General features: G+C 40.8%; 4 protein-coding genes across 7 annotated transcripts; all 4 read left to right on the top strand.

Moving 5' to 3' along the window:
- The first annotated feature begins 11,948 nt into the window (after positions 1-11,948).
- LOC138887660 (uncharacterized) lies at positions 11,949-12,494 on the top strand. The gene has a single exon (XM_070169433.1). The coding sequence runs from the start codon at positions 11,949-11,951 to the stop codon at positions 12,492-12,494; it is 546 nt and encodes a 181-aa protein (XP_070025534.1).
- Positions 12,495-14,872: 2,378 nt separating this feature from the next.
- LOC138887661 (uncharacterized) lies at positions 14,873-15,607 on the top strand. The gene is made up of 2 exons (XM_070169434.1): positions 14,873-15,103; positions 15,239-15,607. The coding sequence occupies exons 1-2, from the start codon at positions 14,873-14,875 to the stop codon at positions 15,605-15,607; spliced, it is 600 nt and encodes a 199-aa protein (XP_070025535.1).
- A 21,936-nt stretch (positions 15,608-37,543) lies between these two features.
- LOC104243934 (V-type proton ATPase subunit B 2) lies at positions 37,544-46,403 on the top strand. Its single transcript, XM_070170877.1, has 15 exons — positions 37,544-37,679; positions 38,150-38,215; positions 39,130-39,185; positions 39,304-39,402; positions 39,550-39,609; positions 41,637-41,752; positions 41,832-42,036; positions 42,685-42,813; positions 42,934-43,071; positions 43,243-43,393; positions 43,489-43,571; positions 45,286-45,333; positions 45,423-45,476; positions 45,634-45,717; positions 45,818-46,403. The coding sequence occupies exons 2-15, from the start codon at positions 38,158-38,160 to the stop codon at positions 46,001-46,003; spliced, it is 1,467 nt and encodes a 488-aa protein (XP_070026978.1). The 5' UTR covers positions 37,544-37,679; positions 38,150-38,157; the 3' UTR covers positions 46,004-46,403.
- A 1,605-nt stretch (positions 46,404-48,008) lies between these two features.
- On the top strand, positions 48,009-52,577 carry LOC104243944 (uncharacterized). 4 transcript variants are annotated; one of them, XM_070168565.1, is made up of 4 exons: positions 48,009-48,894; positions 48,968-49,291; positions 49,400-49,525; positions 52,257-52,577. In XM_070168565.1, exons 1-4 carry the CDS (start codon positions 48,751-48,753, stop codon positions 52,308-52,310), a joined length of 648 nt encoding a protein of 215 aa, XP_070024666.1. In that variant the 5' UTR covers positions 48,009-48,750; the 3' UTR covers positions 52,311-52,577. The 4 variants fall into 4 exon arrangements, with proteins under 4 accessions (XP_070024666.1, XP_009797532.1, XP_070024667.1 ...); XM_009799230.2 differs by lacking the exon at positions 52,257-52,577 and adding an exon at positions 49,605-50,111; XM_070168566.1 differs by lacking the exon at positions 52,257-52,577 and adding an exon at positions 49,605-50,111 and having other exon boundaries at positions 48,979-49,291.
- The last annotated feature ends 18,950 nt before the right edge of the window (positions 52,578-71,527 follow it).

The following is a 71,527-nucleotide window of genomic DNA, read 5'->3' on the forward strand; positions in this document are numbered from 1 at the left end:
CCAGGGTGGATAATGGACAAATATTGGCGCTTGAGCCGTTATCCACCAATACTCGAGTTACCACCAAGTCTTCACATTTGACAGCTAGGTATAGAGCTTTGTTATGCTCCGTACCTTCCACCGGCAGGTCATCATCTGAGAATGTTACCCTGTTCACCTCGAAAATCTTGCTGGCGATGGTTTCCAGGTGGTTTACAGAAATCTCACTGGGTACATGGGCCTCGTTCAATATCTTTAACAGGGCCCGACGATGTTCCTCGGAATGGAGGAGTAATGACAATAGTGAGATCTGGGCAGGTGTTTTTCTCAGCTGCTCAACCACAGAATAGTCTTGTACTTTCATCTTCCTCAGGAATTCTTCAGCCTCTTCTTCTGACACTGGCTTCTTGGTTGCCACTGGGTTGGTTTTTCTTAACTCCACCGGAGCAAAACATCGACCTGATCGAGTCAGCCCTTGCGCTTCACAACTGACTTCTTCCACCTGTTTTCCTTGGTACGTCACCACTGCCTTTTCATATTTCCAAGGCACCGCCCTGCTGTCAATCATCGGCAGTTGGACCACAGGCTTTATGGTCACCCGTTCTCTACATACCCCTTTCAACACGACTGCCGGTGTGGGCAGGATCCCTGGTATTACCAACTTGCTTGGCTCGGGTTTGCTTGCTATGATGGACGGGCTCTTCCCCAGTATCACTACCGGCTTGACGCCTTCTCCCTGCGACTGTACACTCGTTCCTCCACTGGTTAAGACTTCTTTCGGGGCGGCTTGGATCATCATCACTGTTTGTGAGGGTTTTCTTAATTCTCCTCCCTCACACACCAACTCAATCATGTGAGTTTCGTGGTGCGCTGGCAGTGGGTTTTGGTTGATGTTAGGAGCCTCCGGTGTCTGGACCTCGATCTTATTGGTGTCAATAAGATCCTGTATGGCATGCCTTAACTTCCAGCACTTCTCGGTATCGTGCCCGAGCATCCCTGAACAGTATTCACAACTGATTGAACGATCCAAATTCTGAGGTGGGGGATTTGGTTCCCGAGTATGGACAGGACTAACCAAACCCAATTGCCGCAGCTTGTGGAACACAGCGGTGTAGGTTTCTCCCAGTTCGGTGAAGGTTCTTTGCTTCCGCAACCTGTCATTCCTAGCATCTGGATTTCCCCGGAAACCTGCCCCTGAAGGGTTTCTATATGCCCTTGGTGGAGGGTAGGTGTTTTGTGGTGGTGCATATATGTTCTGGGGAGCCGGTGCGCGCCATTGTGGGCGAACCGGAGGCTGAGTGTATACCTGGGCTTGGTGTACGGAACAATGTGGTTCTCGAGGTGGATAGAAATTTTGTGGTGGGTTGTATGGGTAGTTTGACCTGTGAGGCCTGGGTTGGTTGTAGTGCGGCCTGCCAGCCCTGGACCAACTGCCTGCCTCGATCGTGGCAACCTCTTCTTTCTTTCTTCTCAGCGCACCTCCCGTGCCGCTTTGAATAGCCTGGGTTATGGCCTTAAGTGCCGAATAGTTCAAGATCTTGTCCGACCTCAAACCTTCTTCTATCATGACCCCTATTTTGACCACCTCGTTGAAAGATTTTCCAACCGTTGTCACCAAGTGACCAAAGTAGGTTGGATCCAATGTCTGCAAAAAATAGTCCACCATCTCTCCCTCTCTCATGGGAGGATCGACTCTAGCTGCTTGTTCTCTCCAGCGGAACCCGAACTCGCGAAAACTTTCCCCGGGTTTCTTCCCAGTTCTCAATAACGTGAGACGGTCAGGGACTATCTCCAGATTGTACTGGAAATGACCTGCAAAAGCCTGCGCCAGGTCATCCCACGTGTACCACCTGCTGAAATCCTGCCTGGTATACCATTCCAGTGCAGATCCGCTCAGACTTTGGCCGAAATAAGCTATCAAAAGCTCATCCTTGCCTCCTGCCCCTCTCATTTTGCTACAGAATCCCCGCAAATGTGCCATGGGATCACCGTGCCCTTCATATAAATCAAACTTGGGCATCTTGAACCCAGCCGGGAGTTGGACATCTGGGAAAGGGCACAGATCTTTGTATGCCACGCTGACTTGATTGCCCAGCCCGTGTAAGTTCCTGAAGGATTGCTCCAGGCTTTTGAACTTTCTCAACACTTCATCCTGTTCAGGGGCCTTAACCAGCTTCTCAACCTCTGCCGGTACTTCCAAAATGTGGATTGTAAGCCTGTGGTTCGGGTGCATGGAATGTAGGCTCAGGGGGATAGTATTGGGTATCGTGAGCCTGAAACAATGGCTCACTGGTCGTTCGCTGCAAAGGGGCTGATGCAGGTCCCACAAAAATGGGAATATTGGGTGTTGGGAGAGATTGATGGGGTGGTGGAGCTTGGGAATCATGAGGGCTTCTTTCTTGATGATAGAGGGGATTTGGGCGGCTTGTGGAAGGGCCAGAGTGAGGGTACTCCGGCATGTGTCCCAGTGTTTCAGGACTCTTTTGTGTTTTGGCTAGGGCTAGTTGCATTGCATTCATTTCTAGTCCCATCCTTTCAATCTTTTCCATCGCTTCTTTTAACAACTGGCTCATCGGCCTTTCTTCCTCATTACTATTCTCTGAAGTAGTCATGCTTGTTGCTACCGGTCCTTTGGATCTGGTTTGGTATGAATGTGTTGCCAGAATTCTTTAACAACTAACTGTCTGAATCAGACAATAACAAACTTTGTTAGCGTTAGATTTCAACAGATTTGATCATAACACATAGAGGATGCAATGCACCTAGGCAGTTAACCGTTTCTATATGCTTTGCTTCAAACAACATGCGTCATCCCGGCTTGCTCAGTTATCCCCTTTTAAAGTATTTGGAAATTCTGTGTTTCATTTTATTATGTACCTTATTCTCTTTCTTTATTAAAAGCGGTCGAATCTTATGGGGATTGCCTACGTATCACGTCCCCGCGTGAATCAGACCAGGCGTAGTTCTGCCTTAAAGTAAAGAAACACACAATTCTTGTGAAATCATTAAATTCATTCTCAAAATTTTGCTATTACAAATTACATCAAGCAAGGAATAGCAATAGTACAGACTCCACAGTTCTTAACCCGTTTTGACTAAAAGAAAGGAAAATAACATATGGAAAAACGACAAAGCCAAATAAACAGGACTCAACCAAAGATTAATTTTCCAACTTAGGGACCCGCGAGGCATCATTCGGCCTTTCCGCGGCCCTTGGTGTGAGGTCCCTCTGCAGGTTTTTCAACTCATTCATGATTCGGTGGACGCAACCCATGATGGAAACAAGGAGGGTCTTTCGAGGCTTTTGCTCGCATGCCAGGCATCTCATGTAGATGTAATGCCCAATCTCGTCGATCTTTCCCCGGATGTTGTCCCTTTCTGTGAACAAATGCCTTATCTGTTGGTTCTTCAATCCCAGTGTTTGCGCATTGTTGGCAAGCTGATCCTGGAACATCTCCATTTGCCTTTCCATTCTGGTCATTGCATCGTAACATTGCCTTCTGTCGGCTTGGGCATCTCGTGTTTGCTTGAGGATCCTTTCTCGAAGAGAGGCATTCGTTTCCCTTAATGTCCCGATGCTCAGTTCATACTCCCTTATGACTCGTTGCAGGCGCTGCCTCCGAGCCATCGCACCCTTTGCCCACTTGGTTCGCAATTTTGCTGTGCTGGCCCTGGCTTTTTCCAAATCTTCCTGGCATTCCGCAACCTGATCCTTTAACCCTGCTATCAATCTTTTATCCGCCCGGCTTCCTAGCTGGCTATTAGCCTCTTTTTTCATTCTCCGGATCTGAGCTTTGAGGATCTCGCCTTCTCTGATTAACTTGTTCTTTTCTCCCTTGTGGGCAGCAGACTGTAATTGGCACTCAAACTTCATATCCTGAACTTGTTGCTTCAGTTTGCCTGCTTTGACAAGATATTCCTGCTCTTTGGCCAACCAGCCCCACTGTTCTTGTGAAGATTTGGCAAATTCTTGCAGGTGAGGTCTTTTGGTCGGTCTTCCAGATGATGTCTCCCCTTTGTACCAGGCCTGATACCCGGGCGAAACTTCCCCTTTTGCCCGATTCATTACACAAGTATTTGCTTCTAAGTATTGACATTGGCTCCAAATTTGACGAACCCTTGCTTCAGGAAACTGGCCGTCGGGACTGATCTCGATTACCTGGATGCTCAGATCCTCGTCTTTCGGCACTATCTGATACCTCCCAAGTTGCCTTAAAACCCGATGCGGCGCGTATGGTTGAATACTTTTAAGTCCCATTAAGAGAAAATGGGGCCTGGCTGCTGGCATGTATATGACTTCGTCGATCGGTAACCACCCTAGCGCCCACTGTATTTGACTAGCGTTGAGGGTATGGAAATATGAGGTCCATGCTGTGACTCCTTCTGGTAGGTAGGTTTCATCAACTCTGGTATAGAACTCCTCTATGCAGGTCTTTCCAGCGGATCCATGGCTCAGAAACTGGGCTCGGTGACATAGGTGTTCGGTCATCCACATTTGCAACAACAAATTGCAACCCTCGAAAAAGCTTCCTCCGGCTTTGCAAGAAGTGAGTGCCCGGAATATATCAGATACTATCATGGGCGCCAACGTACTATCACTCTGTGTGAGCAACGTACTGACGACCCCTGCTATCTTTATGTCAATATTCCCATCTTTTCTTGGGAATACTAGTAGTCCTAAGAAAGTTATCATGAAAGCAATCCGTCTATGTTCTTCCCACTTTTGGCGATTACCTTTGCTGCACAACTGGTTTTCTGGCTTGTCGAATCCTCCTATGTGACCATATCTTTGATATATGAAACTCATGCTGCAAAAACCTTTTGCCAAGTCAGGGTTATGAATTGTTCTGACTATCTTTAAGGAGTCCAGGAACCGGTGTATTGCTACAGCTCTTGGAGCAATCAGATATTTGTGCCTCAAAGGAGTCTCAGCGCTGCCGATATACCCTGCTATTTCTTCTAAAGTTGGGGTAAGTTCAAAATCTGAGAAACGGAAGACATTGTGCGCAGGATCCCAGTGGGGGACTAGTGCCCTTATGATATCTCCTCGTGGCCTGATATCCAACAAACTCGTGAGGCCTTTCAGATACTTCTTGATTTCGTCATGCCCTTCTTTGCCCAAATCATTCCACCAGAGCCGCAATTGGAGGGGAATTTTATTCATGATTGAAAAGGGTTCATTCGGAATCGTGCTCATTCTGCACATTTATTAATAAGATTTTAACAAACGACACTTATCCTGATAAAAACAAAAATATATGCGATTTTTTGTGAATTTTGAATTTTCGTATATATATATAAAAACTTTCTAAAGAAGTCAATAACGGAAAATATTTTGGATTTTTGTTTCGAAAACTGGGAGCCTGAAAGGACTTTTCTAGACCTTTAGCAAGACAAATACTTTTGCCACAAATAAAGATATATATACATTTTGAAGTAAAGAAAAACTTTTGAATTTTTCATATATACATATATTTGCAACAAATAATAAAAGTAAAGACAACATAAGACTCTTTTTTATTATTATTTTCATAAAAAAAACCATTTTAAAAATAAGATCTCTTTTTTTTTTTTTTAAATTTTTATGACAAGACAAACTCTATATTTCTATTGATATTTTATTTTTTGAAAAACAGAACAACGACTTTTTCAAAATTTTGGCAGAGTTTTGACAGTATTTGTTTTTTTCTTTTTTTCAACAATAAACAATCAATTCCTAACCGTTATTTCCTTTTTTTTTCACAATATTCCAAATATTCAAACACCGGTCAGCATGCGGGCATGAGACAAATAAATGCACGGAAAACAATAAGATGTATCAGAATGGTCTTTTCATATCAGGTTGCTAGTCCTAGACGGACCCAACCCCTGTGTTGAGTCCCCTAAGTCATATGCAACATGATGCAAATAAGCGTTCCTACTAGGGATCCGGCATGAAGTCACGTTATTCTATGTTCAAAACCTGGGTCGGTGTTCTAGACAGTGTACCCGAGCGGACAACTCGAGTTGAGGAAGGAGCTCCTTTCCGGGAACCAAAAGGCCAGCCGGCTTAGAAACTTTCCGAGCCTCTTTTATTTAGGGTATGACACTAACAGAATAGGGAGTCTCAACCAGTGAGCACATCCCCGGAGGTAAGAAGAGAAAGGTTTCGGCACAGTTTATATACAGTTCAAATAATATCAAAGCGGTAAAAGCAGCATTTAGCACATTAGGCTCAGAACATGTAATAATCAGATAATAAATAAAGCCAAATAATAACAATTATTCTAAGCTCGAATTCTTAACCCTGAACCAGTGGTTCTGGGTAGAATAAATCCCCAGCAGAGTCGCCAGAGCTGTCACACCTCCTTTTTCCGCGCCCGCGGGGGCACAAGGGAGTTTTTCCAATTAAAGGACAATCAAAACGGGATTTGTTTATTTATTTCAGAGTCGCCACTTGGGAGGTTTAGGGTGTCCCAAGTCACCAATTTTAATCCCGAATCGAGGAAAAGAATGACTCTATATTATGGTCTGCGTATCAGAAATCCGGATAAGGAATTCTGTTAACCCGGGAGAAGGTGTTAGGCATTCCCGAGTTCCGTGGTTCTAGCACGGTCGCTCAATTGTTATATTTGGCTTGATTATCTGATTTTATACAAGTATGAACTTATGTGCCACTTTTATCTTTTAACCGCTTTTATCATTCACTGTTATTTTTGTAGGACTTGCAACGTCGTGAAAATGTATCTCGAACCGCGTTACAATCAATGTACCCGTGGTCGTCGACACACTTTGACTCCGTTGAGATTTGGATTTGGGTCACATCAATGTGCACCCGAGTTTAAGGAAATTAAGTTATTAAAGGCGCGCCTAAAGCGACTAGCGTATTTATTTTGGGTAAGACCGTGGAATTTTACTAAACGGTCCATCCCGAAGTCCAAATAATTTTTAAAGCAAATATTTACTGAGGGCCCCACAATTTGTATTTTATTTGACGAGGCTCATCTCATTCTTATTTTTTTAAAATGAATTCGCAACGTCATGGACACGCATCTCGAACCACGTCACAATCAATGTACCCGTGATTAGAAATACATTTCGATTCCGTTGAGATTTGGATTTGGGTCACATCAATGTGCACCCGAGTTTACGAAGGTAAGATTTATTAGGGCGCGTCCTAAAGATTCTAACGTATTGTTATTTTAGGAAGGTTGTGAGATTTGCTAAACAACCCATCCTGGAAACTAAATGCTTCACTAATATATATTTAACAAGGGCCCCGCATCTGCGTTTTGTTTATTTTCATCGAGGCTCATCTCGTTGTTATTTTTAAAAGATATCCTATAGCAACTACGTTTCTTGTCGTGTTTGTCTCTATCAGTTGAAAGCAGTAAATAGCCTTAGTTGATTATAAAACCGGATTTAAAGTGCTTTTACAGAATAATAAAACGTGACTGCACTTATGGACAACTAATCGCAAATTATGGGCCCAAACCTAGCTCATGCGAGATGGCCAGACTTGGGCCCTGTTTTTCCGATACAGGCCTAGCTGATTTTTCGATTTGGGCTCGGCCTTCCTGAGGTTGAGGCCTAGAACTGATTCTTTGTTCTTTATCAATTTATATGTGACAAACTAGAAAAAGGGAAAGAACTTTAACTCATGTGGATAGTTTTCCTATTTTGGCCTACATTATAGAATATGCTACACCATCAGACTAAGTCTAAAATACGACTTATTACACTGGGAATGTTTTTCTCCTAACAGCATACATACATGACTATCATTCATTAACCTACATTGCTATACTGAGCATGTAGGCTACTTCTATTATACAAACGAAAATATAACTATTTTATGACATTTAATGTGACAGTTCATGTATACATAAAAATAATCTGCATGTCCTCTCTTTTGCATTCATGCTCAAACTCTCAGTTACATTGGTGGTGTCAATTGTGTACCTGGTAAGGAAAGGAAAGGAAGAAGGAGAGTGATCAGTTGAGTAGTGTGCAGTAATCACAGCATCAACAGATACACAGCAACAGCACAGCAACAAACCAACAACCAAGATTGTTTTCCACAGTCCAAGAACAACCAACAATGATTCCCAGAATAAATGAAACCAGCAAATAGTCGAGTGCCAAACCAATAATTCCAGATGAAGAGTAATGATACACCAGAAGTAAAAGAAGTTCAGTGCAGCAAATACAACAGTTCAGCAACCAACAAACAGCTCAGTTACTGCAGACGACAGAATTTGGCCAAGACAGCTTGACCAATATGAATTCTTGTTCAACTTTCAGATGGTGTTTGGTTACAATCTATTTGGAAACTAACTTATGTTTTTCAGCTTTTCTTTAAACTCCGTAAACCTTTCCTCAGACTAAAAGTTTCAGCTTTTAGACTAAAGATTCCAGCCCTTTTTTTCTTTTCTGAAAACTAAAAGTCCCAGCCCTTTTTTAGTTCTCAAATGGCCTATTTATAAGCCAAATGACTTAGTGCAGCTAGGCTGCCCTCATCCTGCAACTTGCAGCCTGCCCATACTCTTTAAAGCCCATGCCTAAGCATCTTTTGGTGTCAGCCCCCTTTATTCCCCACGCCTGGTTTTTGTTTAATCCAGAATTATGGGCTCATTTTATTTATTCATTTTGAGCCTCATACCCTTGTGTCTTGTTTCCCATTAGTATTAGTTTAATCTTAATTAGTACCCTACTTGTCAGCTTCATTTAACTAATCTTTCTGTCCTTTTTGACACCCCAGAACACCCCTGCTTAACCTTGATTATTACTGCCCTGCCTATTGCAGCATCAGGGCATTTTTGAACTGATGAAAGTTCAAATTCAAGACTGCCTGGACTGAACCTTTTCAGTCATTTTTACAATGCCAACAAACCATTTCAAACAATGCTGGGGCATTCAGTCAGTGGCCAAGTTCAATTAGTTACGTGAAATTATTAGCTCATTCGATTCATTAGTTATAGCAAACTAATCGACGACATTTATCGAGTCGACTATACTAATTATAACAGGTAATAATCAGTCGCTCATATAAACAATACGTTTAGGGACCTAAAGGGCATCAGACAATTTTTGTTCAATTACTGGGGCCTATATGAGTTGACTTATCTGACGATTAAACTAATCGACGATCATGTTTATCACAGAGTACATTCAGAATACACACATAGAAAATCAACCGACCAAATAAAAGGTCTTTACAGAGATGAAAGAAATCCGAATGAAAAATAACAAGAATAACAAACAAACACAACGAAACATGCTGACCACTTAATTAAAACTAACACAAAAGAAAGGAAAACTTACCGAAAATGTTTAAATCAAACAGACCCAAATCTGATTCAACTTCGAACTTTTGAGGCCGAACAAACTTTAATCAGGGTGTTCTCACACGAGAACACCTTGATTAAGGTCTATTAGACCTCAAACCCTTGTCCAGACCGGCCTGATTCCCCAAGTGCATGTGTTCTAAGGTCTGGATTTCCAGATCTGATTTTTAGGGAGTTGTGGGTAGATTCGGACCAAACCAAGCTTGGTTTGGTCACGAGGAAGGTCAGGGGAGTGGCTGATACAAAGATGGTGAGGTTTGGTGTGGATCGAGTTTTGTCTCGAATCTTCAAATCCAGATTCGAGACGGTAGGAGATGATTCGAGGTTCGTGGTTAGTGGATTCGTGTTCAGGGGAGTGAGGGGGTCTTAGGGTGTTCAGGAGGTGGCCACCAGCGTTCATGCCGCCGGGTTCTGGTGGAAGGGGAACTAGGGCGGCGTTAGGGTTTGGGGGTTTTAGGGCTTGGGGAAGGAGATGACTGAAAGGGGGGGTTTGGATAGGGGGCGTGGGGTGAAGGGTCAAGTTTATATATGGAAGGGGAAGAGAGATTGGAGCCGTTAGATCAAGTGATTTGAACGGCTTAGATCTATTGGTGGGTAACAGGACGGGGTCGTTTGGTATGGGAACGGGGTCGTTTTGGTTTAGGTGAGGGGTTGGTTTGAACCGGCTAAATAGGTCGGGTCATGAGGGAGCCAGGGACCGTTGGATCAATGAGGTTGGACGGCTCAGATCAAATTGCCTGAAACGGCGTCGTTGAGGTGAGTTGGACAACCTGATCTGGACCGTTCCTTTGAATCAGATCAACGACTTCAAATGGGGACGCCGATACGACGTCGTTTGAGTCCGTGCTTGGGCAGGCTGGGTTTGGACTGGATCAGTACTTTGGTTTTGGGCCTTGTTTCGGGGCCCAAATCAGATTTTCCTTTTCTCCTCTTTTTTTTTTCAATTTAAACAAAAATTCCTAAAATAATGTAAAAATTAAAATAAACCTACACACATATTGAGTGACACCCACAACGATAAACACACATAAATGGACAATAAAAAATAAAAATAAAATAAAAAATGGTTAGATCACAGCTTAGAACGAACGATGCACACATACATATATTTTTTGAATTTTCTTTTAACGACAGGCATTTTGTATTTTTGTTTGGTAATGACTAGATGTAAAATGGACAGACCCATAAATGACTAACAACACATGTCACGGAAAACTCGAAAAATTGTACAGCGAAATCATTTGTCACTATTTTTATTTTCTTTTGGAGCGATTGCTCGTAAAGCAAAAATCACGTGCTTACAGCTGCCCCTCTTTGCCCGAAGACACGAAGGGTTTTCGCGCAAAGATAAAGCGAGCGATTTTTGCCCGTCCGAATACTCCGTGTGAAGCATTTTTTGAAAAAGATTTGACCGAACCTTTGCTTCAGAGGTTTCCTACATATCCTGGGCTGAACAGGAATCAGGTCAATGTAGTTCGGGAAATTTTGGTAGCTGGGACTACCGTGTGACTGTAGTGTTTGCTGTCGTTGTGCGCTGTTGTATGCTGCTGTAGGATGCTACTGCTCAACCGATCTCCCTATTACATTGCTCTAAAAGGAAAACAAGAAGCTAAGCTAAACTGAGGATCCTGAAATCTTATCCATCTTCAACTTGTTCTTATTGTCTTGCTTTCTTGTCGGCTAACACTTTCCTCCGATGCCTTTATCTTGTGACTTTGGGAGATGATGCTGGTCCTTTGCTGACGTTTGAATGCCAGTTTTCATCACTTTGCTTGATCCGCTGGGGACACGGCTTTCTTCTTTAAAATTTCCAATGGTTTCTTCAGTGGTATGTTTCTTCATCAGCATCGTCATACTGGGCATGCTACAACGTTCCCAAACTGCTTCTTTTGAGATGCATTCCTTTTTCCTTTTGAATTGCGCGCTTGCCTCTGCAGTTGTCTGCTTCTTGGTGCTGGGGATTTTATTGTTTCCCGTTTGGGGCTCTCTGTTGCACCCTTCCGTCTTCAGGTGGGGTGACTGATTCCAAAATCTAGAGCTGAATGTATTCCCGCATTATACTGGTGGGCGACCTAAAACTTAAATGTATTCCCGCATTATACTGGTGGGCGACCTAGAACTTAAAAGTATTCCCGCATTATACTGGTGGGCGACCTAGAAATTAAAAGTATTCCCGCATTATACTGGTGGGCGACCTAGAACTTAAAAGTATTCTCGCATTATACTGGTGGGCGACCTAGAACTTAAATGTATTCCCGCATTATACTGGTGGGCGACCTAGAAATTAAAAGTATTCCCGCATTATACTGGTGGGCGACCTAGAACTTAAAAGTATTCCCGCATTATACTGGTGGGCGACCTAGAACTTAAAAGTATTCCCGCATTATACTGGTGGGCGACCTAGAACTTAAAAGTATTCCCGCATTATACTGGCGGGCGACCTAGAACTTAAAAGTATTCCCGCATTATACTGGTGGGCGACCTAGAACTTAAAAGTATTCCCGCATTATACTAGGGTATCTTACCAAACTATTTAGTGAAAAAGGTAAGCAAGCATACATGAAGAACAGGAAGAAGTCCCCTTAACCTCCTTCTCCAAAAGGGACCGTTAATGTTATAAGCGGGAGCGAAGAAATTAATGGCATGACATATACGGCGGCCAAGAAAGTTTCAAAAGTTACAGTTACACATGGGAAGCGGGTCCGACATGTGTTGGAGGAAGAAAGTATTACATTTGATGATGCAGATGCGGATGGCGTGATAACTCCACATAACGATGCACTGGTAATATCTCTACTTGTGCATGATACTAATGTGAAACGAGTTTTGACTGATCCAGGTAGTTCCGTGAACATCATTTTGCTAAGAGTATTAAACGAGATGCAAGCTGAAGATAAGATAGTACCTAAGGCACATACTTTATCTGGCTTTGACAATTCAAGCGTCGTGATAAAAGGGGAGGTAGTACTTACAACATTCACAGAAGGAGTTGTCAAGGAGATGGAAATGGCTTATAATATAATTCTCGGAAGACCGTGGATTCACGAGATGGATGTTGTGCCGTCTACCTTACATCAAGTTATTAAATTCCCATCACCATGGGGAATATGTCAAATCTGTGGGGATCAACAGACATCCAGGAGCATCAACTCTGTAGTAGATTCAAGAACAAAAAACGAAGAAAAGTAGCAATTACAGAATCCAGTTAAGGATACTATGACACAAGCCTCAACTGAACATGGGCGAACAGATGTGGACTCAATGCCCGATTCTATCCAAGAACCAGAAGAAAATGAAAATATCAAAACGACGATTGAAGAGTTGGAGGTTGTAGAGCTATTCACACAATGGCCTGAAAAGAAAGTCTACATTGGGGCCAACTTAAGCCACGAAATGAAAGGTAAGTTGATTGAACTTTTGAAACTAACGTGGATTGCTTTGCCTGATCCCATTCTGATATGACAGGAATACCCCCGGAAGTAATGACTCAAAAGTTAAATGAAGATCCATCATATCCACCTATCAAACAAAAGAAGAGAAAGCAGGGGTCTTTCAAAAATCAGGTGATTCAAGATGAGGTCCAAAAACTTTTAAAAATTGGGTCTATCCATGAGGTAAAGTATCCTAATTGGTTTGCTACTATAGTAATAGTACCAAAAAAGAATGGCAAATAGCGAGTTTGTGTAGACTACACTGACCTTAACAAAGCTTGTCCTAAAGATTCTTTTCTGTTACCACATATAGATCAACTAATTGATGCTACTACAGGACATGAATTGTTAAGCTTTTTAGATGCATATTCAGGGTATAATTAGATCAAAATGGATCCCCTAGATGAGGAAAAAACTTCATTTATAACAGACAGGGGGACTTACTATTACAAAGTAATGCCCTTTGGCCTCAAAAATGTTGGTGCCACGTATCAAAGGTTGGAGACCAAAATGTTCCAGGAACATTTAGCAAAAACTATGGAAATCTACATAGATGATATGCTTGTCAAATCTCAACAATCAGGGGATCATATACCGCACTTGTCTGATACATTTCAGATCTTACAAAAATTCAATATGAAGCTAAATCCCGAGAAATGTGCATTTGGCGTTTCATCAGGTAAGTTTTTGGGTTTTCTTGTTTCTAACCGTGGTATTGAAGTAAATCCTGCACAGATTAAAGCCATTGAAGAAATTCCTGACATGCTTACAAGTAAGAAAGAGGTGCAAAGACTAACGGGAAGAATTGTAGCCTTGGGAAGATTTATTTCCAAGTCATCAGAAAAATGCTTTAAATTCTTTTCGGCTCTTAAAAAGCAATATCAGTTCGAATGGTCTGAGGAGTGTTAACAAGCACTCAGAAACTTGAAGGTATACCTATCAAATCCATTGTTGCTCGCAAAACCAAAAGATGGGGAAAGGTTGCTTATCTATCTAGCTGTTTCGGAAGTAGCGGTGAGTGATGTTTTAGTTCGTGAAGACCAAGGTAAACAGTCTCCAATTTATTATGTTAGCAAGTCATTATTAGATGCAGAGACACGATACCCTCAACTAGAAAAACTTGCAATTGCATTAATCATGGCATCTAGAAAGCTAAGGCCTTATTTTCAATGCCACCCTATTTCTGTAGTAACTGCTTATCCACTGCGTAATATATTACACAAACATGAGTTATCATGTAGGTTAGCCAAGTGGGCCAAAGAATTAAGTGAATACGACATCATATATCAGCCCATAACCGCAATAAAATCTCAGGTGTTAGCAGATTTTTTGGCTGATTTTAGCCAAGGGATGCAACTAGAAGCAGAAAAAGAATTACAAGTATTCAATGGGTCTAATCCAGGAACTTAGACCTTATTTACTGATGGCTCATCAAATGTGAAGGGGGAAGTCTAGGAATTGTTTTGGTACCACCTACGACAAGCCATAAAATATCATCCTATAACTAACAATGAGGCAGAGTATGAAGTTGTGATTGCAGGTTTAGAATTGGCACGCGAACTTGGCATCGATCAGATCGTAATCAAAAGTGATTCGCAGCTCGTAGTTAATCAAATGTTGGGGACTTATACAGCCAGGGAAGCACGAATGCAGTAATACTTAGAGAAGGAACTCGATCTGGTTAGGCAATTCCAAAACTGGAAAGTTGTGCAGATACCAAGAGAGGAAAATGTCGAGGCAGATGCCCCAGCTAATCTCGCATCTGCGACAAACGTGACAAGTAACAAAAATGCTTCTGTAATTTATTTGTTTCATTCAGTACTCAATCATGACAAAAATAAGGTAAATTTAAATAACTTAACCTGGGATTGGAGGAATGAGATTGTCACTTTTTTGCAGTATGGAACCGTCCCTGAAGATAAAAAGGCTCATGCGCTTCATAAAAAGGCTGCTCGGTTCTGTTTAAAGCAAGGCAATCTTTATCGTGAAATGTTCGTCGGTCCCTTAGCAAGATGCCTCGGGCCTTCTCAAATAGAGTATGTAATGAGAGAAATACACGAGGGGCATTGTGGAAATAATGCAGGAGGAAGATCATAAGTAAAAACCATGATTAGAGCAGGCTATTATTGGCCTAAAATGGAAGAAGAAGCGGAAAATTTCGTGGTTAAATGTGATAAGTGCCAAAGATACGGTAACAATATGCATAGACCTACAGAGTTGTTACATCCGGTCGTTTCACCATGGCCTTTTATGAAGTGGGGGATGAATATTGTGGGTCCACTACCACAAGCAAAAGGCAAGGTAAAATTTCTGCTAGTACTCACTAATTACTTTACTAAATGGGTAGAAGCCGGTGCTTTTAAACAGGTATGAGAAAAGGAGGTTAGAGATTTCATTTGACGAAATATTATATGTCGATTCGGTGTACCAAAGGAAATCGTATGTGATAATGGCCCGCAATTTATAGGCGCACAAATCACAAAATTTTTTCAAAGTTGGCAGATCAAAAGAATTACCTCAACGCCTTACCATCCAGTGGGTAATGGACAAGCTGAATCAACAAATAAAGTCATTGTCAACAATTTGAAGAAACGATTGGAAGAATCTAAAGGCAATTGGCCAGAGTTGCTACTTGGTGTTTTATGGGCATACTGCACAATAGCAAAAACAAGTACCGGTGAAACACCATTCTTACTGGTATACGGAGCTGAAACCTTAATTCCAGTTGAGATAGGGGAGCCAAGCACGAGGTATACACAAGCGATTGAGGAATCCAATGAAAAAGAAATGCGAATAAACCTAGATCTACTTGAAGGAAAAAGGAAAGTTGCATTAATAAGAATGGCAGCACAAAAACAAGTCATGGAATGATATTATAATCGGAAAGCTCGCCTAAGATACTTCAAGATTGGGGACTTCGTACTCAAGAAGGTTTTTCAATCCACGAGAGCAGCTAATGCGGGAAAATTAAGTCCAACTTGGGAAGGACCTTACAAGATTCAGGGTATCGCAGTAAAAGGAGCATACGAGCTGGAAACAATGGATGGCAAGATATTACCTTCACATTGGAATGTCATTCACCTGAAGAGATACTATTTCTAAGGAGTACCCGCGGTCAGGTATCCTCATTTTAAAATTCTATTCTTGAATTGTTAAAATTTTACTAACGATTTTAGATGATAGGCAAAAAGCGAACCCGTACTAAATGATGAATCACGACCTACAAGGCATGTGGAAGAATATAAATTCCCGGTCTAGGGTTATAACTATTCTAATAGAAATTCAAACGGGTTAAGCAGTCTTCATCTATAATCGCACCTCCGAGTCCTGTATGTTTTTTCCTTTTAAGGAAAAGGACCAAATGAGAGGAGTAATCAAGTGCTCGAGACTTCATACTTCAAAGCTCAAACACTTGAGGGACTATATAATATACATAGGACATATGTGTAAAGAAGGCAAAGAAGACTGAGAAATAATCAAAGTTCAAGTCAAAGCCCAAAAAGTCTACTTATTGAATGAATCAAGTGCAAAGCAAAATTACGAGCCAATAACATAAAGCCAAAGAAAACCTTATCATATTTAGGTTAAAGTCAATGTATAGAAACGGGTTATAAATAAAAACCTTGTGTTTTATTTCCTTTTTTGAAAACTGTTGTATAGAAAACAGTTATGAAAAAGTTATAAAAGTTATTTAAATTCATGTAAGATGTCATTTAAACTTGACAAAGTTCAAATGAAAATTTTATCAAAGTTATTTCAAGAAACATGTGTGTTCCTATTTCATTTGTCGTACATTTACACCATTATGAAGTTGAGACGTCTTCTTCATTAAGTGTCGAATATAAAAGGGCCCTCTTTTATAAAATTCATGTTTGATTTAAACATTCATAAAGTTAAGAAAGCGTTTTGTGAAAATGCAAAAAAGGGTAAAGTATAAACCCACAAATTAACTAAAATATCTTGAGTACAAAGGCAAGAACGAGCAAAATAGAAGCTCAGAATAAACTAAGTCAAAATGGAAAACTTCTTAATACTGAAAAGTTTAGACTAAGTATGAACTTAGTCATAAACTGTTTGTCATTTATACAAAATACCTCAAAAAGGTCTGGGGACTTGTCATTTCCAAAAACTAAACCCCCAAACGGGATGGAGGTTTATAACCACATTCCACCAAAAAAGAAAGAGAAAAAAAGAAGAAGTCATATTCCATAAACTTGTCACTGAGGAGCTGAAGAAGGATCCAAAGCAAGGTCACCAGCAGCAGAAGATTCAAGTTGGCTTGAAAGAGTTGGGACATTTACTGTACCCATATCATCTTCAATATGTTCAGAAGTATCAGTCATGGGAGAGGGAAAGTCTTGGCCTTGCTGAGTCTTTTCAATAGTTTTTTTTATCTTAGCTAATTCAGCTTCCAAGTTAAAGCCCTCTTGGCTAGCTTCCACAAGGGTGTCATGGCGAGTATTTAAAAATGCCCAACTCACTTCAATTGCGATCTTGTCCTCAAGAATCTCGTAATATTTCTCCCATTGATCAATTTCACTTTTGAGCTTTTCATTCTCAGCCAAGGCAGAATCGTAAGAAGCTTGAAGAGAAGCACGTGAACTTTCTAAGGAACAGACCTTATTAGAAGATTCACGGAGATCTTCTTGAGTCTGAGTCAAAGTTTGCTCAAATTCACCGGCATAAACTTCCTTCTCACTTAACAAAGCTCTCAACTCTCTGATCTCTTCACTAGCCTTGGAGAGTTTCTCAAAAAAAGATGTTTCGAGGAGATTCTTATCTTTGCCAGCTTGGTTTGATGAAGCCTTTTCAACTGTCAACTCTGAAGTTAAAACCTTCAACTGCTGCTCTAAGGTGAACTTGCTCTCTTTTAATACTTCCATGTCAATTTGGAGGCTTTTATATTGTTCTCTTTAGTTGTCCGCTTCAATTTGGTAATCATGCATTAACTGATCCGTGTGAGAAACCCTCTTCATTATCGTTTTACCAACAAGGTTGATCTAAAGAAAAGAGAGGAAAGGTAAGAATCTTAAATAGAAGAAAGAAATAATAAAGCATGAAGAGGAATACCTTTAATGATGACTGCACTATGTCATTCATCCAAGTTAAAGAGTTGTGACTCTCAAGCTTGGATCTCTTGATTGAACCAATCAGGGATTTCAACCACACATCAGCCCGACCTGATTTTCTCAAAATATTACCATCGGCAGGAACCTTGATGATAACTTGTTTCATAGCTCCACTTCCATTTGAGGAACCAACCTCAGTGTGATGAACAGTTGTAGGAGGAAATGTGGAAGAAGTCAAAACAGCCTGAGGCGGAGCAGCAATGGCAACAGTCACAACTGGAAAAGAAGATATCACAGGAGCAGACATGGAAAATGAGGCAAGGGGCACTTCATCAGAAATTGGACCCAAACTTTCATTATCAAACCCATGAGCAAAAAGCTGATCAACAGAATCATGAGCAGCCGTGGGAGTATCGTCATCGGAAATCACCGAGGTGGCTTCAATAGGCTCGGTTAGAGGAACAGAACGAGGGGGAGATGCTTCATCATCTGAAATAATGTGTCTCCTAGCTCGTGGCCTTTTTATCAAAGAACCATCATCTTGTTCTTCCTCTTCTTCAGAGTCTTGGTCAGCAGAAGTTTTGCTTTTCGATGAAGAACCCAAAATTATTTCTTGGGCTCTTTACAAAGAAATTCTGGAAGCTACGACGGCCTCAACACATATGCCTCGAATGGGAAATCCTGACAAAAAGAAGGATCAAAATAAGTTCTAAGGAAAGAAGTGAACGGAAATACAAAGGATATAAGGAAAAAAGCACTAACCGTGAGTTTTCACTTTCCAACCAAATCGATGAGAAAGGTTTTTCCAGGATCTACCTTCCATCGGAGCAACACTTAACAACTTTCCTACCCAACCACAGAAATTGGAAATCTCATTAACAGTTCTCATGGTTGCTGAAAAAGAAAAGGAAGTTAAAATGGCAACCATCAAAATTGAGAAAAAGGTATAGAAAAGTTATAAAAAAAACTCACGTGAAAAATTCCACTTCTCAGGAAATGGAACATTCTCTTCACACATTAAATCAATAGTGGGGGCGGCAACAAACCTGGCATACCAGCCACGGTCCTTATCGTCTTCTGGGCTGACTAGAATTCTTTTGCTTTTCGTTACTAAAGTAAAAATTACTTGACGGAAGAGTTTGGGAGAATAAAGATGGATTAAATGAAAGAAAGTAAAAGGCATGCCAGCCATGTTGGCCAAATGTCTCAAACAAGCAACAACCATCCATACGATAGGGCCAATTTGTCCTAAGCAAACATCGAAAAAGTGACAGAACTCGATGATAACAGGGTCAATAAGAGGCTTGAAATTCAATGTGAAAGGGTATGTATATACGAAAGAAAACCCAATCAAGTAAGAAGTGATTCTTTGGTTTGAATTGGGGATTATAATGGGGAAATCATGACTCCACTGGCAATCTCTACGAACCACAAAAATCAAACCTTCAATGATCTAAGTTGGGTAAATATCAGCACGATCTAATAAAGACACAGAGGAAACTTGGTTTCCGATGGACTCTCTATCATTGTAAAAAGATAGTTCAGCATGAACAATTTCATCTACCAAAGGTTCACGAAGAGGTTCATTGGGTTCTTTACTTCTAGATGAAGACCTCTGAGAAAAAGAACCTCTGGTTCTAGAAGGTGGAGTAGAACTCGTTGAAGGATGAGAAGGGCCTCGTGATGATGAAGATCCTAAACTACGAAGTCTTCCTCCTCTCCTACTTCTAACAGGATCAAGAGGAAGGTTATCAACGATGGGGACTCGCCGAGGGTTGGGGTTTGAAGAAGACATAGTAGTACGAGGAAGAAGAAAACAAGAATTGAATATTCTAAACCTTTTGTGAGAAAGACAAGGATGAAAAGTTATATTTATACTCAGAAGCAACTGTCAAAGGAAAAGGTGCAATGATGGAAACGTCATGATGGGAACTGTCACTTCGTAATTGGTGAAGCCGTAAAAAAGCCTTAAAAGACGCTGAAAAATTGCATAACCAACCAGGAGATGCCACGTGTCACGGACATTAAATGGAAGTGACAGATGAAGCATTAGTTCCAGAGAAGAATTAATGGCGACAAATATTCCCGCTTTAATGAGATCCACTTCCCAAATATTCTATTGATGAATAAATGAAAAGTGGGGGGACTATCTGTATTGGGAAAAATTAAGTTCATATATAGAACTAATTGTAAAATGACACGTCATGATACGTGGATTGGTCAAAGAATGACAATTAGAAAAGAATAATTAAAGATGCACGAGTTTCAATAGGCACAGGCAGAGGTTCAAGAAAAAATAGAAAGAATAGATGCTCGAACCTCTTAATGTCCGAGGGTCGTATTAAGAGAATGAATCTGATAGCAAAAAAGGATATAAATACGTATTGTCAGTAATTAATAGGCATTAAATACGGAAAACGTTAGGGAATTTGTATTGAATCAAAAATGATTGCCAATTATAACGTTACATTAAATGCCATTAATTATCCATAATGGCTCTATTATGATAGAAACAAAACGTATTACCTAGACATAGCTATAAAAGGAGAAAATTGATCATTTGTAAGGGGACGAAATACTATTGGAATATATTGATTTACTTTGCTTTATATTTTGCTGCTATTTATCAATTATTCTTATTTCTATTTGATTATCAGTAGCCCGAGTTCTTCTAAAATAAGCTTTGGCCGAAATCCCGATTTTTGATTAAACAATATGTTAAACTTTTTTTTTATTTTGAAATTGTGTTATATTCGTGGTTCAAATTTACTTGTTTTAGTAGTATTTGTTGCATGTTGTTTATTATTTAGATAGAATTGATAGTTTAGTTTTGTCAAATATTGAATAATGTTATGATATTATATTTATAAATATTAATATATTTTATCAAATACGCATTCCATGATGTTCCTATAAAATATATGTTTTTAGTTTTTGTAAGTAACTAAACTAAATATTATTAATTTGGAAATTATATATAAACTATTTTACAATATTAGTTATAAATATATAATTACTAATTAATGTATATTCACGAAAAAATATATATCTTAAATATCAAATATAATATCATTTATACTTGTACAAAATTATTTATAGGCATATATTTATTATATTAACTTTTTGATATTACTTCATTTAAAATTTAATCTAACTGTGTAATTATATTTGTGCAACCAGACAATTCAAAATTATACTGTAATTATGTTATGACAAACAAACAGGTCATCATAATTACTATATTGTGCAATTATTAGGCTATGTAATTATTATTTTAATAGTTACATCAATTTCAATTATAGGATAACTTTCCAAACAACCCCTTATTGCTAACGATTTAGGCCTCATTTGTTTTTTTAAAGATTAAAATGTCTAAATCTGAATACACATGTGAATATCAAAATGTGTATTAAGATTAAGACATCTGAATCAGAATACACATCTGAATATATTAAGATGTATATTAAGTTTTGAACAAAAATAATTAAGATTGTTTGATTTTTAACATCTTAAATTTATCTTTATTGAAAATTAATAAACATAAAATTCAAATGAATGTGATGACCCAAAAGGTCATCACTTGTGTTGCAAGTAAATTCAGTATCCCGAGGCCTTAAAACCTCCTTTTATCTCACCTTGATTCGTGTGCACAATCCAGACGTGTATCTAGAAAGCTGTTATGTAAAAAAATCTATGAAAAATGATAAATTTTACTTTTAAAATGAATTTAAGTTGACTTCGGTCAATATTTTGGTTAAACGGACCCGGATCTATGATTTGACGGTCCCAAAAGGGTCCGTACAAAAATATGGGACTTCGGTGTATGCCCGAAATCGAATTCCGAGGTCCCAAGCCCGAGAAATGAATTTTTAAAGAAAATTATTTTCTGAAATTTTAAGAGTTTTTAGAAATTTGAATGTATTGGAATTTGTTGGTATCAGGCTCGTATTTTGGTTTCGGAGCCCGGTACAGGTCTTATATGGTATTTAAGTTGATCCCATAAAATTTGGTAAGAAACGGACTTGATATGACGTGAATCAGACCCTCGGTTGTTAAAAGTGGAATTAAAGAGTTCATGAGATCTTTCTGTGATTTTGATGCTAAATTCGTCGTTAAAGGTGTTAATTTGGCGATTTAATCGCACGAGTAAGTCCATATGATATTTTTGAGTTAGTATGCATATTTGGTTTGGGGCTCCGAGGGCTCGGGTGAGTCTCGGATAGGTTTTACATTTAGAAAAAAAAAGTTGCAGATTCAGAGAAGTTGCAGGTCTCTGAAGCCAGATCTCGCGGTCCGCGGTGGAACCTTCGCGGTCGTAGTGGGGTCTTTATGACCGCAGTGGAATATATGTGGTCTGCTGTGGGCAAGGCTAGGTCTTCGCGGCTGTGCTCGATTTCTTGCGGTCCGCGGTAGAGCTTCGCAGCCACAGTCCTTTTTTATGCGGTCCACAGTGAGGGTCTGAGAGGGGTATATAAACGGGACTCTTCAGCTATTTTTCAATTTTCAAAACCCTGGAATATAAGAGGCGATTTTTCAAACATTCTTTCTTCCCCAAAATACTAGTAAGTGATTTGTAACTTATTTCTTTCACTCCTTAACTTCTTTTTATAAGATTTCATCCTAAAATCTAGGGTTTTCATGGTGGAATTGGGAATTTTGGGTAAAAACCTAAGAATATTAGAATTTGGGGATTTAGACCTCAAATTGAGGTTGGATTCCAAAACAAATAATATATCCGGGCCCGAGGATGAATAGGTAATCGAGTTTTGGTCCAAATTTCGGGTTTGGACCAGGCGGGCCCGGGGTCAATTTTTGACTTTTTGGGGAAATTATTGGAAAACCTGTTTTTATGCATTAGAATTGATTCATTTAGCATTTATTGATATCGTTAAGTAAATTGTGGCTAGATACAAGCAAATTGGTTGTGGAAACAAGAGGTAAAGTGGTAGTTGAGGCTTGAATTGTGTTCGTGGCATCGAGGTAAGTGTTTGGTCTAACCTTAGCTTGAGGGGTTAGGATTCGTGTCTTATTTGCTATGTGTTAATTGTTGAGTACGACGCATAGGCATGGTGACGAGTATCTATACGTTGGTGTCAAGCATGCCCGTGAGTCTTATACTATGATTAATATGACTCTGTTTCATATTGTTCATGTTTTATATAATAATTTCTATTGATGAACAAGGCTTGTGAAAGCATTTTTTGTAATTGAACATTGTAGAGCGTTGGCTCAAGTTGAAAATTGAGTAATTGAATATTGTAGAGTATTGGCTCAAGTTGAGAATTGAGTTGTGAAGTAAATGTGAGAAAGAGAAAAGGTTTATGATATTATCTCCCTTGCCGGGATGTTATTGCTTTGATATTATTTCCCTTGCCGGGACTTTATTATTCATGATATTGCTTTCCCTTGCCGGGATATTGTTGTTGTGCTATTGTTCCCTTGTCGGGATTTTATCGTAATTTTATTGATTCTCTTGCCCTTATTGCTTTGTGATTGTTGTTTGGGTAAGGAAGAGTGTTAAAGCACGAAGGGTGATGTCGTGCATGATATTTGTGAGAGAGTGTAAAGCACGAAGGGTGATGTCGTGTATGATTTTGAGAGTGTTAATGCACAAAGGGTGATGTCATGCCAATATTGTGAGGTAAAAGCACGAAGGGTGATGTCGTGTCGCATGATGTACAATTCCATGCCGATTATATTGATTTTATTGGTGAGGACGAGAGTAAAAGCACGAAGGGTGATGCCGTGCAGATTATATTGATTCTTATGGTGAGGACGAGAGTAAAAGCACGAAGGGTGATGTCGTGCACTTGTCTTTTATTTCTGATTCTTGTTGGTAATTGAACTTTGGTGATCCTTATATTTATATGATGTTCTTCTGTTATTACTAGATGTTCTCCGCAACATGTTTCCCCCTCCTATCCTTAATTGTACATTTTTGCTTTTATTTTCCGTTGTATATGATTTAACTGCATAGGTTTATTTGGTAGTCTTGTCCTAGCCTCGTCACTACTTCGCTGAGGTTAGGATAGGCACTTACCAGCACATAGGGTTGGTTGTGCTGATACTACACTCTGCACTATGTGCAGATCCCGGAGTTGCAGCTTTTGGACCGCAGTGAGGGTGCTATCTTCAGTCCATTCAGGCGACCCGAGGTAGTCCTGCAGGCATCCGCAGGCCCTAGCGTCTCCTTCTATCTTTCTATATTGTTTCTTCTATGTAATTCTGGAACAGCTTGTATTTATCTTTAGGACCCTTATTTTTAGTAATCTTAGATAGTCTGTGAAATCGTGACACCAAATTCTGGGTAGAGTTGTACTTAGACTTCCGCAGTTGTATTAATCTAAACTATTATGTTTTCGTCTTCCGTACTGTTTTTATTAATATTATTTTTGCTGCTTTTGTTATGTTGTTTTGGAATTTCTAAGAGATTATAAATGACAATGTTTTAATAATTGGACTAATTGGCTTGCCCAGCTTTCACTAGTAGGCGCCATCACGACTCCTGAGGGTGGGAAATCCGGGTCGTGACAAGTTGGTATCAGAGCTCTAGGTTACTTAGATCTTACAATTCACGGACAAGCTTAGTAGAGTCTGAGGGATCGATACGGAGACGTCTGTATTTATCCCCCAGAGGCTACAGAGTTAGGAAAAACTTTACATCTATTCTTTCTTATCGTGCGGTTTGGTTTCTCAAAGCTAATTAAATTTCTACTCTGTTCTTTCGCATATGGCGAGAACACGCGTTTCCTCATCCTCTGATCAGCAGCCTGAGCCCCCATCAGCAGCTCTCACGAAGGGCAGAGGGCGAGGTCGTGCTAGAGGCAGGGGCAGAGCTTAGCCCATTGCAGCAACACCAGCGGCGGAGCCTCAGGTTGAGTTTGATGATGAGGTTCCGGCCCAGGCAGTTCCGGTGGGCCCAACTCAGGTCCTAGAATGGTTCATTGCTACCTCAGTATTCCAAGATGCTCCGGTCTGTCTAGTGGGCCTTATGGAGAGCGTCACCCGGGCAGGCTTGTTTCATGTAGCACCAGCCGTCTCTCAGGTTGGAAGAGGATCCCAGACTCCTGCTACCCGCACTCCGGAGCAGATGGCTCACCAGTTTCAGACTCCAGTAGCTCAGCCAGTTGGAGTAGTTCAGCCGGGTATGGTAGCTCAGATCGATGATGGAGTAGCTATGTCTACTGATGCCTTGTGGAGATTGGACAGGTTTACCAAGCTCTTCACTACCACTTTCAGCAGTGCATCTTCTAAGGATCCCCAGGATTATTTAGACAACTGTCATGAGGTTCTTCGGAACATGGGGATAGTGGAGACCAATGGGGTCAACTTTGCTACTTTTCGGTTGTCTGGATCCGCCAAGACTTGGTGGAGAGATTATTGTTTGGCTAGACTAGTTGGGTCACCAGCTTTGACTTGGGATCAATTTTCTCAACTATTTTTGGAGAAGTTTCTTCCCATCACTCAGAAGGAGAACTATCGGTGGCAGTTTAAGTGTCTCCAGTAGAGTTCTATGACTGTTACTCAGTACGAGAGCAAATTTATTGACTTGGAATGTGATGTTATTCTTATACTTCCCATTGAGAGAGAGAGAGATAGAGTGAGGAGGTTCATTGAGGGACTCATTCAGCCTATTCGATTGCAGATGGCTAAGGAGACGGGGAGCGAAATTTCTTTACAAGAGGCGGCCAATATGGCCAGGAGAGTTGAAATCGTTCTATCGCAGGGGAGTGGTCAAGGGTTTGACAAGAGACCTCGCCATTCGGGCAGGTTCAGTGGTGCCTCATCTGGAGGCAGAGATTCTTTTGGTAGGGGCCATTCTTCCAGGCCGTTTCATTCAGCACTTCAGGCTTCGCACTGTGTTCCAGGTGGTCGTGGTTCTCATATTCAGTATTTCGATTAGTTGCCCTACAGTACACCACCAGCTCCTATTAGTGCACCTCTGCTCCAGAGTTTTCAGGGTAGTTATTCAAGCCTTCAAGGTCAGCAATCTCAGCAGCTGAGGGCTTGTTATACATGTGGCGGTACGGGGCATATTGCTAGATTTTGCCCTTGAGCACCGAGCAACTCTCAGCATCAGGGTTCCCGTGCCATGGTTCAGGCACCGAGTGTTCCACCGCTCGCTCAGCCGGCTAAAGGTGGAGGTAGAGGTATTAGAGGTGGAGGTCAGGCCGCTAGAGGTGGAGGCCAGCTAGTAGCAGGTCGTCCTAGAGATATAGTTTAGAGTGGTGGGGCCCAGGCCCGATGTTATGCTCTTGCAACCAGGCTTGAGGCTGAGGCTTCCGATGCAGTTATCATAGGTATTGTTCTGGTTTGTAGTAGAGATGCTTCAGTTTTATTTGATCCGGGATCTACATACTCCTATGTGTCATCTTATTTTGCACCGTATCTGGTCATGCCTAATGATTCTTTGAGTGCTCTTATATATGTGTCTACACCGATGGGTGATTCTATTATGGTATATCGTGTCCATCGTTCATATATAGTTGTGATTAGGGGTCTTGAGACTCGAGTAGATTTGTTACTGTTGGACATGGTTGATTTTGATGTCATATTATGGATGGACTGGTTATCACCTTACCATGTTATCTTGGATTGTCATGCCAAGACTATGACCTTAGCCTTGCCGGGGTTGCCTCGTTTAGAGTGGAGAGGGACTCCTGGTCATTCTACCCGTAGCATTATCTCATATATGAAGGCTCGGCGAATGGTTGAGAAGGGGTGTTTGGCCTATTTGGAATATGTACGTGATTCTAGTATTGAGGTTCCCTCTATGGATTCTATGCATGTGGTACGTGAGTTTCCTAATGTATTTCCTTCAAACCTGCCAGGTATGCCACCCGACAGGGATATTGATTTGGCTCCGGGCACTCAGCCTATTTCTATTTCACTATATCATATGGCCCTACCTGAGTTGAAAGAGTTGAAGGAGCAATTGCAAGACTTGCTTAATAAAGGCTTCATTAGACCTAGTGTCTCGCCTTGGGGTGCGCTGATGTTGTTTGTTAAGAAGAAGGACGGATCGATGAGGATGTGTATAGATTACCGGTAGTTGAAAAAGGTTACAATCAAGAATAATTATCCTTTGCCGAGGATTGATGATTTGTTTGATCAACTTTAGGGTGCCAAGGTATTTTCGAAGATTTATTTGAGAGCAGGATACCATTAGTTGAGGATTAGAGAATCTGATGTTCCTAAGACAACTTTCTGCACTCGGTACGAGTATTATGAGTTCTTGGTGATGTCATTCGGGTTGACAAATGCCCCAGCAGCTTTTATGGATTTGATGAATTGAGTGTTCAGACCTTACTTGGATTCGTTCGTGATAGTCTTCATTGATGATATTTTGATCTATTCTCGCAGCCGGGAGGAGCATGAGGAGCATCTGAGAGTTGTTCTTCAGACTTTCAGAGATAGTCAGTTGTATGCAAAGTTTTCGATGTGTGAGTTCTGGTTGAGTTTAGTTGCATTGTTGGGTCACGTTGTTTCAGCAGAGGGTATTCAGGTGGATCCAAAAAAGATAGAGGCAGTCAAGAACTAGGCTAGACCCACATCAGCTATAGAGATCCGGAGTTTCTTGGGTTTGGTAGGCTATTATCATCGGTTTGTGGAGGGATTTTCATCTATTGCAGCCCTGATGACCAAGTTGACCCAGAAAGGTGCCCAGTTCAGGTGGTCGGACGAGTGTGAGGCGAGCTTTCAGAAGCTCAAGACAGCTTTGACTACGGCTCCAGTGTTGGTTTTGCCCACAGGGTCAGGGCCATATACAGTTTATTGCGATGCATCTCGTATTGGACTGGGTGCGGTGTTGATGCAGGATGGCAAGGTCATTACTTATGTTTCGCGGTAGTTGAAGATTCATGCGAAGAACTATTTGGTTCATGATTTGGAGTTAGCAACCATTGTTCACGCGTTAAAGATTTGGAGGCATTATCTGTATGGCGTGTCATGTGAGGTGTTCACGGATCACAAGAGTCTGCAGTATCTGTTCAAGCAGACGGAGCTAAATTTGAGGCAGAGAAGATGGTTGAGTTATTGAAAGACTATGATATCACCATCTTATATCATCTGGGGAAGGCCAATGTGGTGGCCGATGTTTTGAGTAGGAAGTCAGCCAGTATGGGCAGTCTGGCATATATTCCGGTCGGTGAGAGACCGCTTGCTTTGGATGTTCAAGCTTTGGTCAATCAGTTCGTGAGGTTGGATATTTTTTAGCCCAACCGTGTGTTAGCTTTCACAGTCGCTCGTTCTTCTCTATTAGAGCGTATCCAAGATCGACAGTATGATAATCCTCATTTGTGTGTCCTTAGGGATATGGTGCAGCATGGTGGTGACAAGCAGGTTACATTAGGAAATGATAGAGTTTTGAGGTTGTAGGGTTGAGTTTGTGTGCCTAATGTGGATGGGCTTCGAGAGTTGATTTCATATGAGGCTTATAACTCCCGGTACTCTATTCATGCAGGCGCTGCTAAGATGTATCAGGATTTGCGGCAACATTATTGGTGGAGGAGGATGAAGAAGGATATTGTTGCATATGTGGCTCGGTGTTTGAATTGTCAGCATGTAAAGTACGAGCATCAGAGACCTGGTGGTTTGTTCCAGAAGATTGAGATTCCTGAGTGGAAGTGGGAGTATATCACTATGGACTTCGTTGTTGGACTCCCACGGACTTAGAGGAAGTTCGATGCAGTATGGGTTATTGTTGATAGGTTGACCAAGTCAACACATTTCATTCCTGTGTCAGTCTCCTATTCTTTTGAGAGGTTAGCTGAGATCTATATCTGGGAGATTTTTCATCTTCATGGTGTTCCCGTGTCTATCATTTTTGATCGAGGTACGCAGTTTACCTTACATTTCTGGAGAGTAGTTCAGCGTGAGTTGGGCATATGGGTCGAGTTGAGCACCGCATTTCATCCTCAAATGGACGGGTAGTCCGAGCGTACTATTCAGATTTTGGAGGATATGCTCCGAGCTTGTGTCATTGACTTTGGAGGCTCGTGGGATCAGTTCATGCCTTTAGCGGAGTTTGCCTACAACAACAACTACCAGTCGAGTATCCAGATGGCTCCTTATGAGGCTTTATATGGTAGGCGGTGTCGGTCGCCGGTTGGATGGTTTGAGCCGGGAGAGGCTTGGTTGTTGGGTACGGATCTAGTATAGGATAACCTAGATAAGGTCAGGATCATTCAGGATAGGTTTCGTACAGCTTAGTCCAGGCAAAAGAGTTATGCCGACCGCAAGGTTCGTGATGTGGCATTCATGGTCGGCGAGCGGGGTTGCTTCGGGTGTCGCCTATGAAGGGTGTGATGAGATTTGGGAAGAGGGGCAAGCTTAGCCTTAGATTCATTGGCCCGTTTGAGATTCTTGATCGAGTAGGAGAGGTGGCTTACAGACTTGTGTTGCCACTGAGCTTATTAGCCGTGCATCCAGTGTTTCACGTGTCCATGCTTCGGAAGTATCACGACGATCCATCCCACGTGTTAGATTTCAACACTGTCCAGTTGGATAAGGACTTGTACTATGAGGAGGAGTCGGTAGTTATTCTAGACCGGCATGTTCGTCAGTTGAGATCAAAGAGCTTTCCTTCTGGCAGTGGAGAGGTTAGCCTATTGAGGCAGCGACCCGAGAGTCCGAGTACGATATGTGGAGCCGATATCCTCATCTTTTCTCCGACTCAAGTACTTCCTTCTTATGTCCGTTCGAGGATGAACGATTGTTTTAGAGGTGGAGAATGTGATGACCCAAAAGGTCATCACTTGTGTTGCAAGTAAATTCAGTGTCCCGAGGCCTAAAAACCTCCCTTTTTGTCTCACCTCAATTCGTGTGCGCAATCCGGGTGTGTATCCGGAAAGCTGTTATGTAAATAAAAATCTGTGAAAATGATAAATTTTGCTTTTAAAATGAATTTAAGTTGACTTCGGTCAACATTTTGGGTAAACGGACCCGAACCCATGATTTGACGGTCCCGGAAGGGTCCGTAGGAAAATATGGGACTTGGGTGTATGCTCGAAATCGAATTCCGAGGTCCCAAGCCCGAGAAATGAATTTTTAAAGAAAATTATTTTCTGAAATTTTAAGAGTTTTTGGAAATTTGAATGTATTGGAATTTGATGGTATCGGGCTCGTATTTTGGTTCTGGAGCCCGTATAGGTCTTATATGGTATTTAAGTTGAGCCCGTAAAATTTGGTAAGAAACGGACTTGATATGACGTGAATCGGACTCTAGGTTGTTAAAAGTGGAATTAAAGAGTTCATGAGATCTTTCTGAGATTTTACTGCTAAATTTGTCATTAAAGGTGTTAATTGGGCGATTTAATCGCACGAGTAAGTACATATGATGTTTTTGAGTTAGTATGCATATTTGGTTTGGGGCCCCAAGGGCTCGGGTGAGTTTCGGATAGGTTTCGGGATGTTTTTACACTTAGAAAAAAAAGTTGCAGATCCAGAGAAGTTGCAGGTCTTTGAAGCTAGATCTCGCGGTCTGCGGTGGAACCTTCATGGCCGCGGTGGGGTCATCACGACCGCGATGGTATTTATGCGGTCCGCAGTGGGCAAGGCCGGGTCTTCGCGGCCGCGCTCGATTTCTTGCGGTCTGCGGTGGAGCTCCGCGGCCGCAGTCATTTTTTATACGGTCCGCGGTGAGGGTCTGAGAGGGGTATATAAACGGGACTCTTTAGTTATTTTTCAATTTTCAAAACCCTGGAACATAAGCGGCGATTTTTCAAACGCTCTTTCTTCCCCAAAACACTAGTAAGTGATTTTTAACTTATTTCTTTCACTCCTTAACTTCTTTTTACAAGATTTAATCCTAGAATCTAGGGTTTTCATGGTGGAATTGGGAATTTTGGGTAAAAACTGTAAGGCCCCGTGAAAATTTCTACTCAAAACCCCAAAATCTCGTTGTGCCAAGTTAGGATCATGTGTTAGAAATTCGTAAAATTGTTCGGACCCTTTGGATTGATCTGCGCATTAAAAGTTAAGGAATAATGCTTTCCAAAAAAGTGTGTTTTTGCAGGCCATTATGCGATCGCATGATAGCTATGCGGACCGCATAATCGCCGCAGAGTCAAACAATTTGATGGTTAATTTGAGGTCAACTATTCAGTTAATTATGTGATTGCATAATCAATATGCAGGCCGCATAGTTATCGCATAATCCCCTTGGAATTTTTGTGAGAAGCAGTTCTGCGGTGCATTATACGACCGCAGAACAGGTATGCAGACCGCATTTTTGTCGCATACCCAGACAATTTGTTTAGGTTTTTGGGGCCATTTTCGCGGTCCCTTTTGCGGGCCGCATGTCCATTATGCGATCGCAGATTTCGTCGGGGCTCCTATTTTCTAACTTTTAAAACCCGACCCCATCCCATTAAAAACACCCATTATACCTCTTTTGTGTTATTTTTACTGCAAATAGAATGAGAGAGGGAGCTCTAGAGGGAGAAAATAACTCTCAAAACTTGCCAAATCTTTGAAGAATTTCAAGCAAAATTTGCTAGGCTTTCACCCCAAGAGGTAAGAACCTGAGCCCTAATCTCTGGTTTCGAAATTCACATTAGAATGAGTAATTATCTTGGGGGTTCATGGGTATAAGAATGGATTTTCTTGCATGCATAAAAGTTAATAGGGTATGGGGAGGTTGTGAACTAAAAAGATAGCAATTGGGGTGTAAAATGGTAGAAATCTCTCACAACAGGGGGTCCTATAATCACACTGCACACCTAGTGCTTGATAATGTGCTCAAATGAGCTAGAATCTTAATCATGTCTCTAATTCTTGGTTCGATTGGTATTTTTTATAAAATAGATTGAAGTTGCTAATGGTCCCGGAATTTTGTAAGAATTTAAAGAAAGCTCTATTGAGGTATGTATGGCTATAACCCCCTCTTATTAGAAATTGAGCTCCGTTGGTGTATATGCAAATGTGGTAAGACTGAAATTGGATTGATGAATTGATTGTTATTTCACATGAATTGGTGTTGCAACTGTATATACGTGATAAGGGTGCCTCAATATTCCTAATATACTATTCTTGCTAATTTAAAGATGTGTGAAAAATATAAACCATGTGTTGGAATGCCTAGACCTCAATGTTAGGATTTAAACTGAGATTGTCATGCCAACTATGTGAAATCTTGTCTATGTTTACACTTGATTTGCTCTTGTTTGTGCCTATTATCCTAAATTGCAATATTGGTATTGAAAGTGGACATGATGTGAAAATTTTGGCCCTAAGTGCCAATGACTTGACATGATATATGTGAAACAAAGATTCAAATGAGATGATTAATGAGAAAGGAACAACGCCTAGGTAAGGCGGCCTAGCTGATCGGGTCGTGATCGGACACCATGCTACACACATGGTGGTAATGTGCTGATATTGAATTTCGGAAAATGAAAATGAGATGGTGATTGAGGTATATGTCTCAAATGAGGCAACCTAGCCGATCAGGTCGTAATCGGACTCCGCACAAGACAGTAGTGGTATTGTGAACAATGATGAACATATGAAATTCCCCAAACTAAAGTTATGGAAATCATGTGAAAGTGGTATGATTCTTTATTTGATTATGTGGTGTTCGGTTAAAGCTTTGATTGTCTCATGTGATTTTCTTGTTCTTGTATAATAGTTCTTTCTAATAAGACGGTGTTTAGTTATACATACTAGTACTATTCCATGGTACTAACGCCCCTTTTTGCCGGGGGCGCTACATTTTTAAATGAATGTAGGTGGCTCTATAGTGGACAGTGCCGATCGCGCGTAGCGGAGTATCCTCCTCTCATAGTCTTGGTGAGCCCCTTTTTCCTTCAAGGGGTTATATTGCACATCCTTTGTTGTAGATTTCCACTTTTGAGGTATAGCCGGGGCCTTGTTGCCGGCGTTGTCATACTTGTCTTTTGTATCCTTAGAGGCTCCGTAGACATTTGTGTGGGTTATGTACGAGTGTTGGATAGGTCTATGAACTATGTTATAAATCTAAACTCTTGTTTTTCTAGATTGTAATTGGATGGAACCTTGGAAACTTAACTACGGTTTAAGGTTGTGATATAAAATGAACTATCAATGTTGAATGTACAACCTTTCCTATTGTCTAAATAAACGAAAGCATAGTTTCCTTAATCATATTGAGTTGGGTAGAAAGTGTTTGATAAGGCTTGCTCAGTTGAGTTCACTCGATTGAGCGCCGATCGCGCCTCCCGAGGTTGGAGCGTGACAAAAACCTAAGAATACTAAAATTTAGGGATTTAGATCTCAAATTAAGGCCGGATTCCAAAACCAATTATATATCCGGGCTCGGGGGTGAATGGGTAATCGGGTTTTGGTCTGAATTTCGGGTTTGGACCAAGCAATACCGGGGTTGATTTTTGTCTTTTTGGGGAAATTATTGGAAAACCTATTTTCTTGCATTAGAATTGATTCATTTAGCATTTATTGATATTGATAAATAAATTGTGGCTAGATACAAGCGAATTGGTGGTGGAAACAAGAGGTAAAGCGGTAGTTGAGGCTTGAATTGTGTTCGTGGCATCGAGGTAAGTGTTTGGTCTAACCTTAGCTTGAGGGGTTAGAAATCGTATCTTATTTGCTATGTGTTAATTGTTGAGTACGACGTATAGGCATGGTGACGAGTATCTATACGTTAGTGTCAAGCATGCCCGTAAGTCTTATACTATGATTAATATGACTCTGTTTCCTATTGTTCATGCTTTATATAATAATTTCTATTGATGAACAAGACTTGTGAAAGCATTTTTTGTAATTGAACATTGTGGAGCGTTGGCTCAAGTTGAGAATTGAGTAATTGAATATTGTAGAGTATTGGCTCAAGTTGAGAATTGAGTTGTGAAGTAAATGTGAGAAGGAGAAGAGGTTTATGATATTATCTCCCTTGCCGGGATGTTATTGCTTTGATATTATTTCCCTTGCCGGGACGTTATTATTCATGATATTGCTTTCCCTTGCCGGGATATTGTTATGGTGCTATTGTTCCCTTGCCGGGATTTTATTGTAATTTTATTGATTTCCTTGCCCTTATTGCTTTGTGATTGTTGTTTGGGTAAGGAAGAGTGTTAAAGCACGAAGGGTGATGTTATGCATGATATTTGTGAGAGAGTCTAAAGCACGAAGGGTAATGCCGTGTATGATTTTGAGAGTGTTAATGCATGAAGGATGATGTCGTGCCAATGAGGTAAAAGCATGAAGGGTGATGTCGTGCCGCACAATGTACAACTCTGTGCCGATTATATTGATTTTATTGGTGAGGACGAGAGTAAAAGCACGAAGGGTGATGCCGTGCATTTGTCTTTTATTTCTGATTCTTATTGGTAATTGAACTTTGGTGATCCTTATATTTATCTGTTGTTCTTCTGCTATTACTTGATGTTCCCCGCAGTATATTTCCCCCTCCTATCCTTAACTGTACATTTCTACTTTTATTTTCCGTCGTATATGATTTAACTGCACAGGTTTATTTTGTAGTCTGGTCCTAGCCTTGTCACTACTTCGTCGAGCTTAGGCTAGGCACTTACCAGCACATGGGGTCGGTTGTGCTGATACTACACTCTGCACTGTGTGCAAATCCCGGAGTTGCAGCTTTTGGACCGCAGTGAGGGTGCTGTCTTCAGTCCATTCAGGCGACCTGAGGTTGTCCGCAGGCCCTAGCGTCTCCTTCTATCTTTCTATACTTTTTCTTCTATGTAATTCTGGAATATCTTGTATTTATCTTTCAGACCCTTATTTGTAGTACTCTTAGATAGTCTGTGAAATTGTGACACCAAATTCTAGGTAAAGTTGTACTTAGACTTCCGCAGTTGTATTAATCTAAACTATTAAGTTTCTGTCTTCCGCACTGTTTTTATTAATATTATTTCTGCTGCTTTTGTTATGTTGTTTTAGAATTTCTAAGAGATTATAAATGAAAATGGTTTAATAATTCGACTAATTGGCTTGCCTAGCTTTCATTAGTAGGCACCATCACGACTCCCAAAGGTGAAAAATCCGGGTCGTGACAATGAAATACTAACTAATCTAAAATTCTATCAATAAAATATATAGTTTTTTAAAATACGATAGTTGTTGATAGTGATGGCTAACGGGTGAATGCCGACTAGAGGTGGTGGTTGGTGGTAGCTTTGGTTGATGATGGTGGTTCATGCTAGTAGCTAGTAGGGATTGGTAGTGGTGGCGATTATGATTGAGGATGGTGGTGGCGGGTGGTGATAGTTAATATTGGCGGATGGTGGTAGTACTTGTGACTGATGAAGGTGGTGGGTTGGTGGTGGTAGGTCATAATGATGGGTAGTGCCGGCTGTGGTTGTTGATGGTGATGGGGTGGTCAGTTGTGCTAGTTAAGGTGGATGAGTGTTAATTGTAGGTGAGAATGATTATGGTGGTCAGAGTGATGGAGATAGTGGGTGGTGATGGTCGATAATGGTGGCAGCTATGATTAAGGATGATGGTGGCATGGTGGCAGTGGTGGTGGTGGCATGGTGGTAGTTGATAATGGTAGGCGGTGGCGACAGTTAATAATGAATATATGATAGCATCTTAATGAAATTAAGTCTCTGTTATAGATCTTAATCATACAGATCTATTCAGACCCAATAAGTGGCTGTGAAGTAAAAAAAATAAAACACTTAATGATTAAGATCTGAATAATTAAAATTCAGACTTTAAAAATAAACACACTTAATGTCTAAGATCTGAATGATTAATATTCAGATCTACATTAAGTGATATAAATAAGGCCTTAATCTCTCTTATGCCCCGAATCAAACTTTGTGATCAGAGGAATATTACCATGTATGTAAGAATTAGATGCTTGATCGTCCAAATTGACTCCATTTTTTCTAAATCTCCTTTAATACATTGGACGATTGAAGAGGACAAAGGAAAGGGGAACAAGACAATGAGAATTGAACAAGCCATTCATTATTAGATTTTCTTCCCCTCTGTCTTTCCTTTCTTTTTTTTTTTTGGGAGAATAGGTCGGGACCTTCATTTTGTTTAGTTCCTCCTTAAACTTCACATGATCTATAATACCTTATGAACTTGGTAATTTCATAGCCTGGACCCCTTTGGACATTGACAATCCATGAGAGTGTGACACACGCGCTACCACATGAAATTTTTTGTCTATGTGGCATTTTTACAATAAACTATATATTTCTATCTTTTTAAGTCCGATCCACTAACTATTTAAAAAATAAATTTGTGCCAAAATCTGTAAAAATAAAATAAAATTGAAACAACATTATTTTGACTATAATTTTTTATTTGGCAAAAAATAATAATAGTTTAATCAAGTTACTTTTACATTTTTGATCAGAAAAAGAAGGAATACACAGTTAAAATATATTATCATTGCATCCAAAAAATACATTGTTGGAACTCCATATATTGGCTAACAAAATATTTTAGCTAAAAATAGTAAAATTCCGACCAAATATTTTCGAATTTGAGTCAAAAAGAAAAATGCATAGTTTAAATAAATAGTCATTGCTTGAAAATAAAAATAGAAGTACACAGAATCTTTTTTGTGTAGAAAATACTGGTTTTGAACTTTATTACTTTCGCTAAATCTTTTTTTTTGGGGGGGGGCTAGAGTAAATGAAGTTTCAACTAATTTTTGTAGATTTGGGCCAAAAAATAAAAAGAAAAGAAATACATAATTGAAACATATATTTATTGTATCTAAAAATATACGATTGAGATCAAATATGCAATGTATATTAAGAAGAAATAATGAAAAATATAATTTGAACAAAAAAATATTATATTCGATTATGTGGTAATTAATATTTGAAAAATATTTCACTTGAAAGCTGATTTATCGATTTTTCTTTCTTCCTGCGCACCTAAAAGAGAGTGTATTGACGCTCTTTGCAACATCAGCAACTGCAGGTATTAAAGAACACGTGATGTTTAAATGAGAACTAAACAAAAGTTGGAGTCCGGAACATTTTTCCATCCCCCCCACGTATATTCAATATCAGTGTGCATCACACTATGGGTTCCACACAACTAAGCAATCAATTGGTAGGGGGCCTGAGGCAAGAGTCATGTGGCCGCAGGTGTACCAACGGCGAAATTAAACTTGTCTACGAGCAGTTCACTTCCATGGTTTTACCGGTGGATAACTACAAATGTCCTTGTCTTTTTTTGTTTTTCCTTGTATTACATCCTTGTCAATTGTTTGAATGTTGTATTTATGAAGAGTTAATTTAATTAACTTACAAATATATTGAAAATTACCACTTTTGTGTAAAGTTTTTCGGTAAATACATATTTAAGAACATTAGTTAAGATGAAAAAATATCACATTTTAATATGTTAAAAAGAATATCACATTTTTATACAAAAACTAAGAAATGACAATTATCACTTTTGTACTTTTCTTTACCTTTTAATATGTTAAAAGGACTATCACATATTTAACAAGCTTTTGATTTTAATTTTAATATTTTAGTTTTACTTTCAATGATATTCCGTTATAGAAATAATATGACATGTTTAAGACTATAATTTTTTAAATATTTTAACTTAAGATATTAAGATTCTAAACAATTATTATATTTTTAAAATTCATATCCAATCGAATAAGATACAAAAAGGAGGGAGTAAATGAGAAAATGTCACCAATTGGGAATATTACTTTAATTTCCAATTTTAACAAAACAAAACCAGTAAATGTTATTACTGTAATAACATAACAAAACCACCTCCGTCTTATCATGATCTCATTTCATTTACATGCTGGAGTAGTATTAATTATTTATCTCCACCATCAGATCTCAGTTCCATTTCTCTACGGTCCACCTCTATCTCTCTCCTCTATTTCTCTTGGCTCTGTCTTGGATTCAGAAGCAGAAAAGGTACATACCTTTTTCTTACAGATCCATTCTCCAATCTTCGATTTTTCACCTTTCCATTTAGCTAACGCAATTTACAACCCTTCGATCTCAAGCCACACATCTCTATACAATCCACTGCCTTTGACTTTACTCATAATAGTTTCATTTGTATATATCTCCTAATTGCTCTGTTCTATTACTGTTGATATCTCTGTTTGTTACTGCCCTAGCGTTTTAGGCCTTTGGCTCGCACTTTATGTATAGTTGAAAATTTATCTATACTAAATAGTGAGTGTGGTAATAATTATATTTAGCATCTGCTGCTGATTTAAAGTTTTTTTGTATCCGTCTCTGCTGCCCAGCTTGGCATTTTGATGCTTTCTTGTTTATGTAATGAGACGTGATCTGATGATCAATTGTAAAGTGATTTATCAGCACTTGCGGGGCGGGCATATGATGTTGCTTCATTTTCTTTGTTTGTTAATTTTCAGGTTAAAATATGGGTGCGGAAAACAACAATATTGACATGGAGGAGGGAACCCTGGAGGTTGGAATGGGTATGTTTATATCGTTTTCTTCTTCTTCGCTCGCCTTCTGTTTGTTAGAGGCGTAAAGTCATGTTTATATCGTTTTCTTCTTCTTCGCTCGCCTTCTGTTTGTTAGAGGCGTAAAGTCATGTTCCACTTATGGTATGCAGATGTGGTAGTTTTTTGCTTAAGTAACAGGCCTTGGAAATGAGCCCTTAAACCTGTGTTAGCACTTTTTCAAATGAATCAAAGAATTCTAGGAATAGTGAATTGATGAATAGGGATTCTAAATGAAAATATGTGGTGCGGGTTCATTATGATTGCAATGATCTTCAATTATAACTAGAGCTGAGTTACACATGCTATATTGAACTAGGACTACCGAGATGAATGTCTCACTTGTGGTCCTATTTAGTTTGTAGATTTAAGAATAGAGTGTTCCCCAGGTGGCAGAGAACTGTTTTCAAAGCCTGTCTGATGCCTTCTGCCGATGATTGGGCATGAACACGTATCAGCAGTTGAAACGCTGATGGCAGTAGATCTTTTTTCCCTTATAGTTTCAGTAGGTATTAGGATTTGATGGGTATACTTAATAACTCTTGAGAATATGTTGTTTGGTTTTATCCGCGCAGCAACTGAAGTAAATATATCAAAATTTTGCTGTACCTTCTGTCTATACACTACAAGGAGGATATTCCTACTTTTTGAGGTTTCAGGATTCAATATATCCATTGTCATATCCATTTTCAGTAACATGGCAATCTTGTGGATCATCACATATAACTCCACATCTTTTCTGGCTTTTTGGTAGTTTCTACTCAATCCAAACTCAAAACTTGCTAAACTTGTCATTCTTATTCAAAAAAAAGAAAGAAAAAACTTATTCAACTTGTCATTTGTTTAAGATAAAAACTGCTGACTTCCAATACTGTGTACAATTGCAGAATATAGAACTGTCTCAGGTGTTGCTGGACCACTTGTTATTCTCGACAAAGTTAAGGTAATCCTTGTACACTTTGCAATACATTTTTATTATTTTCTTAAATTTGATGTTGTTTATTGTTGCTTGTTTATGTTAATGCTTTAGAATAATGTGTGTGTATATAATCTCTTGTCAGGGACCCAAGTACCAGGAGATTGTTAACATTCGTTTGGGAGATGGAACAACAAGACGTGGACAAGTTCTGGAAGTTGATGGGGAAAAAGCTGTTGTTCAGGTAGGTTATCCTTTGGCATCACTCTTTGCATGATATAATTGTTTGGAATTTTCAAATATGTATCATCTACTTTAACTTTTAATATTCACCAATTTTTCCGTAATTCAATCTGCTTATGGGATGGTTATTTTCCCTTTTTCTAACCAGGTTTTTGAAGGAACATCTGGAATTGACAACAAATACACAACTGTGCAGTTTACCGGGGAGGTATAGTGTAGCTCATATTTGCTCTAACTTTGTTGCATAGAACCCAAAAACGTATATCACTGGTACCTAAGTTCCATGAATTGCTTGCGTAATCCATAGATAAACCAACAACAACAACAACAACAACCCAGTGTAATCCCACAAGTGGGGTCTGGGGAGGGTAATATGTACGCAGACCTTACCTCTACCCCGAGGGGCAGAGAGCCTGTTTCCAGGAGCCCCTCGACTCAAAGAGGCAACAAGAGACACTATATTAGTACTATCAATAGACTCATAATAAAACACCATAAAATCCATAACATAACATAAATACCATAAAAAACAAAGTAACAGCAATATAAGAGATATAGGAAATACGAGAATATGTAAGGTATTAATACACAGAAGATAAAGCCCATCATCAGTAGTTGATCAATAGCATCCTAAGACTAATTCCTAACTGGCTAGTCTCACTCTAGTGCGCTGTAAAAAAGACATCACAATTTCCCCTAACCTACAACCTTAATGCTCGATCTCCACAATTCCCTGTTTAGGGCCATGTCCTCAGTAACCCTAAGTCGCGCCATATCCTGCCTGATCACCTCTCCCCAATACTTCTTAGGTCTCCCTCTACCTCTCCTCGTACCCACCACCGCCAGTCGTTCACACCTTCTCACCGGTGCATCAGTGTTCCTCCTCTGAATGTGCCCGAACCATCTGAGTCTTGCTTCCCGCATCTTGTCCTCCATGGGGGCCACACCCACCTTCTCTCGAATATCTTCATTTCTAATCTTATCCTTCCTTGTATGCCCGCACATCCACCTCAACATCCTCATCTCTGCAACTTTCATCCTCTGGATGTGTGAGATCTTCACCGGCCAACACTCGGTCCCATACAACATAGCAGGCCTAACCACTGCCCTATAAAATTTACCTTTCAGTAACAGTGGCACTTTCTTGTCACACAGGACTCCCGTCGCTAACCTCCATTTCATCCACCCCACCCCTATACGGTGTGTGACATCCTCGTCGATCTCCCCGGACCCCTGAATAAACGACCCCAGGTACTTGAAACTACCCCTCTTAGGGATGACTTGAGAATCAAGCCTCACTTCCACTCCCGCTTCCGTCGGCTCTGCCCCAAATTTGCACTCAAGGTATTCCGTCTTCGTCCTGCTCAACCTGAAACCTTTGGACTCAAGGGTATGTCTCCAAACCTCTAACCTCTCGCTGACGCCGCGTCGTGTCTCGTCGATTAGGACTATGTCATCAGCAAATAGCATGCACCATGGCACCTCCCCCTGAATATGATGCGTTATAGCATCCATCACCAGGGCAAATAGGAAAGGGCTGAACGCAGACCCTTGGTGCAACCCCGTAATAACCGGAAAATAATCTGAATCGCCTCCTGCTGTCCTAACCCGAGTCTTAGCTCCATCATACATGTCCTTAATCGCCCTAATGTAGGCAACCGGGACCCCTTTAGCCTCTAAGCATCTCCATAAGACCTCCCTAGGAACCCTGTCGTACGCTTTCTCTAGATCGATAAACACCATGTGGAGATCCTTCTTCTTATCCCTGTATTGTTCCACCATCCTCCTAATAAGGTGGATAGCTTCTGTGGTAGATCGCCCCGGCATGAACCCGAACTGGTTGTCTGAAATAGACACCGTCCTTCGCACTCTCATTTCTACCACTCTCTCCCAGACTTTCATGGTATGACTTAGTAATTTAATACATGTTTGCTCCCTTACTTTAGCCTTCAATCTTCTCTTGCATTTTGCCTTTTTTATCTTTAAAAAAAAAAACCTAATTCTTGTATGTAGCACGTGAAATGCTCATATGAAGTTTATCAATAAACTTGAGAATTTAAGCATGTAACCATTCTCTATTTGCATGTAAAGAAAAAGTCTCAGAGATGGCTTCTATATGAATAAAAACTATTAGTTTATTAGTCATGTTTCTGGTAGATGATGTGCTGTTTTATGCTTCATTTGTTTTAACATTTGTACTGTTGTCTAAGAGCGCTCTCGGTAATATGTTTGCAGGTGCTTAAAACACCGGTCTCACTAGATATGCTTGGACGTATCTTCAATGGTTCAGGGAAGCCTATTGACAATGGTCCTCCAATTTTACCCGAGGCTTACAGAGATATTTCTGGCAAGTGCTGAGCTCTAATATGACCTAATTCGGATGTTCTTGTGATTCTCCACTAATATTATGCTAATGCCAATCTTAGGGAGTTCTATCAACCCTAGTGAGAGAACCTATCCTGAAGAGATGATTCAAACAGGAATTTCAACAATTGATGTCATGAATTCAATTGCTAGAGGACAAAAAATCCCTCTTTTCTCTGCTGCCGGTCTTCCCCATAATGAAATTGCAGCCCAGATCTGTCGTCAGGCTGGTTTGGTGAAGAGGTTGGAGAAATCTGAAAATCTTCTTGAGGTAAGTAGTATTGCGTGATGATTATATTTCAAATGCCTAAAATGCTGATATGGAATTCTGTTGCATTGCTTAAAAAGGTCTTAAGCATTTGGCTGCCTCTCTAAGATATCAAAGCATGTTTTGAGATTTGACTAGTATCTTTTTTTTTTTTTTGAAAAGGTAATATGTTTGTATTGAATATGAAAATGGTTACACTAATAGTGTAACCTTCTGATAATTACAATGGGGAAACGAGAAGAGAGGCCTAAGATTCTATAAGACTCACAATTGATCTAAAACATAAAAAATTATCAGAAGAGATTTGACTAGTATCTTAATAATCTTACTACTGCCATTTGACATGGTAGCCTGCATTGAAGACGACAGAAACAAAATAGATTTCTGCATTTATTTTTTCTTTTTTCTTTGGTCTTCTGAGGAAGTTCATTAACATATAATCCTTGAAACAGCCTCCTTTTTTCGTCCTAACCGACTTTAGTTCACCCTTTTGCGGATTAGGTACAGAGGGTTGGTTCATTGTCTATTCCTTCTTTTAGGCCACCAGCAAATAGCTGGTCAGGCACATTTCGTCATCCATTTTCGTTTATTCGTGGCGATTCAATTGTATGTATATTGATATAAATCTTACTTTTCTACTTGATGCTACAGGGTGGTGAAGACGACAACTTTGCCATAGTTTTTGCAGCTATGGGAGTCAACATGGAAACAGCTCAATTTTTCAAACGTGATTTTGAGGAAAATGGATCCATGGAGAGAGTGACACTTTTCTTAAACCTGGTAATTCTTGCAATTTTAACATGGATCAATAAATGATATTTACACCGCTTCAGTTAATAAAATGATTGCACTTCTTTAAGCTGAAGCTCAATCTGATCTATTATGCCATACTTCTTGCAGGCCAACGATCCCACAATTGAACGTATTATTACTCCCAGGATTGCCCTTACAACTGCCGAATATTTAGCATATGAATGTGGCAAGCATGTTCTTGTGATTCTAACTGATATGAGTTCATATGCTGATGCTCTTCGTGAGGTATTCTTCAATAAGTGCATCTGCATCTTTTTTATTTTGTATTCTTATGATTTGGCCTAATTTGATCATCATTAAATCTTAAAATCAATACCCATGGGTTAAGTGATGTTGCAAGTATTCTAAGATTTCTTTAAGACTACTGGCACCATATAACTACATATCCTATTACAGGTATCTGCTGCCCGAGAAGAAGTGCCTGGAAGGCGTGGATATCCCGGTTATATGTATACTGATCTTGCAACCATTTATGAACGAGCTGGACGTATCGAGGGACGGACTGGATCTATCACACAGATTCCAATTCTGACCATGCCTAATGATGGTAACAAACAGCTAGCCATATATTTTGGATATTACACTGCTTCTGCTTGATTTTTCTTCTTATTGATCAATTTCTATCTTATGTTGTATGGACAGATATTACACACCCAACTCCAGATCTTACTGGTTATATCACTGAAGGACAAATATATATTGACCGACAACTTCATAACCGGCAGGTATATTATGGAACTCTCGGACTGAGTACATAGTACATATTCACACCAGCAAAGGGGCAAAATACTTCATGTCATAAGAGATCTAAGTAATAAATGAGCAACCAATCAAATTGAAGCAGTGGTACTTTAGGTTCTTTTAACTAAAGAAGGGGTACTGTCAATTCTTTGCGTTCTCGATCCGTTTCTCTTGCTGGCAATGGGGAGGTATTTCATGCTAATCACATTTTAAGTCCAGATCATCTCAATCAGGTAGCGTATAAACTGAAATGATTATTTGATAAACTGGATAATCAAGTAGGAAGAGAAAGCATCATCAAAATTTGCTTGTCCTTTTTGTGCGTGAGCATTTGGGAGGGAAATTTAACCATTGTCATGTCTTCTTTCGGTCTCCTCATTCTATACTAACTTATACAAAGACCCTCCAAACGTTTTCTGGTGATTCTAGGAGTTATTCCTTTTTCTTTTGATGTTGAGTCACTGCATGATATTCTTTCTCATTTATCATAATTTCAAGTTGTTTGCGTACTTCATAAATCATGCCGCATACACTGAAAATAGATTGAAGGAAGATAGCTTTTCAGTTTTTCTATTCTAATTCCATTTCCTGAATCAACTTAACAGGCTGACTTCCATCCTATAGCTTACAGTTACCTTGGAAGGCGAAAACTGTTTCTGCTTTTTCTGCTATGAACTTTCTGAATATTATTCAAATAAGCTTTTGCATAATTCCTTTTTCTGTCTAGGTTGTTTTATGATATTATGTTAGTGGTAAGTTGTGCACTAATAAGAAATAATATTTCTATTATGCATTTATGCATCACCTTACACCTTTATGAATTGCATGCCACCATTTATCTTGAAATTTAGGTTGCTTTCCGGTTGGACTTGGGGATGAATTTCACTAAATGACCAGTAGGATCTAAAGCAATTATGATTTTTTCTTCTGGGGAAAATGATAATAATAAAAAGATTTATGGTACTTGTATGATTATACTAAGGCCCTATAGTGTCAAGTTTTTTTTTTATCTTAGATGAAGCCCTACAGTTACCACTTACCAGATTTTGCTTATCCTTTCCATGAATGGCCTTAGTGCCATAAACTTCATCAGATATTTGGACTTACCCAACAGTTTCATTCTTGCATTATATCTGAACAAAATATAATATCTTGCAAATGTTTTATATGTGTTTTGCACATACTGCCTGGAAATGTGTTTAATAGAATGACATATAGCATAGGAATCCTGTTTTAACATATCATCTGCCAATTAAAAAGAATGCTGCAAAAGTAAAACCAAACACATTCAACTATATTTGGATTCTTGGAAAATTAAGGAAGTTCCACTTTATAGTATTACTAGTCCAAAACACATCCACGAAACACTCCATTGGTTTGTAATATTTCTATTTGCATATTTGGAATTGTGTCACATTACAATTCAATTGTGGACAATTTCATTTAACATGTATTCCACACATGGAATATCTATGATGTCTTGACTCCTGAGTCACTGTAAGCATTCTGTTGCTTGCTGAGTCGAGTATTTCTTGATTTCGGCTGTGTCACAGCAACAGAAGGTTGCCTTTTTGTGATTAGCTACTGTTGAAGCTTTTATGACTGTGGATGGGTTGAATGTGTTTACTCTTTTAAAGGCATTGGACTTTTGAAGAAAAATGTCTAAAACATTTTTTTTCATTGTCTGAACTGTAACAGATATACCCACCAATCAATGTACTTCCATCCCTGTCTCGGTTGATGAAGGTGAGCATTCGGATCCTTTTGTTTTCAGTCCATCTAGATGCTTTTGACTAATTGATATTAGGACGACTAACCCTTGAAAACTTTTTCAGAGTGCCATTGGTGAGGGTATGACTAGGAGGGATCATTCTGATGTATCCAACCAGGTAAGATCAACTTTCGGAAAGCATGTTTTTTGCTGTTCCCTTTCATTTTCATTTCTTCAGGCAGACTTGATACATTTTTACTTTGTTTGCAATTGATGGCTTAATGTGTGTGTTCTTTCTCCTTTTTCTTTTTGCATTAACTTTTTAAAAAAATCAGCTGTATGCAAATTATGCCATTGGAAAGGACGTCCAGGCAATGAAAGCTGTTGTCGGAGAAGAAGCACTTTCTTCTGAGGACTTGGTAATTTGACTGAGAAAAATATTTGAATTAGTTTACCTGTGTTTTGGCGGGGGTTATCATCAAGTCAAGATTACTAATAGTCTTCCTATAAATGAAACAGCTGTATTTGGAGTTTCTTGACAAATTTGAGCGGAAATTTGTCGCTCAAGGAGCCTATGACACACGCAACATATTCCAGTCACTTGATTTAGCATGGACACTCCTTCGCATCTTCCCTCGTGAGCTACTTCATCGTATCCCAGCAAAGACCCTAGATCAGTATTACAGCCGCGATGCATCTAATTGATAAAAAGGGATGCCAATGGGAAGGACGAGCTTTGTACTTTCGTCTGTGTGATTGCCTTGGTACGAGCTTTGACAATACTCTATTTTTTGTGCGGTCTGTTGTGTATCTCCTTTCATCTCAATAATAAAAGCCCTCTCCAATGAGTTCCAAACCGAGGCTCTTCTGCATTTTGAAAGACATTGATATTCTTTTGAGAACCAATTAAACCGTGTAATCTAGTGTGTTTTTTAGCCAAAAGTATTGCAAAGGTTTGGTTTATTTACTAAATTCAGTAATAGTAGACGCTTGTAGGAATTACAAAGCCTTGTCATATAGTTTCTGTTTTTTTTTTTTAATTGCTCTATGGCGTGTAAGCTGATTCTTTTGGATTATTGGTGAATAATGCTGCTTCCTTGTATAAGGTTTCTCTGGAGAACTGGAAACTATGAGATTTAGGATATTTCACAACTTGCTTGTTGATATATTTTCTCCAAAAGTATTTTTTGAAAAGCATTTTTGCTAAAAAAAAAAATCTTTTGCAAAATAAGCCAATTTTAGAAGTTTTGCCAAATAGGCAAATCAAATAATTGGCTTACTGGTGCATTTTAAATCTTGCATGGGAAAGCGCTTTGCACTGGACACTTGTTTGTGGTATCAGTTGTAAACGTTACAATTTCCTGCAAACTGACAGACTTTTCCCTTAAACTTCCATCTGGGTAAAACCTTTAATAGCTGAAGAAAATTAAAGCGAGATAGGATAAACTTCTCTAATCTTTAATTACATACATAAAAATTAAAATCACTTCAGTGGTGTCCAAACCCAGACCCCAACCCCTCGACTAGCCGACTGTACCTGATTAAAAGGAGAGAATTACTTTGTGGGGAAATTAAAGTGGAGAATCATGGTTCAAGGGAAATTAAAGTTAGTATCGGTTCAGCTTTCTCCCAGCCTGTTTCTGCCAACCCTGCATATCTCCACCAAGCTCGTAGCTTTTCATAAACATTATATTTTGCTAAAAGATAAAGTTAGAAACTTTTTGAATTACAATGCTTAACTTCTTGGAATTATAAAATCAGCGGTTTAAAGGTAAAAATTGCACGGGACGCCCTATCTGGATGCTCCTTTTTAATCTGTAGCTGCTTTGTCTTTCTGTTTGCACTCATACCCGTTTTTTTGTTAAAAGCCTTTTAAAAAGACTATTTTGCCCTTCTTCATTAAAAGACTACTTTCTCTCCAAGTATACGCTAGTCCTTTACTGTCTCTGTCTCCCGTTATTCGTGTTTTTTGATTTGTTCTTTTCTGAAATCAAAGGATTTTCGTCGTTGTTTTGATTTTTCAACTGCTATTCGTCGTTGTTCCCACATTACGATTTAATCACAGGTACATTGCATTAATTTTCTGGGTTTTATTTTACGATTTTCTGGATTTCTTTCTGGTTTTGGTTTTGATAGTCATGTATTTATGATTAAATAGTTTCTTAGTGTTTAATTTGAGAAGTGCATTAGTTTTACTTTTACGATTGTGTTTTAGGTTTTTTGAACGAGTTTTTATGTTGTTGGTGAAAATTCTATAAATTCTTCAGTGATTAGACGTCCAAATTTTAAAAAAAAAATTGAGAGTTAAATAGATGATACTATTAAAGTGATGATACTTTAGATAGGAACTGAAGTTTTTTTTTCATGTTTTGGCATTATTTTTGGATTTGAATTTGTGTTTTATTTTTTGTAAAAACTACAGCATGGGGCTGAATGTTTTGTATTTTGTAACTGGTGAGCTGAAGTTTTTGTGTTTTGTTACTAGTGAACTTCAGCTCTAGAGTTGAAGGTTTTGTTTTTGTAACTGTCGAAGTTCAGCTCTAGAGCTGAAGTTTTTGTTTTTGTAACTGGCGAACTTCAGCTTTAGAGCTGAAGTTTTGTTTTGTAACTGTCGAACTTCAGCATTCTTAGAGATTGAAGTTTTAACTGATCTTTTTGATAATGTCATAATGTTATTTTTTGTATGTTTTACTTTTTTTGAACAGATGGCACCTAAAGATCCTAATGCAGCTAAAGTACGCAAAGAAGCTAATGCACCTAAAGCACCTAGACTACCTGTAATACCCCCAAGTCCTTATGTCCCTGTTCCTCCACCTACAAGACCAGGTCAAAGATATTTTAAGTTTCGAGATTGGTTTAACTCTAAGTGTTACTGGAAGGGGAACCACGATTTGAAGAAATTAATTGCAACTTTCTTGACTCTTACACAACGGGATAAGCTTCATAATGGTACATTTCGATACATTATGGCTATGGAGAATTTCAAATGCAGCATGAAGTTGGTTCATTGTTTGTGTCTTTCTCGAATATTCACGAATGATCGAGACTCGATTAGTTTCAAGAATTTTTGGCCATGATGTTTCCTTCACCCTTGAAGACTTTCACATTATGTGTGGTTTGCGGATCACAGCACATAATGTTGAAAAACCAATTAATCGAGAGAGCAATATTCTGAAGCGCAAAGTCCAAGGGTGTAACTTTGAAGGATATTCGAGATTTTATGACTCAGAATAAAATTCCAAAGAATGTTGTGAATCACATACACGTATGCGAGAGCGATGATGATGCTGTGAAGCTTATGGAAATTCTTGTCGTAGAGTCTATTTTGTTTGGGAAAAAGACCGAGTCATCTGTGATGGAGGAGTATGCATCTATTATTGAAGATGATAAGGTTTGTGTTGAATATCCTTGGGGTAATGTGGCTTATGAGAAGCCCATTTACTCACTAAAACATGCATTGGACAAGCAGAACAAATTCCATGCAACTGAGTATAAACTTGGTGGATTTCCTTATCCGTTATATGCTTGGTTCTATGAGCGCTTCCCAGATATTCGGGAGAAGTATAAGAGAGGATGAGTACCTTGATACCCCTCAGGTTTTGTCTTTGTGTTAATATGTTGACGTATTAGTTTTCTTCTTCTCATAATATACTTTTTTGTACTAAACAGAAATATCGCAGCTTTAGGGTATTGGATATAATTCCTACAGAAGAGGAATTGAATTCAATGCCTTTAATTTACCAATTACCATGCAGCCGGATTCGTTCAAAGGTACTTAACGCGGGTCCTTCAACTGGTGAATCACCACGTACTCTGAGTCGATCAAAAGAATCGAATCGAACTCCTGTTATTGGTAAATCACCACGTAGTCGGAGTCGATCAAAAAAAGCGAATCGAACTCCTTTTATTGGCGAATCATCTCGTACCCAAAGTCGTTCTAACCATTCTACAAGTGACTTTGATGACAATGAATTACTCGACATAATATGTTCTGTAAGTTTTGATCTGAAGTTTTTTGGTTTTATGTTTTGTAAAAGTACAACATATTTTTGAGCTGAAGTTTTGTTCTATATCTGAATTTTTGTTGTGTGTCTATTCTAGAGATTAACGATGGAGGTTCAAAGGCATGCAGAAAAAGAAAGAAGCACAATCGTGAAAGAAGTTTTTGATAAGTTTAAAAAGGAGGAGCGATCTGCTTTTGTGGATGCGGTTTTTGTAAAAGTGAAGGTAAGCTAATTTATAGAGAAGTCTTTTTATTTCTGCTGATGTTATTCAGATTAATCATTGTTAGTAAATTTTTTTCTAGGAATATTTCGATGAGAAGTTTGAACAGTTGTTTAAGATTGTAAACAAATCAAATGGAATGGACGATGGCAATTTTGATTTGAGTAACCATCGAGAATATGATAGGGGGAACGACTATTACTAACATCCATCGGATATTAATGTTGTTGATGATGCATTAGATAAAGTCCCAGATGTAAATGCTACACGTGAGGAAACGGTGTGATGACCCAAAGGGCCATCACCTGTTTTCTTACCCATTATGTACTTCTGAGGCCTTAAAAAGCTCATTTAGAGTCGCTTCGATTTGCGTGCGCAGTCCGGGAGTGTAGCCGGAAAGCTTAAATATGAAATTCTGTGAAAAATGCTAAGTTTTGATATTAAAATGAATAAAATTTGACCTCGGTCAACATTGTGGGTAAACGGACCTGGACCCGCGATTTGACGGTCTCGGAGGGTCCGTAGGAAAATATGGAACTTGGGCGTATGCCCGGAATCGGATTCTGAGGTCCCAAGCCCGAGAAATGAATTTTTGAGTAAAATTGTTTTCTGAAATTGTTAAGGAAAATTGAAATGAAAATTGATTAGAACGTGTTGGTATCGGGCCCGTATTTTGGTTCCAGTGCCCGACACAGGTCTTATATGTGATTTAAGAGGTTTTTGTAAAGTTTGGTTAAAATCGAACGTCGTTTGACGTGTTTCGGACTTGAATTCTTAAATTTGAACTTGATAAAGTTTTTGAAAATTTCATTAATCTTGAGGTTTAATTCGATGTTCATAATGTTATTTTGGCGATTTGATTACACGTATATGTTTGTAGAATGTTTTTGAGGTTGTGTATATACTTGGGTTAGAGTTTCGAGGGCTCGGGTGAGTTTCGAGTAGGTTCCGGGATGCCTTAGGCTTAAAAAGATCAGATGTTGCAGGTTCAGGAAATATTGCAGGTCTCTGAACCCTCTTGTGCGGTCCACAAGAAATCGCGTGCGGCCGCGGTCGCCTTTGAGCGGTCCGCGGTGGATGCTGTGCGGCCGCAGTCGGCTTTGTGCGGTCCGCACGGGGCTATGATCTGCAGGTCTTCAGGGAGGCCTGTACGGCCGCGGTCCTTTTTGTGCGATTCGCACATGGAGTTTCACAGGGGTATAAATTCACGTGGATTTCAGTTATTTTTACACTTTTCAAAACCCCAAAATGTAAGAGGCGATTTTCTAAACAACTTTTCTTCTCCAAAACGATTGGTAAGTGATTTCTAACTCATTTTCATCACTTCTTAACATCTTTTAACATGATTTCAACTTCAAATCAAAGATTTTCATGGGAAAATTGGGTGTTTTGGATAGAACCTAGGTTTTCTAAAATTGGGGATTTGGACCTCAATTTGAGGTCCGATTTCAAAACAAACCGTATATTTGGATTTGTGGGGGAATGGGTAACCAAGTTTTGGTCCGAACCTCGAGTTTCGACCACGTGGGCCCGGGGGCATTTTGACCTTTTTGGGTAAAACTTATTTTCATGCATTGGGGTTGACTCATTTAGCATTTATTGATGTAATTAAGTAACTTATGACTAGATTCGAGCGGATTGGTGGTGGAATCAAGAGGTAAAGCTATAATTAAGACTTTAGTGGTGTTCAAGGCATCGAGGTAAATGTTTGGTCTAACCTTAGCTTGAGGGATTAGGAGTGGAGTCATATTTGCTACTTGCTTCTTGTTGAGTACGACGTATAGTCATGTTGACGAGTATCTATACGTTGGTGTCGAGCATGACCGTGAGTCTTAAATTGAAAGTGGTTGTGTCCTTAAATGACATTTCAGATGCTTAAATTAATGATCTTCTATATTGCGCAAAGAATTGTTCTATCCTCGCAGATCTTATTTATGTTTGAGCATTGTCATTATTTGGGCTAAGTACAAGCTAAGGTAAGATTGGTTATAGTTGATTCTCCCTTGTCGGGATGATTGTTTCGATATCTTTGTTCCCTTGCCGGGAAACTATTATATTGCTTTTGTTCCCTCGCCAGGAGTTTATTATATCGCTTATGTTCCCTTGCCGGGATTTCTTGTAATTGTGTAATGAAATGGGAGCGGGTGGTACGCCTACCACAAGATATTATGAAATGGGAGCGGGTGGTACGCCTACCACAAGATATTATGTAATGGGAGCGGGTGGTACGCCTACCACAAGATATTATGAACTGGGAGCGGGTGGTACGCCTACCACATGATGTTATGAAATGGGAGCGGGTGGTACGCCTACCACAAGATCTTATGAAATGGGAGTGGGTGGTACGCCTACCACAAGATATAATGAAATGGGAGCGGGTGGTACGCCTACCACATGATATTATGAAATGGGAGCGGGTGGTACGCCTACCACAAGATATAATGAAATGGGAGCGGGTGGTACGCCTACCACGAGAAATGATGAAATGGGAGCGGGTGGTACACCTACCACGAGATATGAGAAATGGGATCGGGTTGCACGCCTGCAACAAGATGAAACTGAAAGTGAAAGTTGTCTTTATTTTCTTCATTTGTGATAGAAGTTATATTGCTAGCTTCCTTATTATTCCCTGTTATTTTCTTTTAACTACTATCCCCGAAGCATGTTTCCCTTCCCCAACTTTAACTGCTTATTACTTGTTTACTTTTTCACCATATATTGTATAACTGCACAGGTTTATCTGGAGTCTAGTCCTAGCCTCGTCACTACCTCGCCGAGGTTAGGCTAGACACTTACCAGCACATGGGGTCGGTTGTGTTGATGCTACACTCTGTGCTCTTTTGCATAGATCCAGATCTTGGACAGCAGCAGTAGCGCGGGAGCCAGCCTTCAGTCTAGTGAGATACCGAGGTAACCTTGCAGACTTCAGCAGGCCCGGCGTCTCCTCTATCTTTTATTTCAGTCTGTTATCTTATGTACTCGAGACAAACAATTTATATTTTCCTTCAAACGGTTGTATTTAGTACTCTTGAAGTTCGTGAGTAATGTGACACCAGTTCTTGGGTAGAGGCATATGTTGATTCTCGTATTATTGTTTCGTCTTCTTTAATTTAAGTCTTCCGCATAATTATTTAATTCCGTTGTTTTTATGTTATCACTGATAATTGTTAAAAGAAGTAATTGTTAATGAAGTAAGCAGTTAAGGATTGGCTTGCCTAGCTCACATTAGTAGGCGCTATCACGACTCCCGAGGGTGGAAAATCTGGGTCGTAACAAGTTGGTATCAGAGCTCTAGGTTACATAGGTCTCACAACTCACGGACAAGCTCAGTAGAGTCTGAGGGATCGGTACATAGATGTTTGTATTTATCCCCAGAAGCTACAGAGTTAGGAAAATCTCACATTTGTTATTTCTTGTCGTGCGGATTTGTTCCTCAAATGCTAATTGAACTTCTACTCTGTTCTTCGCAGATGGCGAGAACATGCGCTTCCTTATCTACCGCTCAGCAGCCCGAGCCCCCTGCAGCAACTCCCACTAGGGGCAGGGGGCGAGGCCGAGGCCGTGCTAGAGGCCGAGGTATGGGCAGAGTTCAGCCCCGAGCAGCAGCACCAGTGGCGGAGCCTCAGGTTGATTTCGAGGAGGAGGTTCCGGCCCCAACAGTTCTAGTGGGCCCAGCTCAGGTCCTAGAGGGGTTCATTGCCACCCCAGTTCTTCAGGACGCTCTGGTCCGATTGGTGGGCCTCATGGAGAGTGTCACCCGAGTAGGTTTGCTTCTAGTAGCACTAGCCATTTCTCAGGCTGGAGGAGGGGCTCAGACTCCCGCTACTCGCACTCCGAAGCAGGCAGCTCCCCAGATTCAGGTTCCAGCGGTTCAGCCAGCAGTGGCAGTTCAGCCGGGTGTAGTGGCTCAGACCGGCGATGGAGCGGCTATGTCCGCCGATGCTTTGTGGAGACTGGACAGATTCACCAAGCTCTTCACTACTACTTTCAGCGAAGCTCCTTCTGAGGATCCCCAGGATTTCCTATACAGCTGCCATGAGGTTCTCAGGAACATGGGCATTGTTGAGACCAATGGGGTCGATTTTGCTGCATTTCGCTTATCTGGATCCGCCAAAACTTGGTGGAGGGATTATCGCTTAGCCAGGCCAGCCAGGTCGCCATCTTTGACATGAGAGTAGATCAGTGTTGTTTCTGAAGAAGTTTCTCCCCGTGACTCAGAGAGAGGCCTTCCGGAGGCAGTTTGAGTGCCTCTAGTAGGGTTTCATGACGGTCACCCAGTATGAGACCAGGTTCATTGATCTAGCTCGCTATGCTCTTGTCATACTTCCCACCGAGAGAGAGAGGGTGAGGAGGTTTATTGATGATCTTATTCAACCGATTCGTCTTCAGATGGCCAAGGAGGCCGGGAGTGAGATCACATTTCAGGAGGCGGCCAATGTGGCCCGCCGAGTTGAGATGGTTCTGTCATAGGGAGGTGGTCATAGGTCAGATAAGAGGCCCCGTCATTTGGGTAGATTTAGTGGTACCTCGTTTGGAGGTAGAGATTCATATGGTAGAGGCCATCCTCCTAGGCCCTTTCAGTCAGCTCTTCAAGTCTCCCATGGTACTCCAGGTGGTCGTGGTTCCCAGACGCATTATTCTGATCGGCAGTCTTATAGTGCACCATCAGCACCTATCAGTGCACCGCCGCTTCAGAGTTTCCAAGGTCATCAGCCCCAGCAACCGAGGGCTTGTTTTACTTGTGGAGACACGAGGTACATTGCTAGGTATTGCCCTCGAGCTCCGAGCAATTTTCCACATCAGGGTTCTCGTGCTATGGTACAGGCACCAGGTGTTCCAGAGCCTGCCCAACCAGTTAGAGGTGGGGGTAGAGGTGCTAGAGGTAGAGGTAGAGGTCCTAGAGGTGGAGCTCAGGACGCTAGAGGTGGAGGCCAGCCAGTAGCAGGTCATCCTAGAGAGGTAGTTCAGGGTGATGGGGCCCAGCCCCAATGCTATGCCCTTCCAGCTAGGCCTGAGGTTGAGGCTTCAGATGCAGTTATTGCAGGTACTATTCTGGTTTGTGATAGAGATGCTTTAGTATTATTTGATCCGGGGTCTACGTATTCGTATGTGTCAACTTATTTTGCACCGTACTTGGTCGTGCCTAGTGATTCGTTGAGTATGTCTGTTTATGTGTCTACACCGGTGGGTGATTCTATTATGGTCGATCGAGTTCATCGTTCTTGTATTGTAGTGATTGGAGGTCTTGAGACTCGTGTTGATTTGTTGCTTTTAGATAAGGTCGATTTCGATGTTATATTGGGGATGGACTGGTTATCCCCGTACCACGCTATCTTGGATTGCCATGCCAAGACTGTGACTTTAGCTTTACCGGGTATGCCTCGTTTAGAGTGGAGAGGGACCCCTGGTCATTCTACCAGTAGTGTTATCTCTTATGTGAAGGCTCGGCGTATGGTCGAGAAGGGGTGTTTGGACTATTTGACTTATGTTCGCGATTCTAGTGTGGAGGCCCCTTCTATTGATTCTGTACCCATTGTTCGGGAGTTTCCTGAGGTTTTTCCTTCAGACCTGCCGGGTATGCCACCCGACAGGGATATCGACTTTTGCATTGATTTGACTCCGGGCACCTAGCCCATTTCTATCCCGTCGTATCGTATGGCCCCGCCGGAGTTGAAAGAGTTAAAGGAATAGTTGCAGAATTTGCTTGAGAAGGATTTCATTAGACCCAGCATTTCGCCTTGGGGTGCGCCGGCGTTGTTTGTGAAGAAAAAGTATGGTTCGATGAGAATGTGCATTGATTATCGGCAATTGAACAAGGTTACGATCAAGAATAAGTATCCACTACCGAGGATTGATGATTTGTTCGATCAGCTTCAGGGTGCCAAGGTATTTTCAAAGATTGACTTGAGATCTGGCTACCATCAGTTGAGGATTAGGGCATCTAACGTCCCTAAAATAGCTTTCCGCACTCGGTACGGGCATTATGAGTTCTTGGTTATGTCATTCGGGTTGACCAATGCCCCAGCAATGTTTATGGAGTTGATGAACCGAGTATTCAGGGCTTATTTGGACTTGTTCGTGATAGTATTTATTGATGATATTCTAATATATTCCCGCAGCCAGGAGGAGCACGAGCAGCACCTTAGAGTGGTTCTTCAGACTCTGAAGGATAGTCAATTATATGCTAAGTTTTCGAGTGTGAGTTCTGGTTGAGTTCGGTTGCATTTCTTGGTCATATTGTATCCGCATAGGGTATTCAGGTTGATCCGAAGAAGATTTAGGCAGTCAAGAACTGGCCTAGACCAGCATCAGCTACAGAGATTCGGAGTTTCTTGGGATTGGCAGGCTACTATCGTCGGTTCGTGGAGGGGTTTTCATCTATTGCAGCCCCGATGACCAGGTTGACACAGAAGGGTGCTCAGTTCAGATGGTCGGACGAGTGTGAGGCGAGCTTTCAGAAGCTCAAGACAGCTTTGACTACGACACCGGTGTTAGTTTTGCCCACAGGTTCAGGACCTTACACAGTCTATTATGATGCTTCCCGTATTGGGGTTGGTGCAGTGTTGATGCAAGATGGCAAGGTCATTACCTATGCTTCAAAGCAGTTGAAGATTCACGAGAAGAACTATCTGATTCATGATTTAGAGTTGGCAGCCATTGTTCACGCATTGAAGATTTGGAGGCATTACCTGTATGGCCTGGCATGTGAGGTGCTCACGGATCACAAGAGTCTTCAGTATTTGTTCAAGCGAAAGGAGTTGAATTTGAGGTAGAGGAGGTGGTTGGAGTTGTTGAAGGATTATGACATCACTATCTTATATCATCCGAGGAAGGCCAATGTGGTGGCCGATGCTTTGAGTAGGAAGTCAGCCAGTATGGGTAGTCTTGCTTATATTCCGGTCGGTAAGAGGCCGCTTGCCTTGGATGTTCAGGCCTTGGCCAATCAGTTCGTGAGGTTGGATATTTCTGAACCTAGTCGAGTATTAGCTTGCATGGTAGCTCGTTTTTCTTTATTGGAGCGTATCCGTGATCGACAGTATGATGATCCCCATTTGTGTGTCCTTAGAGACACGGTGCAGCGCGGAGGTGCCAAGCAGGTCACCTTAGATGATGATGGAGTTTTGAGATTGCAGGGTTGAGTTTGTGTGCCTAATGTGGATGGGCTCCGAGAATTGATTTTTGAGGAGGCCCATAGCTCCCGATACTCTATTCATCTGGGCGTCGTGTAGATGTATCAGGATTTGCGGCAGCATTATTGGTGGCGTAGAATGAAGAAGGATATTGTTTCATATGTGGCTCGATGTTTAAATTATCAGCAGGTTAAGTATGAGCATCAGAGACCTGGTGGTTTGTTTCAGATGATTGAGCTTCCCGAGTGGAAGTGGGAGCGGATCACTATGGACTTCGTAGTTGGACTCTCGCAGACTCGGAGGAAGTTCGATGCAGTATGGGTCATTGTTGATAGGCTGACCAAGTCAGCGCATTTCATTCCTATGGCAATCTCCTATTCATCCGAGAGGTTAGCTGAGATCTATATCCGGGAGATTGTTCGCCTTTATGGGGTGCCAGTATCCATCATTTCGGACCGAGGTATACAGTTTACCTCGCACTTCTGGAGAGCAGTTCAGTGAGAACTAGGCACTCAGATTGAGTTGAGTATAACATTTCATCCTCAGACGGATGGGCAGTCCGAGCGGACTATTCAGATTTTGGAGGATATGCTTCGAGCTTGTGTCATTGACTTCGGAGGATCGTAGGATCAGTTCTTACCTTTAGTAGAGTTTACCTACAACAACAGCTACCAGTCGAGCATCCAGATGGCTCCCTATGAGGCTTTATATGGTAAACGGTGTCGATCTCCAGTTGGATGGTTTGAGCCGGGAGAGGCTCGGTTGTTGGGTACAGTCCGTACAGCTCAGTCCAGGCAAAAGAGCTATGCAGATCGTAAGGTTCGAAACGTGGCTTTTATGGCTGGTGAGCGGGTGTTGCTCCGAGTGTCGCCTATGAAGGGCATGATGAGATTTGGGAAGAAGGGCAAGCTTAGCCCTAGGTTCATTGGTCCATTTGAGATTCTTGATCGAGTGGGAGAGGTGGCCTATAGATTTGCATTGCCGCCGAGCTTATCAGTGGTGCATCTAGTTTTTCCTGTGTCTATGCTTCGAAGGTATCACGACGATCCATCCCACGTGTTAGATTTCAGCACTGTCCAATTAGACAAGGACTTGTCCTATGAGGAGGAGCCGGTAGTTATTCTAGACCGGCAGGTTCGTCAGTTGAGATCCAAGAGTTTCCCTTCTGTTCGTGTTCAATGGAGAGGTCAGCCTCCTCAGGCATCGCTATGATCTGCTGGTCTTCAGGGAGGCCTGTGCGGCCGCGGTCCTTTTTGTGCGATCCGCACAGGGAGTTTCAGAGGGGTATAAATTCACGTGGATTTCAGTTATTTTTACACTTTTCAAAACCCCAAAACGTAAGAGGCGATTTTCTAAATAATTTTTCTTCTCCAAAACGATTAGTAAGTGATTTCTAACTCATTTTCTTCACTTCTTAACATCTTTTAACATGATTTCAACTTCAAATCAAAGATTTTCATGGGGAAATTGGGTGTTTTGGGTAGAACCTAGGTTTTCTAAAATTGGGGATTTGGACCTCAATTTGAGGTCCGATTTTAAAACAAACCATGTATTTGGATTTGTGGGGGAATGGATAACCAGGTTTTGGTCTGAACCTCGAGTTTCGACCATGTGGGCCCGGGGGCATTTTGACCTTTTTGGGTAAAACTTATTTTCATGCATTGGGGTTGACTTATTTAGCATTTATTGATGTAATTAAGTAACTTATGACTAGATTCGAGCGGATTGGTGGTGAAATCAAGAGGTAAAGCTATAATTGAGACTTGAGTGGTGTTCAAGGCATCGAGATAAGTGTTTGGTCTAACCTTAGCTTGAGGGATTAGGAGTAGAGTCATATTTGCTACTTGCTTCTTGTTGAGTACGACGTATAGGCATGGTGGCGAGTATCTATATATTAGTGTCGAGCATGACCGTGAGTCTTAAATTGAAAGTGGTTGTGTCCTTAAATGACATTTCAGATGCTTAAATTAATGATCTTCTATATTGCGCAAAGAATTGTTCTATCCTCGCAGATCTTATTTATGTTTGAGCATTGTCATTATTTGGGCTGAGTACAAGCTAAGTTAAGATTGATTATAGCTGATTCTCCCTTACCGGGATGATTGTTTCGATATCTTTGTTCCCTTGCCGGGATACTATTATATTGCTTTTGTTCCGTCGCCAGGAGTTTATTATATCGCTTATGTTCCATTGCCGGGATTTCTTGTAATTGTGTAATGAAATGGGAGCGGGTGGTATGCCTACCACAAGATATTATGAAATGGGAGCTGGTGGTACGCCTACCACAAGATATTATTAAATGGGAGCGGGTGGTACGCCTACCACAAGATATTATGAAATGGGAGCGGGTGGTACGCCTACCACAAGATATTATGAACTGGGAGCGGGTGGTACGCCTACCACAAGATGTTATGAAATGGGAGCGGGTGGTATGCCTACCACAAGATATTATGAAATGGGAGCGAGTGGTACGCCTACCACAAGATATAATGAAATGGGAACGGGTGGTACGCCTACCATGAGAAATGATGAAATGGGAGCGGGTGGTATGCCTACCACAAGATATAATGAAATGGGAGCGGGTGGTACGCCTACCATGAGAAATGATGAAATGGGAGCGGGTGGTACGCCTACCACGAGATATGAGAAATGGGATCGGGTTGCACGCCTGCAACAAGATGAAACTGAAAGTGAAAGTTGCCTTTATTTTCTTCATTTGTGATAGAAGTTATATTGCTAGCTTCCTTATTATTCCCTGTTATTTTCTTTTAACTACTATCTCCGAAGCATGTTTCCCTTCCCCAACTTTAACTGTTTATTACTTGTTTACTTTTCCGCCATATATTGTATAACTGCACAGGTTTATCTGGAGTCTAGTCCTAGCCTCGTCACTACCTCGCCGGGGTTAGGCTAGACACTTACCAGCACATGGGGTCGGTTGTGCTGATGCTACACTTTGTGCCCTTTTGCACAGATCCAGATCTTGGACAGCAGCAGTAGCGCGGGAGCCAGCCTTCAGTCTATTGAGATACCGAGGTAGCCTTGCAGGCGTCCGCAGGCCCGGCGTCTCCTCTGTCTTTTATTTCAGTCTGTTATCTCATGTACTTGAGACAAACAGTTTATATTTTCCTTCAAACGGTTGTATTTAGTACTCTTAGAAGTTCATGAGTAATGTGACATGAGTTCTTGGGTAGAGGCATTTGTTGATTCTCGCATTATTGTTTCGTCTTCTTTAATTTAAGTCTTCCGCATAATTATTTAATTCTGTTGCTTTTATGTTATCACTGATAATTGTTAAAGAAGTAATTGTTAATGAAGTAAGCAGTTAAGGATTGGCTGGCCTAGCTCGCATTAGTAGGCGCCATCAAGACTCCCGAGGGTGGGAAATTCGGGTCATGACAAACGGCTTTTGTAGGCGATCAACATGTTCAAGAACAATTTGAAGAGGAACGTCCCAGTGCTGATAGATTGAGCAGAGATGGAAATGATGAAGCACAGTTATCAACTGAGAATATTAGAAGCAAGCAAGGTGCAAATAATCAAGTTGTTGAGACTGAAGAACATAATGCTCATGATGCATTGTGTAAAGTCGCAGATGATAATGCTATACATAAGGAAGCGGTTGTTGAAGGCGATGAACATGTTCAACAACAAGGTGGAGAGGAACAATCTAGTGTTTGTAGATAGAGTAAAGATGGAAATGATGAAGAGTTAACAACTGAGAAAGGTTCAGATGATCAGGTTGTTGGCACTGAAAAACATGTACAGAGTTGTCCTTTGGTAAGTGATATTGGAAAAGGCAATTTGTTTGGCGATGGAGATCAAACACCTGTTTGTACATTAGAACTGAAAGTGATTGATGTGTCTAGCACTATTAGGAAAGACGATCGGTATGCAGGATTACTAGCTATTTACAAAGAACTTCTAGGTGGTGATACACAGGAAATTGTTACTACAGGTACAAAGTGTGAAATTTATAATATTTCAATGATACCTTAGACTGGAGCTGAAGTTTTGTTTCATGTGTTTATATTTTTTGTAAAAACTACAGCATGTGTTTTTTGCTGAATGTTTTATTTTGTAACTCATGAAGTTCAGCTCTAGAGCTGAAACTTTTGTTTTTGTAACTGTCGAACTTCAGCTCTAGAGCTGAAGTTTGTTTTTTTGTAATTGTCGAGGTTTTTGTTTGTGACTGTCTAACTTCAACCTTCTTAGAGTTGAAGTTTTAATTGTTTTTTTATAATATCCTGTAGTGAAATTTTCACTACAGGTATAAATTTTTTCTCTGTTATATATATAGAAAAACTAGTTGATCTATTCACCCTCTTTATGAATATGCAGTGGAAGTTGAAACTAGTTGTGATTCAATTGACACAACTCAAAAACTCTCTGATGATGCTGAATTGAATGAAGGTAGAGTTGAGAAAAACCTTCCAGAGAATACTTCATTGCTCCTTGACGTTGGTTCACAATTGAATGAAGTTGTAAATGCTGATATTGACAAAGGCATTGACAAAGGCATGCAGCCTGGGGAAACCACAGCGGAAGACAAACGTCAAGGTATTCTATAGATCATGAATTTATTATATTTGGTTGAAGTATATTTTTTATAGTTTGAAATTTTACATACTTTATTTTCTTTTTTATGTTTTTGAATGATTTTTCAGAAAGACTCGAGGCAGCTCAAAAAGAATTTGGTGAGCTTATGCAGCTATATGAAAAAGGAGAAATACATATATTCACACCTGTTGCCTCACAGACAGGTGTGAAGTGTGTTGGTATTATTTTATAAAATTTAGTCAGTATTATTTAGTTTTTTTTTGCATGAAGATACAAGATCTGTTGGAATGCAAACACCATCTGTGTCACAACACTTAGACTAGGTAGTTATTTTCTGCAATTCAATTACAAATTGTTTTTGCCTAATGTGTGTTTTCTATCAGTTTTATTTATGTTTATATTTTTCTTGCTTTTGCAGATCCCATCTGATGCATCGGAACTTCTTCCAAAACCTAAGAGAAGGAATATTTCTAGTTCTTCTATGTGTGACACCAGTGTTATCCCCAACTTCAATTTATGTTCATTTTCACTTGGTAGTATACAAGGGACTGATTCAGAAGGTAATTCTGCTAATGTTGTTGTTCGTGAAGAGATACAAGAACGTCGTGAACAGCAGAGAGTTGGTCAAGCATCTGCCATGATGGCTGTAATTTTTCCCCCTGCTGCTGAACAACATCAGTTAGTTGTGACGGAATAGCAGGAAGAGCAAGCAAAAGGAAAACTAGATAAAAAAGGGAAAAGGATTCGTATGGAGAGTATTTGGTTGAGTTCTCCTTATATAGTTTATAAAAAAAAAGGGAGGCAAGATTGAAAAGTAGGAAAGAATATAATAAGGTGTCCCTTCCATTATGTTAATACAGTAGATTGATCGAAAGATTTACAGAGTGGTTGGAGATGGATGCCAGTGAATATGACTCCAATCGATTCAGATTAGCTGGATTTGATATTGCAAAATCATTCTTTACCGAGCTTATGGATCCTGACTCTGATCTTGCGGATGAAGTAAGTTATTAAGTTTGTTTTTTGAATTGGTTTTCAACTGTATTTCCCAAAACTCCAGCTTATTTTTTATAGTAAAGTTTTTGCACTGTAATTTGAAAAACTTTAGCTTTATTCATAGTAAAGTGCTAAAGTTTTTTAGTTTATTTGCTAAAACTTCAGCCTAACACTTCAAACTGAATATGCTTAAGTTTTTGTCATGTTGTTTGTAGTTTTGTAATACGTTTTTTCTAAACTTCATAGTGGTAATTTCACATGTTATCATTTGTTATTGTTCATTTGCAACATATTGATGTGGGCATATATTACTTGCGAAAAAAATATTGCTATCACCTTCCACGTTATCCAAAATTAAGATGTGCAGTAACAGATTTACTTTTCGATCAGTATATGACTAAGCTGGATGGTATTCATCCTTCAGAAGAAAAGATGAAGATAATTAACAAAAGGAAGGAAAAGAGAATGCAGGATCAAAAAAAGAGCAAATCAAAGAGAAAGAGGATATCCAAACAACAGGCTGAAGAAGAAGAAGAAGCGGTTATTCAGCCACTTACGGACTTTAGTTGGCTTGAGGAAGAATCAACGAATGAAAAGGTGGCCAACTATGTAAAAGGCCTCGACCTTTCCTGTGGTATCTTATGGGCATCTACTAGAAAAGTATTCTTTCCATTTCGACTTAAGCCAAGGACGGTCCAGACATCTACGCACTACTTTTTTGGAATTTTCGACTTTAAAGATAAAATTATATATGTGTATGATTCCATGGGCAGTGTAACATACGATCGTGCGCTTGAACATGTCAGAATTTATGCCCGGTTGATCCCACACTGTCTCAAATGCTTGAATTTTGGGGCACACAATAAATTTTATGGGGAAAGTCCTGTGGAAAAATTTCAAATTATGTGGATGAAGACACCGCAACAGACTAATAAGTACGTGTTTCGCATATGTTTTACCATGCACCTTATGTTTATTATTTTTTGCCCTTGTGTTAACTATTCTTCAGTTTCTTTTTAATGTGTTTTTTGTAGTGTTGATTGTGGTATATTTGCTCTTAAGTTTATTGATATGTGGTTGAAGAAAGAAGATGTCTTCAATTTCGATCAAAGTCAGTCATTGACATTCAGGAGAGAATTGGCTACCAATCTTTGGGCTCATGGAAAGTGGAAAAAGATAGCAGCTATGAAACTCCAGAAGAACAAGAAGGATATGATTATGGAAATTTTGAAGAGACTCTGTGTGAATTTTTTGATTAGAGGATTGGTTGAACATAATTTGGATTTTGTGAATATACATTAATTATTTTTTTAGTTCATTTTTGTGTCATACAAATATGTTTGTGTCTTTTATCATGAATTTTAAGTACATTTTCTTTGAAAAAACTTAAGCATGTAGTAAATGACTTCTGCTTTTTAAGCTGAAGTTTTGGTTAAAAGTCATAACAAAACTATTGAATCCAACACAAAAACTTCAGCTTATCGGGTACTGAAGTTTTTAGAAATATACTAAAAAACTGCAGCACATTGGGCCGAAGATTTTTGAAAAAGCTTTACGACAAAAACTATTGAATCCAACATAAAAACTTTAGCTTATCAGGTGCTGAAGTCTTTAGAAATATACTAAAAAACTTCAGCACATTGGGCCGAAATTTTTTGAAAAAGCTTTACGATAAAAACTATTGAATCCAACACAAAAACTTTAGCTTATCAGGTGCTGAAGTCTTTAGAAATATACTAAAAAACTTCAGGACATTGGGCCGAAATTTTTTGAAAAAGCTTTATGACAAAAACTATTGAATCCAACAGAAAAACTTCAGCTTATCAGGTGCTGAAGTCTTTAGAAATATACTAAAAAACTTCAGGACATTTGTGACGACCCAAAGGGACATCACCAAAATTCTTCCTTGTTTCGTGCTTCTGAGGCCTTGAAAACCTCGCTTTTAGTTGCCTCGATATTGCGTGCGCAGTCTGGGCGCGAAGTCGGAAAGCTTTTATGTTGAAATATGTGAATTTTGTGAGAAATTTGATGAATTTTGATATTAATATGCATAATATTGACTTCGGTCAACATTTTGGATAAACGGACCTGGACCTGTGATTCGATGGTCCTGGAGGGTCCGTAGAAAAATATGGGACTTGGGCGTGTGCCCGGAATTAAATTTCGAGGTCCCAAGCCTGAGAAATAAATTTTTGTGTGAAATTGTTTTCTGAAATTTATTAAGGAAAATGAAGAAGAAAATTGATCGGAAAACTGTGGTATCGGGCTCGTATTTTGGTTCTGAAGCCCGGTACGAGTCTTAAATATGTTTTAAGCACTATCTATAAAGTTTGGCTAAAAACGGACGTCATATGACGTGTTTCGGACTTAAAATGGGGAATTTGAGTTTTTATGAAAGTTGAAAGAAAACCATGTATTTTGAGGCTTGATCCTATGTATATGATGTTATCTTGGCAATTTGATTGCACGAGTAAGTCCGTAAGATGTTTTAAGGTGGTGTGCATGTTTGGTTTGGAGCTCCGAGGGCTCGGGTGAGTTTCGAGTGGGGCCCGAGAGGGTCTTAGAATTAAAAATGCAGGTTCAGGTGTTGCAGGCCCAGCGCGGCCGCAGTCATTTCCGCGCGGTCCGCTCTGGCAGCCACGCAACCACAGTGCTTTTCTGTGCGGTCCGCGTGGTGGAGTTTTGAGGGTCGGTAGTTCAGGTCGACCAGCGCGGCCGCAGACCAAATCAGTGCGGTCCGCGCTGGATAGGTTTCAGAGAGCCCACTTCTTCCCTCCCTCGGCGCGGCCGCGGTACATTTCCGTGCGGTCCGCGCTGGCAGCCACGTGGCCGCGGTGCATTTCTGTGCGGTCCGCGCCAGCCCCCAGCAAAATGTATAAATTCAGGATTTTCATACATTTTTCCACTTTTCAAAAACCCAAAACCTAAGAGACGATTTTCCAAACAACTTTTCTTCTTCAAAACGATTGGTAAGTGATTTCTAACTCATTTTCTTCACTTAACATATTTTAACATGATTTCAACTTCAAAACAAAGATTTTCATGGGGGAAACTGGGTGTTTTGGGTAGAACCTAGGTTTTCTACAAATTGAGGAGTTGGACCTCAATTTGGGGTCCGATTTCAAAACAAAGCATATATTTAGATTCGTGGGAGAATGGGTAACCGGGTTTTGGTCCGAACCTCGAGTTTTGACCATGTGAGTCCGGGGGTGTTTTTGACCTTTTTGGGAAAAACCTTGTAAAAATTATTATCATGCATTGGGATTGATCCATTTAGTAATTATTAATGTGATTGAGTAACTTATGACTAGATTCAAGCGGATTGGTGGTGGAATCAAGAGGTAAAGCTATACTAGAAGCGTGAGTTGAGTTTGGAGCATTCGAGGTAAGTGTTTATTCTAACTTTGGCTTGAAGGAATAGGATTAGGATGTTATTGCTACTTGCTAATATGGAGTACGGTGCATAGGCATGGTGACGGTTATCTATGCACCGGAGTCTAGCATGACCGTGAGTCTTAATTGCTTTTAATTCGAATAATGTGACACAATCCCCTTATTTACTTGATGAGTTTCATATAATGGGAACGATTGAGGTAGAATTGTGATTGGTGTACTTTTGGAGCGTTAGCTCGAACATGAATGTGTTAGTTGAGGAAGAAGTTATTTAAAAAGATAATGTGTTGTGAGTATTCCCTTGCCGGGATATGTAGACTGATATATACTCTCCCTTGTCGGGATATTTTGGGCTGTTAGTTGTACCCTTGTTGGGTTAAAGGTATTGAGTTGTTATCCTCCCCTGAAGGGGTCTACTATACGAAGTCAGATATTATATACTATATTATGGGATCGTGTGGTACGTCGTCCACTTATATATGATATTATGGGATCGTGTGGCACGTCGTCCACTTATATATGATATTATGGGATCGTGTGGTACGTCGTCCACTTATATATGATAATATGGGATCGTGTGGCATGTCGTCCACTTATATATGATATTATGGGATCGTGTGGCACGCCGTCCACTTATATATGATATTATGGGATCATGTGGCACGCCGTCCACTTATATGTGATATTATGGGATCGTGTGGCACTCCATCCACTTATATACTATATTATGGGATCGTGTGGCACGCCGTCCACTACATATATATATATATTATGAAACTCGGAGTTTCTTCTGTTTATTTTCGATATTTCATTTTTATCTGTTACTCCCTGATAGCATATCCCCTCCCAGTTTTACTTTGTATTATCTTGTTATTGTTTTCTTGCACTTGTTATATATATCTGTACAGGTTAATTGTGGTAGGTCCTGTCTAGCCTCGTCACTACTTCGCCGGGGTTAGGCCAGGCACTTACCAGCACATGGGGTCGGTTGTGCTGATGCTGCACTCTGTGCATTTTTGTGCACAAATCAGGGAGCAGCTTTTGGACCACAGCAGTAGAACTTTTGGGAGCTATCTTCAGTCCAGGGACTCTCGAGGTAGCCTAGCTGGCGTTCGCAGGCCAAAGTCCCTTTCCATGTTTTTCGTTTGTTTATCTTGTATCAGACAAACATGATGTATTTACCTTTCAAACATTTTTTGTAGCATTCTGTAGTAGTCCGTGAGCTAGTGACACCAAACTCTGGGTAGCATTTTGGTTCAAACTTCCGCACTTTTGGTTTTCAGATGTTTTAAATTTAAAGTCTTCCGCTTAGATTTTGTCTCTCTCATTATATAATTGAAAGAAAGCAGGAAAGGTGTCTTAAACATTTGGCTTGCCTAGCTCCGACAGTAGGCTCCATCACGACACCCGATGGTGGGAAATCCGGGTCGTGACAAGTTGGTATCAGAGCCCTAGGTTACTTAGGTCTCACAACTCACGGACAAGCTCAGTAGAGTCTGAGGGATCGGTACGGAGACGTCTATATTTATCCCGCAGAGGCTACTGAGTTAGGAAAACTTCACTTTGTTCATTCTTGTCGTGCGATTCTGTTTCTCAAGTACTGATTGTCTTTCCACTCTGTATTTCGCAGATGGCGAGAACACATGCTTCCTCTTCTACCACGCAGCAGCCTGAGCCCCCAGCAGCAGCTCCTATTAGGGGCAGAGGGCGAGGCCATGCCAGAGGCCGAGGCCGGGGCAGAGCTCAGCCCCAAGCAACAGTCCCAGCGACGGAGCCTCAGGTCGATTTTGAGGAGGAGGTTCCGGCCCCAGCTGTTCCAGTGGGCCCAGCTCAGGTCCCAGAGGGTTTCATAGCCACTCCAGTGCTTCAGGACGCTTTGGTCCGACTGGTAGGCTTTATGAAGGGCATTTCTAGAGCGGGTTTGCTTCCCGTAGCTCCAGCCACATCTCAGGCTGGGGGAGGAGTTCAGACTCCCGATACTCGTACTCCAGAGCCGGTAGCTCCTTAGGCTCAGGTTCCAACAGTTCAGCCAGCCGTGACAGTTCAGCCAGCTGTGGCAGCCCAGCCAGGTATTGTGGCTCAGTCCAGTGATGGTGTGGCTATGTCTGCTGATGCTTTGTGGAGGCTTGATCGTTTCACCAAGCTCTTCACTACTACATATAGTGGCACTCCCTCAGAGGATGCTCAGGATTTCATATTCAGCTGTCATGAGGTTCTACGGACTATGGGCATTGTAGAGACCAATGGGGTCGACTTCGCCACTTTTCGCCTGGCAGGATCCGCCAAGACTTGGTGGAGGTATTTCTGTTTAGCCAGGCCAGCAGGGTCGCCATCATTGACCTAGGATCAGTTTTCAGAGTTATTTCTGGAGAAGTTTCTTTCAGTTACTCAGCGAGATGCTCTTCGCAGGCAGTTTGAGCGTCTCCAATAGGGTCCTATGATGGTTACCCAGTATGAGACCCGGTTCATTAATCTCGCTCGTCACGCCATTGTGATACTCCCCACCGAGAGAGAGAGAGGGTGCAGAGGTTTGTCGATGGGTTAGTTCAGCCGATCCGTGTTCAGATGGCCATGAGTGCCGGGAGTGAGATTACATTTCAGAAGGTGGAAGATGGTGCCCGTCGGATAGAGCTGGCACTTTCTCAGGGAGGTGGTCATGACTCTGATAAGAGGCCCCGTTATTCTGGTAGATTCAGTGGTACCTCGTCTGGAGGTAGGGATTCTTATGGTAGAGGCCATCCTTCGAGGCCCTTTCAGTCAGCTCTCCAGGCTTCTCATGGTACACCAGGTGGTCGTGGTTCTCAGCCGCAGTATTCTGACCAGCAGCTCTTCAGTTCACCATCAGCACCTATCAGTGCACCACCACTTCGTTATTCTCAGCAGCCGAGGGCTTGTTATACTTGCGGCGATGTGAGTCACATTGCCAGATATTGCCCCCGAGCTTCCATCAGCTCGCAGCAGTAGGGTCCTCGCCCGATGATCCAGGCACCAATGGCCCCACAGCCTGCCCAGCCAGCTAGAGGCGGGGGTAGAGGACATAGAGGTGGAGGTAGAGGTCTTAGAGGTGGAGCTCAGACCACTAGAGGTAGGGGTCAGCCAGCAGCAGATCGTCCTAGGGATATGATTCAATGAGGTGGGGCCCAGCCCCGTTGTTATGCCTTTCCAGCCAGGCCAGAGGCTGAGTCATCAGATGCTATGATTACAGGTACTATTCTGGTCTATGATAAGGATGTTTCTGTGCTATTTGATCCTGGATCTACGTATTCATATGTGTCGTCCTATTTTGCACCCTATTTGGTTATGCCTAGTGACTCGTTGAGTATTCCTGTTTATGTGTCAACACCGGTGGGTGATTCTATTGTGGTCGACCAAGTTCATCGTTCTTGTATCGTAGTGTTTGGGGGTTTTGAGACCCGTGTTGATTTGTTGCTTTTGGACATGGTCGACTTCGATGTTATATTAGGGATGGATTGGTTGTCCCCGTATCATACGATCTTGGATTACCATGCCAAGACTGTGACCTTGGCGTTGCCAGATTTGCCCCGATTAGAGTGGAGAGGGACTTCTGGTCATTGTACCCGCAGTGTTATCTCGTATGTGAAGGCTCGGCGTTTGGTCGAGAAGGGACGTTTGGCCTACTTGGCGTATGTTCGCGATTCTAGCGCGGAGGTTCCTTCTATTGATTATGTGCCCGTTGTTCGCGAGTTTTCTGAGGTTTTCCCGTCAGACCTGCCGGGTATGCCGCCCGACAGGGATATTGATTTTTGTATTGATCTGGATCCGGGCACTCAACCCATTTCCATTCCGCCGTATCGTATGGCGCCGCCAGAATTGAAAGAGTTAAAGGATCAGCTTCAGGATTTACTTGAGAAAGGTTTCATTAGACCCAGTGTTTCGCCTTGGGGCGCACCGCTGCTATTTATGAAGAAAAATGATGGTTCGATGAGGATGTGCATTGATTATCGGCAATTGAACAAGGTGACGATTAAGAACAAGTACCCACTACCGAGTATCGATGACTTATTCGACCTGCTTCAGGGTGCGAGGGTGTTTTCAAAGATAGATCTGAGATCTAGCTACCACCAGCTGAGGATTAGGGCGTCTTATGTCCCTAAGATAGCATTTCGCACTCGGTATGGGCACTATAAGTTTTTGGTCATGTCATTTGGATTGACTAATGCCCCAGCAGCGTTCATGGAGTTGATGAACCGAGTGTTCAGACCTTATTTGGAGTTGTTCGTGATAGTTTTCATTGACGATATTCTTATATACTCCCGCAGTCAGGAGGAGCATGAGCAGCACCTCAGAGCGGTTCTTCAGACCCTGAAGGGTAGTCAGTTGTATGCTAAGTTCTCGAAGTGCGAGTTTTGGCTGAGTTCGATCGCATTCCTAGGACATGTCGTGTCAGCAGTAGGTATTCAGGTAGACCCGAAAAAGATAGAGGCAGTCAAGAACTGGCCTCGACCAGCTTCAGCTACGGAGATTCGGAGTTTCCTGGGGTTAGCAGGTTACTACCATCGGTTCGTGGAGGGGTTTTCATCCATTGCAGCCCCTATGACCAGATTGACCCAGAAAGGTGCCTAGTTCAGATGGTCAGATGAGTGTGAGGCGAGTTTTCAGAGGCTCAAGGCAGCTCTAACCACGGCACCGGTGTTGGTTTTTCCCACAGGTTCAGGGCCCTATACAGTCTATTGTGATACATCTCGTATTGGACTTGGTGCAGTGTTGATGCAGGATGGCAAGGTCATTGCCTATGCTTCGAGGCAGTTGAAGGTTCATGAGAAGAACTATCCAGTGCATGATTTGGAGTTGGCAGCCATTGTTCACGCATTGAAAATTTGGAGGCACTATCTGTATGGTGTGGCGCGTGAGGTGTTCCCGGATCATAAGAGTCTTCAGTATTTGTTCAAGCAAAAGGAGTTGAATTTGATGCAGAGGAGGTGGTTGGAATTGTTGAAAGATTATGACATCACTATCTTATATCACCCGGGAAATACCAATGTGGTGGCCGATGCCTTGAGTAAGAAGTCAGCCAGTATGGGCAGTCTTGCTTATATTCCGGTTGATGAGAGACCGCTTGCTTTGGACGTCCAGGCTTTGGACAATCAGTTTGTGAGGTTGGACATTTCTGATCCTAGTCGAGTATTGGCTTGCACGGTCGCTCGTTCTTAGTTATTGGAGTGTATCCGTGATCGGCAGTTCGATGATCCCCATTTGTGGAGTCTTGAGGGACACGGTGCAGCATGGAGGTGCCAAAAAAGTGACCTTAGATGGTGATGATGTATTGAGATTGCAGGGGCGAGTTTGTGTTCCCAATGGTGATGGGATTCAAGAGTTGATCTTAGCGGAGGCCCACAGTTCTCGGTGTTCTATTCACCCGGGCGCCGCGAAGATGTATCAGGATTTGAGGCAGCACTATTGGTGGCGTAGAATGAAGAAAGACATTGTTGCATATGTGGCTCGTTGTTTGAACTGTCAGCAGGTTAAGTACGAGCATCAGAGGCCCAGTGGTGTATTTCAGAGGATTGAGCTTCCCGAGTGGAAGTGGGAGAGGATTACTATGGATTTTGTTACTGGACTTCCGATGACTCGGAAGAAGTTTGATGCAGTTTGGGTCATTGTTGATAGGCTGACCAAGTCAGCGCATTTTGTTCCAGTTGCAGCCACCTATTCGTCTGAAAGGCTAGCCGAGATTTATATTAGGGAGATTGTTCGCCTTCATGGGGTGCCGCTATCTATTATTTCGAATCGGGGTACGCAGTTTACCTCGCATTTCTGGAGAGCGGTTCAGCGAGAGTTGGGCACCCAGGTTGAGTTGAGTACAGCATTTCATGCCCAGACGGACGGTCAGTCCGAGAGGACTATTCAGATTCTTGTGGACATGCTCCGAGCCTGTGTCATTGATTTTGGAGGCTCGTGGAACCAG

This window comes from Nicotiana sylvestris, chromosome 3 (genome assembly GCF_000393655.2).
Source record: "Nicotiana sylvestris chromosome 3, ASM39365v2, whole genome shotgun sequence".
NCBI lineage: Eukaryota > Viridiplantae > Streptophyta > Magnoliopsida > Solanales > Solanaceae > Nicotiana > Nicotiana sylvestris.

Coding starts and splice junctions, on each gene's coding strand:
- LOC138887660 (XM_070169433.1), top strand. CDS start 11,949: ATGACATATACGGCGGCCAAGAAAGTTTCAAAAGTTACAGTTACACAT.
- LOC138887661 (XM_070169434.1), top strand. CDS start 14,873: ATGGAAGAAGAAGCGGAAAATTTCGTGGTTAAATGTGATAAGTGCCAA. Junction 15,104..15,238: donor AAGCCGGTGCTTTTAAACAG/GTATGAGAAAAG, acceptor CAAAGTTGGCAG/ATCAAAAGAATTACCTCAAC.
- LOC104243934 (XM_070170877.1), top strand. CDS start 38,158: ATGGGTGCGGAAAACAACAATATTGACATGGAGGAGGGAACCCTGGAG. Junction 43,072..43,242: donor ATGCTGATGCTCTTCGTGAG/GTATTCTTCAAT, acceptor ATCCTATTACAG/GTATCTGCTGCCCGAGAAGA. Junction 45,718..45,817: donor CACTTTCTTCTGAGGACTTG/GTAATTTGACTG, acceptor TAAATGAAACAG/CTGTATTTGGAGTTTCTTGA.
- LOC104243944 (XM_009799230.2), top strand. CDS start 48,751: ATGCATTGGACAAGCAGAACAAATTCCATGCAACTGAGTATAAACTTG. Junction 49,292..49,399: donor TACTCGACATAATATGTTCT/GTAAGTTTTGAT, acceptor TGTCTATTCTAG/AGATTAACGATGGAGGTTCA. Junction 49,526..49,604: donor CGGTTTTTGTAAAAGTGAAG/GTAAGCTAATTT, acceptor ATTTTTTTCTAG/GAATATTTCGATGAGAAGTT.